Source organism: Bubalus kerabau, chromosome 1 (assembly GCF_029407905.1).
Source record: "Bubalus kerabau isolate K-KA32 ecotype Philippines breed swamp buffalo chromosome 1, PCC_UOA_SB_1v2, whole genome shotgun sequence".
In the NCBI taxonomy this organism is placed as follows: Eukaryota; Metazoa; Chordata; class Mammalia; order Artiodactyla; family Bovidae; genus Bubalus; species Bubalus kerabau.
The window spans coordinates 211,188,199-211,260,287 of NC_073624.1; the positions used below are offsets into that span (position 1 = coordinate 211,188,199).

General features: G+C 38.2%; 2 protein-coding genes and 1 non-coding gene across 3 annotated transcripts; all 3 read left to right on the top strand.

The window, feature by feature from the left end:
• The first annotated feature begins 28,601 nt into the window (after nt 1-28,601).
• LOC129642182 (olfactory receptor 2T29-like) lies at nt 28,602-29,564 on the top strand. The gene has a single exon (XM_055566741.1). The coding sequence runs from the start codon at nt 28,602-28,604 to the stop codon at nt 29,562-29,564; it is 963 nt and encodes a 320-aa protein (XP_055422716.1).
• A 12,637-nt stretch (nt 29,565-42,201) lies between these two features.
• Nucleotides 42,202-42,308, top strand: LOC129642477 (U6 spliceosomal RNA). Its single transcript, XR_008709747.1, has one exon. It is a non-coding gene; the product is annotated as a U6 spliceosomal RNA (small nuclear RNA).
• A 15,563-nt stretch (nt 42,309-57,871) lies between these two features.
• LOC129642183 (olfactory receptor 2T3-like) lies at nt 57,872-58,846 on the top strand. The gene has a single exon (XM_055566742.1). It carries the CDS (start codon nt 57,872-57,874, stop codon nt 58,844-58,846), a length of 975 nt encoding a protein of 324 aa, XP_055422717.1.
• Nucleotides 58,847-72,089: the final 13,243 nt, after the last annotated feature.

Consider the following 72,089-nt stretch of genomic DNA (forward strand, 5'->3'; position numbering starts at 1 on the left):
ATAGTTGTGGACATGGGAGGCAAGAACACACAGGAGTAGAACCAGATTAGAATCTGAGCTGCCCCCACAGCAGATCCAGAGAACAGCACAGTGTTTGAGGGCATGCTAGGGAGGTCAGTTGGACTGTGACTCCCAGCGAGGGAAAGAACTCTACAGCAGTGACTCAAGAAAAACATTTATTATTTTTCTGTTTTGACTTGTTCTGTAGATTCTATTGGATTTTTTTCTTTTTCTTTTCTTTCATTTTTTTATTCCCCCTCTGTTGTAGTTGTTGATTTTATTGGCACTATGAAATCTAATTAAGCTTTTGAGTTTTTTTTCAGTCACATTTTTTTAATTATTGTTGTAAACCTCTGCCTCTATGTTGAGCTTTAGAAGTTCTGTGGAGTTTTCCTTTCTTTTCTTTTTTCTTTTTATCTTTCTTCTTCCTTTTTTTTTTTTGGCTTTCTTTTAACTTTTCTCTTTTATTAATTTTATTTTTTTAAACCTATTATTATTTTTTCTACATTTATTTCTTTGTTTGCTATTCCTACTGTTCTTTTCCCCTTGCAGTTGATCTTTAATGTATATAAATCATCTTTATCTATCTCTATCAAGCTTTGCATATCTATTCTTTCTTTCTTTCCTTTCCTTTCAGCATATTTGTTAGTTTTGTTTTCATTGCTTTATTCCCCACTTGGCACATTGCTTTAGGTTTGTTTTCCAGTTTGTGCTTTAGTTATTTTTGTTCTTAACTGGTAGATATAATTTTTGGTTTCCTTTGTTCACCAGTCAATCTACTGTACTTTATTTTTGTTGGACTGTTTTGATTTTGCTTATTAGTGTATATGTACATGTACATGTGAATTCCATTATTTTGATTATTATTAGCCTGATTTTGTAACTACCATTTTCTGGGGTTCATCTTTGACCTCTCATTTTGGGGTATTTGTTTTAATCTCACTTGTAGAGTCTTCATTCCTGACCAGAGACCAAACCCTAAGCCTTTGGACCAGGAGCACTGACTCCAAGACCCTAGAATACCAGAGAACTAACCATCAGTTCAGTTCAGTTCAGTCGCTCAGTCATGTCCAACTCTTTGTGACCCCATGAACTGAACCGCAGCATGCAAGGCCTCCCTGTCCATCAACAACTCCTGGAGTCCACCCAAACCCATGTCTATCAAGTCGGGGATGCCATCCAACCATCTCATCCTCTGTCATCCCCTTCTCCTCCTGCCCTCAATCTTTCCCAGCATCAGGGTCTTTTCAAATGAGTAAGCTCTTCGCATCAGGTGGCCAAAGTTTTGGAGTTTCAGCTTCAATATCAGTCCTTCCAGTGAAAACCCAGGACTGATCCCCTTTAGGATGGACTGGTTGGATCTCCTTGCAGTCCAAGGGACTCTCAAGGGTCTTCTCCAACACCATAGTTCAAAAGCATCAACTCTTTGGTGCTGAGCTTTCTTTTTAGTCCAAATCTCATATCCATACATGACCACTGGAAAAACCATAGCCTTGACTAGATGGACCATTGTTGACAAAGTAATGTCTCTGCTTTTTAATATGCTGTCTAGGTTGGTCATAACTTTCTTTCCAAGGAGTAAGCGTCTTTTAATTTCATGGCTGCAATCACCATCTGTAGTCATTTTGGAGCCCAGAAAAAGAAAGTCAGCCACTGTTTCTACTGTTTCCCCATCTATTTGCCATGAAGTGATGGGACCGAATGCCATGACCTGCATTTTCTGAACGTTGAGCTTTAAGCCAACTTTTTCACTCTCCTCTTTCACTTTCATCAAGAGGCTCTTTAGTTCTTCTTCACTTTTTGCCATAAGAGTGGTGTCATCTGCATATCTGAGGTTATTGATATTTCTCCCAGCAATCTTGATTCCAGCTTGTGCTTCCTCCAGCCCAGCATTTCTCATGATGTACTCTGTATAGAAGTTAAATAAGCAGGGTGACAATATACAGCCTTGACGTACTCCTTTCCCTATTTGGAACCAGTCTGTTGTTCCAGGTCTAGTTCTAGCTGTTGCTTCCTGACCTGCATACAGGTTTCTCAAGAGGCAGGTCAGGTGGTATGGAATTCCCATCTCTTTCAGAATTTTCCACAGTTTATTGTGACCCACATAGTCAAAGGCTTTGGCATAGTCAATAAAGCAGAAATAGATGTTTTTCTGGAACTCTCTTGCTTTTTCCATGATCCAGCGGATGTTGGCAATTTGATCTCTGGTTCCTCTGCCTTTTCTAAATCCAGCTTGAACATCTGGAAGTTCATGGTTCATGTATTGCTGAAGCCTGGCTTGGAGAATTTTGAGCATTACTTTACTAGCATGTGAGATGAGTGCAATTGTGCAGTGGTTTGAGCACTCTTTGGCATTGCCTTTCTTTGGGATTGGAATGAAAACTGACCTTTTCCAGTCCTGTGGCCACTGCTGAGTTTTCCAAATTTGCTGGCATATTGAGTGCAGCACTTTCACAGCATCATCTTTCAGGATTTGGAATAGCTCAACTGGAATTCCATCACCTCCACTAGCTTTGTTCATAGTTATGCTTCCTAAGGCCCACTTGACTTCACATTCCAGGATGTCTGGCTCTAGGTGAGTGATCACACCATCATGATTATTTGGGTCATGAACATCTTTTTTGTACAGTCCTTCTGTGTATTTTTGCCACCTCTTCTTAATATCTTCTGCTTCTGTTAGGTCCATACCATTTCTGTCCTTTATTGAGTCCATCTTTGCATGAAATGTTCCCTTGGTATCTCTAACTTTCTTGAAGAGATCTCTAGTCTTTCCCATGCTATTGTTTTCCTCTATTTCTTTGCATTGATCACTGAGGAAGGCTTTCTTATCTCTCCTTGCTATTCTTTGGAACTCTGCATTCAGATGGGTATATCTTTCCTTTTCTCCTTTGCTTTTCACTTCCCTTCTTTTCACAGCTATATGTAAGGCCTCCTCAGACAGCCATTTTGCTTTTTTGCATTTCTTTTTCTTGAGGATGGTCTTGTTCCTTGTCTCCTGTAAAATGTTATGAACCTCAGTCCATAGTTCATCAGGCACTCTGTCTATCAGATGTAGTCCCTTAAATCTATTTCTCACTTCCACTGTATAATTATAAGAGATTTGATTTAGGTCATACCTGAATGGTCTATTGGTTTTCTCCACTTTCTTCAATTTCAGTCTGAATTTGGCAATAAGGAGTTCATGATCTGAGCCACAGTCAGCTCCCAGTCTTGTTTTTGCTGACTGTATACAGCTTCTCCATAGGAAGTATCAAGTATTGAGAACTCACACAAAAGAAATCACTTGAATACAAGACCCAGCATCATCCAACCACCAGTAGCACTCTGTGCAGGATGCCTCATCTAAACAACAAACAACAAAATTATCAGCAGACAAGATTACCACCTCACTCAACCTTGCCCACCAGAGGAAAAACAAACAACAAAAAACTCAGCACAAATCTCACCCTATATGAAGCTTACACAAACCACTGGACCAACCTTAGGAGTGCAGAAACCAAAAGGAAGAAAGAATTCAGCCTTGAAGCCTGGGGAAAGGAGACCTCAAACACAATAAGTTAAAAAAAAAAAAGGCAATGAAAAGGCAGAGAAATGCTACACAAATGAAGGAACAAACTAGAAACACAGAAGACTATATAAATTAAGAAGAATGCATCTGGTCAATTCCATACTCTAGCTATTGTAAATAGTGTTTCAATGAGCAATGGGATACAAGTGTATTTTTCAATTTTGGTTTTCTCAGGGTATATGCTAAGGAGTGGGATTGCTGGCTCATACGGTGGTTTTATTCCTAATTTTTTAAGGAATATCTATACTATCTTCCATAGTGGCTGTATCAATTTACATTCCCACCAACAATGCAAGAGCATTCCCTTTTGTCCACACCCTTTTCACCGTTTATTGCTTGTCAGCTTTTTGATGATGGCCATTCTGACTGGTGTGAGGTGATATCTCATTGTAGTTATGATTTGCATTTCTCTAATAATAAGCAATGTTGAGCAGCTTTTCATGTGTTTGTTAGCCTCCTGTATGTCATCTTTGGAGAAATGTCTGTTTAGGCCTTTTTCCCACTTTTTGATTGGGTTGTTTGTTTTTCTGGCATTGAGTTGTATGAGCTGCTTATATATTATGGAAATTAATCCTTTGTTAGTTGTTTCATTTGCCATTATTTTCTTCCATTCTGAGGGTTGTCTTTTCATCTTGCTTATAGTTTCCTTTGCTGTGCAAAAGCTTTTAAGTTTAATCAAGTCCCATGTGTTTACTTTTGTTTTTATTTCTGTTACTCTAGGAGGTGGTCATAGAGGATCTTGCTTTGATTTATGTCATTGAGTGTTCGGCCTATGTTTTCCTCTAAGAGTTTTATAGTTTCTGGTCTTACATTTTGGTATTTAATCCATTTGGAGTTTATCTTTGTGTATGGCGTTAGGATGGAGAAGGCACTGGCACCCCATTCCAGCACTCTTGCCTGGAAAATCCCATGGGCAGAGGAGCCTAGTGGGCTACAGTCCATGGGGTCGCTAAGAGTCAGACACAACTGAGCGACTTCACTTTCACTTTTCACTTTCATGCATTGGAGAATGAAATGGCAACCCACTCCAGTGTTCTTGCCTGGAGCATCCCAGGGACTGGGGGGCCTGGTGGGCTGCCGTCTATGGGGTCGCACAGAGTCGGACACGACTGAAGCGACTTAGCAGCAGTAGCAGCATGGCATTAGGAAGTGTCCTAATTTCATTCTTTCACGTGTAGCTGCCCAGTTATCCCAACACCATTTATTGAAGAGACTGTCTTTGCCCCATTGTATATGTGTGCCTCCTTTGTCAAAAATAAGGTACCCATACATGCATGGGTTTATTTCTGGGCTTTCTATCTTGTTCCATTGGTCTATGTTCCTGTTTTTGTGCCAGTATCACACTGACTTGATGACTGTAGCTTTATAGTATAATCTGAAGTTAGGAAGGTTGATTCTTCCAGCCCCATTCTTCTTTCTAAAGACTGCTTTGGCTTTGGGGGGTCTTTTATGTTTCCATGTGAATTGTGAAATTGTTTGTTCTAATTCTGTGAAACATGCCATTGGTAATTTGATAGGGATGGCATTGAATCTGTAGATTGCATTTGGTAGTAGAGTCACTTTCACAGTATTGATTCTTCCTACCCAGGAACATGGAATATCTCTCCATCTGTTTATGTCATCTTTGATTTCTTTCATTAGTTGTCATAATTTTCTGTGTACAATTCTTTTGTCTCCTTAGGTAAGTTTATTCCTAGATATTTAATTCTTTTTGCTGCAATGGTGAATGGGATTGATTCCTTAATTTCTATTTCTGACTTTTCATTGTCAGTATATAGAAATGCAAGTGATGTCTGTGTATTGATTTTGTATCCTGCAACATTGCTAATGCACTGATTAACTATAGTAATTTTCTTATACTGTCTTTAGGGTTTTTTATATACAGTATCATGTCATCTGCAAACAGAGCTTTACTTCTTCTTTTCTGATCTGGATTCCTTTTATTTCTTTTTCTTCTCTGATTGTTATAAGACTTCCAGAACTACGTTGAAAAATAGTGGTGAAAATGGACACCCTTGTGTCCACTGAAAGCAGTCCTAGTTTGAGAATAATGTTTGCTGTAACCTTATCTATATGACATTTACTATGCTGAGGTAGGTCCCTTCTGTGCCCATTTTTGGAAGAGTTTTCATAATAAATGGGTGCTTAATTTTGTCAAAGGCTTTTTCTGCATCTATTGAGATTATCATGAGTTTTATCTTCAGTTTGTTAATATGGTGTATCACATTGATTGATTTGTATATTTTGAAGAATCCTTGCATTCCTGGAATAAACCCAACTTGATCATGGTGTATGAGCTTTTTGATGTGTTGCTGAATTCCGCTTGCTAAAATTTTGTTGAGGATTTTTGCATCTATGTTCATCAGTGATATTAGCCTGTAGTTTCTTTTTGTGTGTTGTCTTTTTCCAGTTTTGGTGTCAGGGTGATGGTGGCCTCATAGAATGAGTTTGGAAGTGTTTCTTCCTCTGCAATTTTTTGAGAGTTTTAGAAAGATAGACATTAGCTCTTCTCAATGTTTGATAGAATTCTCCTGTGAATCCATCTGGTCCTGGGGTTTTGTTTTTTGGGAGATTTTTGATCACAGCTTCGATTTCAGTGCTTGTAACTGGGTTGTTCATAATTTCTCTTTCTTCCTGGTTCAGTCTTGGAAGATTGAACTTTTCTAAGAATCTGTCCATTTCTTCCAGGTTATTCATTTTATTGCCATATAGTTGTTCATAATGGGCTTCCGTTGTGGCTCAGCTGGTAAAGAATCCACCCGCAATGCGGGACACCTGGGTTCAATACCTCAGTTGGGAAGATGCCCTGAAGACGGGAAAGGCTACCCACTCCAGTATTCTGGGCCTGGAGAATTCGATGGACTATGTAGTCCATGGGGTCACAAAGAGTCAGACAAGATTTAGAGACTGAACAACAACAGAACATACCTTTGAGATTTACATAATGTTTTACATCATGAACTATACTTCAGATAAATAAATCATATGCATGTGTGCTCAGTTGTATCTAACTCTTTGAGACCCTATGGACTTTAGCCCCCCAGATTCCTCTGCCTATGGGATTTCCCAGGCAATGATACCGGTGCTAGTGCTAATGCTAAGTCACTTCAATCATGTCCAACCCTATGGACTGTAGCTTGCCAGGCTCCTCTGTCCATGGGATTCCCCAGGCAAGAATACTGGAGTGGGTTGCCATGCCCTTCTCCAGGGGATGTTCCCAACCCAGGGATCAAATCCACATCTCTTACGTCTGCCTACCTGTATTGGCAAGCAGGTTCTTTACCACTAGCGCCACCTGGGAGGCCCTAGAGTGAGTTGCCATTTCCTCCTCCAGGGGATATTCCCAGCCCAGGGACTGAAACTGTGACTCATGTTTCTACTGCATTAGCAGGAGGATCCTTTACCACTGAGCCACCTAGAAAGCCCGAAATAGAAAATATATATGCTGCTGCTGCTGCTAAGTCACTTCAGTCATGTCCGACTCTGCGCGACCCAATAGACGGTGGCCCACTAGGCTCCCCCATCCCTGGGATTCTCCAGGCAAGAACACTGGAGTGGGTTGCCATTTCCTTCTCCAATGCATGAAAGTGAAAAGTGAAAGTGAAGTCGCTCAGTCGTGTCCGACCTTTAGCGACCCCATGGACTGCAGCCTACCAGGCTCCTCCGTTCATGGGATTTTCCAGGCAAGAGTACTGGAGTGGGGTGCCATTGCCTTCTCTGGAATATATATATATATATATATATATATATATATATATACACATACACACCCTAAAGTTCATAGGAGCATTATTTGCAGTTGCCAAATTATGGAAGCAAAATGCCTACCAATAGATGAGTGAATAAGGAAGATATGGTTTATGTATATTCAAAATATTACTCAACCATACAAATAGCAGAAATATTGCTATTTGTGACTAATAGAATGGCCTAGAGTTTATTATGCTAAGTGAAGCAACCCAGATAGAGAAAAACAAATGCTATACGATTACATCTGTATGTGGAAGCTGAAAAACAAATGAGGAAACATAACAAAGCAGAAATACAGTCATAGAAACAGAGAACAAATACGTGGTTGTCAGAGGGGAGGGGAAGAGGAAGAGAAAAAAAATAGTTGAGGGAGATTAAGAGGTAAAAACTTTCAGTTGCAAAATAAATGAGTCATGAGTGTGAAATATACAGTGAGGGTAACATAGTCAATAACATATATAATAACTTTTATGGTGACATATTGCAACTAGCATACATGGTGAGAATTTTGAAATATACGGAAATACTGAATTGTTATGTTCTTTAATGGGAGCTAACATGATGTGCTTGATTAATTATACTTCACAACCAAAGAAACACACAAACACCTAACAAAAGAGGTCAGATTTTTGGTTAACAGAGGCTGAGGGGTGCCCAGATGGAGAACTGAATGAAGGCAGTCAAGTGGTATAAAGTTCCAGTTTCAAGATAAATAAGTACTAGGGATGTAAAATATAGCATGATAAGTAAAATGAACATTGTTGTTTGTTATACACAACAGTTGCTGGGAGAGTAAATCCTAATAGTTCTCATCAAAAAAAAAAAAATATTCTTCTTTAAATGAAAAGTTAAATGGAAAATTAAAGAAATAAAAGAATATATTTTTCTTATGATGAGAACTATTAGGATTTACTCTCCCAACAACTACTATGTATAACAAATGACAATGTTTATCTTCATGTTTCATTGCATATATTTTTCATCTGAGGTTCTACTGGTATCAAATTCCCTTAAGTTCACTTTCTCTGAATATATCCTTTATTATTGAAATGTGTCTTCATTTCTTAAGAATTTTAGGTTGCAATATCTTTATCAGATCAGATCAGATCACATCAGTCACTCAGTCGTGTCCGACTCTTTGTGACCCCATGAATCGCAGCACGCCAGGCCTCCCTGTCCATAACCAACTCCCAGAGTTCACTAAGACTCACGTCCATTGAGTCAGTGATGCCATCCAGCCATCTCATCCTCTGTCGTCCCCTTCTCCTCTTGCCCCCAATCCCTCCCAGCATCAGAGTCTTTTCCAATGAGTCAACTCTTCGCATGAGGTGGCCAAAGTACTGGAGTTTCAGCTTTAGCATCATTCCTTCCAAGGTTCAGTTGGAAGCAGAATAACATATTACATTTATTTACTGTGACTTTAGCTTTCTTTTAATTGAAATACTTATTCAGTATTTAATTACATTTAAATTTTGAATTAAATAAAAACTAGCAATATTTTTTTTACAATGACTTGAGAGGTCATCATTTTCCCATAGTAATTGTAAGTGTGTCAGTTTATAGACTTTCTATTATGTTACATTCTTTTATTATAAGACTTTAAGTATCGAAATAGTCTAGTCTCCAATATTGCTCTTATTTTTTCAACATTTTCCTGGGTTGAAAGTAAATTTTTCAACATTTACTTCCCATACAAACTTAATGAACAACTGTTCCTTAAAGAAGAAAAAAAAAAAAAATGTATTTCTGATGAGTGTTTGTTATACACTGAAGGTCTGTAGTTCCATCCCCCAATTCACATGTTTAAACCCTAATCTGTAATCTGAATGTGTCTGGAGCCGGCTACCCCAAAGGAAGCAAATAAGATTAAATGAGACCCAAAGTGTGCTGCTTTGATCCAACAAGATTAGTCTTCTTATAAGAACAAATACCAGAGCACACACTCTTTCCTTCTACACACTGTGGAAAGTCAGAAGATGGCTGTCTGCAAGCCAGGAAGAAATCCTTCCCAGAACTGAATTAAGCAAAATCTTAATATTGGAATTCTAATTTGCAGAATTATAGGGAAATAAAGTTTTTTTGTTTAAGATATCCAATCTGTACTATTTTGTCACGGAAGTTCAAGCTGATGACAAAGTTTTCATTCCACTTAATAACATTAAGCTGGTATTCACTTACATAGAACTGATATCTTCCTGATGTTAATTTGAAACAGTTCAACTGGAATTCTATCACCTCCACTAGCTGTGTTCAAAGTGATGCTTCCTAAAGCCCACTTGACTTCACATTCCAGGATGTCTGGCTCTAGGTGAGTGATCACACCATTGTGGTTATCTGGGCTATGAATATATTTTTTGAATAGTTCTTCTGAGTATTCTTGTCACTTCTTATTAATATCTACTGCTTCTGTTAGGTCCATAATATTTCTGTTCTTTATTGTGCCCATCTTTGCATGAAATGTTCCCTTGGTATCTCTAATTTTCTTGAAGAGAACTCTAGTCTTTTCCATTCTATTATTTTCCTGTATTTCTTTGCACTGATGACTGAGGAAGGCTTTCTTATCTCTCCTTGCTGTTCTTTGGAACTCTGCATTCAAATGGGTATATTTTCCTTTTCTCCTTTGCCTTTAGCTTCTCTTCTTTTCTCAGCTATTTGTAAGGCCTCCTCAGAAAACCACTTTGTCTTGTTGTGTTTCTCTTTCTTGGGGTTGGTCTTGATCACTGCCTCTTGTACAATGTCACAGACCTTCATCCATAGTTCTTCAGGCACTCTGTCTATCAGATCTAATTCCTTGAATCTATTTCTCACTTTCATTGTATAATCATAAGGGATTTGATTTAGGTCATACCTGAATGGTCTAGTGGTTTTCCCCACTTTCTTCAATTTAAGTCTGAATTTGGCAATAAGGAGTTCATGATCTGAGCCACAGTTAGCTCCCAGACTTGTTTTTGCTGACTTTATGGAGTTTTTCCATCTTTGACTGCAAATAATATAATCAATCTGATTTTGGTATTGACCATCTGGTGATGTCCATGTGTAGAGTCTTCTCTTGTGTTGTTGGAAGAACGTGTTTGCTATGACCAGTGCATTCTCTTGACAAAACTCTGCTAGCCTTTGACCTGCTTCATTTTGTACTCCAAGGCCAAATTTGCCTGTTACTTCAGGAATCTCTTGACTTCCTACTTTTGCATTCCAGTCCCCTATAATGAAAAGGACATCTTTTTGGGGTGTTAGTTTTAGAAGGCCTTGTAGATCTTCATAGAACTGTTCAACTTCAGCTTCTTCAGCATTACTGGTTGGGGCATAGACTTGGATTACTGTGGTATTGAATGGTTTGCCTTGGATATGAATAGAGATCATTCTGTCATTTTTGAGATTGCATCCAAGTACTGCATTTTGAATTCTTTTGTTAACTATGATGACTACTCCATTTCTTTTAAAGGATTTTTGCCCACAGTAGTACATACAATGGTCATCTGAGTTAAATCCACCCTTTCCAGCCCATTTCAGTTCACTGATTCCTAAACTGTCGATGTTCACTCTTGCCATCTCCTGTTTGACCAGGCGATGATGCTGTTAAAGGGCTGCACTCAATATGCCAGTAATTTGGAAAACTCAGCAGTGGCCACAGGACTGGAAAAGGTCAGTTTTCATTCCAATCCTAAAGAAAGACAATGCCAAAGAATGTTCAAACTACCACACAATTACACTCATCTCACATGCTAGTAAAGTAATGCCCAAAATCCTTCAAGCCACATTTCAACAGCATGTGAACAGTGAACTTCCAGATGTTCAATCTGGATTTAGAAAAGGCAGAGGAACCAGAGATCAAATTGCCAACATCCGATGGATCATCAAAAAAGCAAGAGGGTTCCAGAAAAACATCTACTTCTGCTTTATTGACTATGCCAAAGCCTTTGACTGTGTGGATCACAATAAACTGTGGAAAATTCTTCAAGAGATGGAAATACCAGACCACCTGACCTGCCTCTTGAGAAATCTGTATGCAGGTCAGGAAGCAACAATTGGAACTGGACATGGAACAACTGACTGGTTCCAAATAGGGAAAGGAGTACATCAAAGCTATATATTGTCACTCTGCTTATTTAACTTCTATACAGAGTACATCATGAGAAACACTGGGCCAGATGAAGCACAAGCTGGAATCAAGATTGCCAGGAGAACTAACAACAACCTCAGATATGCAGATGACACCACCCTTATGGCAGAAAGTGTAGAAAAACTCAAGAACGTCTTAATCAAAGTGAAAGATAAGAGTGAAAAAGTTGACTTAAAGCTCAACAATCAGAAAACTAAGATCATGGGATCCTGTCCCATTTCTTCACGGCAAATAGATGGGGAAACAATGGAAACAGGGAGAGACTTTATTTTGGGGGACTCCAAAATCACTACAGATGGTAACTGCAGCCATGAAATTAAAAGACGTTTGCTCCTTGGAAGAAAAGCAATGACCAATCTAGACAGTATATTAAAAAGCAGAGACATTACTTTACCAACAAAGGTCCATCTAGTCAAAGCTATGGTTTTTCCAGTAGTCATATATGGATGTCAGAGTTGGACTATAAAGAAAGCTGAGCACCGAAGGATTGATGCTTTTGAACTATGGTGTTGGAAAAGACTCTTGAGAGTCCCTTGGATAGCAAGGAGATCAAACCAGTCAATCCTAAAGAAAGCCAGCTCTGAATATTCATTGGGAGGACTGATGTTGAAGCTGAAGCTCCAATACTTTGGCCACCTGATGCGAGGAATTGACTAATTGGAAAAGACCCTGATGCTAGGGAAGATTGAAGGCAGGAGGATAGGGGGACAACAGAGGATGAGATTTTTGGATGGCATCACCGACTTGATGGGCATGAGTTTGAGTAGGCTCTGGGAGTTGGTAATGGACAGGGAAGGCTGGTGTGCTTCAGTCCATGGGGTTGCAATAAGTTGGACATGACTGAGCTACTTAACTGAACCTAACTGAACTGATATTAATTGGTTTTCCTCAAGGAGAAAAATATTATATTAGTTAGGCATAACAAAGGACCACAAACTGGGTAGTGTTGTTGTTGTTAAGTCTCTAATGGGATCTTACCTTAACTAATCATATCTGCTACCAATATGTTTCCAAATAAGATCACATTATGGTGCATTGGAAGTTAAGATTTTAATATATGAATTTTGAAAGAAGAAATCAGCCCATTAAACTCTAATCTCTGCTCCCCCAAATCCATGTCCTTCTTAACTACGCAATACAGTTACCTTATCCCAACATCCTCAAAAGTATTGATCCCCAATCTAGGATCAACTCCAGATCAAAAATTTTATACACTTATAAATTAGGTATAAATGACTCTCCAGGTAAGAATCATCCTGAGGCAAAATTTCTTTTCATCTGTGAACTTGTGAAACCAGACAACATGTTATCTCTTCTAAAAATATAGTGATAGGACAGCTGTGGAATAGATACTCCCATTCCAAAAAGAATAAATCCAAATAAAAGAGAAGTCATGAGATCCACTATCATAGAATAATCTAAAGAAGTCCTGTTGAAAAATATCAAGGAAAAAAATAAGCATTTATTTCTAACATTTGAGTAACCTGACATATCTACCATGAATATCAATACAAGTTCTTAGCATTTAAACAATATCAATCCTTCCCAGATATTTTAATTATATGTTAATACAAATTCTAATTACATCTCTTGAATGTTACCAAATGAATTGAAAGATCAATTTAAATTAAAAAGTAGGAAATATTTTGACATATTCACTGTAAATATAATAAAAACAAGGAAAATTGTTTCACCAGATGTTAAAAATTATTATAAAAAATATCAACAAAATAAGATATCTTAAAGGAATATAATGATAGATCATTGAAAAAGAACTTGCAATACTTTTATAACTTCAAAAAGTATAATACTTTTCATATAGAGATAAAATGTTGAAGAAAAGAAAATAGCAATTGTCTTATTAGAGGTTTATAGGAATACTAGGAACAGACCTACTTGAACAGCTCCAAAGACAAAGTATTCCTACACCAAGAATTGGTAACAACCAGCTACACCCCTCACACTTTTAGTATAAAAGAAGTTTTAATTCTAACTGAGGTAGGATTTTTTTTTAATATTAGTTTACTACCTTCTAGATCTGTTGGCTTACTGAATAAAGTCTCTATTTCTTGTCCCAGTGTCTCTCAATTTATTGGCCTGTGGTGTAGTGAGCTTTAAGAGCTTGATCTCCATAACAAATTTTGGTGAAACTGTCAGGAGTCATAATGCTCATGTCCAGGAGGCCCTGGTTGGGAAATTTGGAGATGAAGGTCCTAGCAGCTACTAGAGACAATTTCTGAGGCTCTCCTCTTCAAAATTCCCTGTAGTAGCACTGGCTGCCCCAGTGCTTGGCGGAGGAGTAAGAAATCAACACATGGAGGCGGAATGATTTCATACAGAACAGTAAGTCCCTCAGTACATATAGCCAGAAACTCTTTTTTCCCCTTCATTTGGGGCTTTTTTTTTTCCTCCAGAAGTCAATTTGTTTTGTATTTGAGTGGCATATCCTGCTGGAGAAAAGAAATACTTGCTGGACTTTCACCTGATTTCTGAACTGATTCATCTGTTTCATTTGTATATGTTATTTTTGTTTTGTTTTGTTTTGTATCTCTGTCTTTAAAAGAAGGGGAGGTTTTCATCTATTCCTAAATAAAGCCCTCTGGAGCGCATTTTTTAGAAGTGGCCTCATTATAATTTATTGCAACAATATTTGGCCAGAGTACCTGTTAGGATCTCCACAAGGGATTTATGCAGAATTATCTTGGGACCTTGTGTACATTACACTGTATTTAAAACAAAAATTACTGACTATCACTCTTGCTTTGTTAATTAACAAAGGCGCTGTCTGTGGTCACCCGTACCATGGGTGTGGACCCAACACTCTCTAAGGAGTCATATTACATGGGGTTGAGTTCACAGTTCTTGTGCTTGAGGGTTTATTTAAGATTTTTTATTTGTTGCTTGGGTATTCGGTTTCATTTTGTTTCAGTACTATTTCTCCATTTATAGTCAAATCAGTTTTGTGATGTTTAAAACTTTTTCAGATGTCAAATGAAGGAAAGGAATACACACACACACAAACCTGTCTGTTCTTATTGTAAAGTAGGATATTCTTAAGTGGAAGAAAAAAGTTCCATAATGGACAGAGAAGACCCATTGCTATTTATGATTTTACAGTAAAATTGTGAAGAGCATTGTCTTTTGAATGGCTTTATACAATCCTGCTATTAGAGCTATTTTGTAAAGAAGTGGGAAAGAATGATGAAATACCCTATGTGCAAGCATCTAAGCTGGTATATTAAGGAAAATAAGAAAAGGAAATTAGGATAACCCTCTTCCACTGCCTCTCATTTGTATACCACCTGCCTCAATTCCCAACACTGGGACTCAAGAAATGGTCAGAATGATGCCCTTCCTTATAGGCATCAGTTAGAAAATTCTGTGATTTTTCTAATTGGGAGACACAGAGACCTGGCCTGATATCATTATGTAAGATCCAATAGGGCATCCAATTTGAACTAGGATCCACTCCTGGGGCAAAACAATTTCCCTTACTCCATTATTCCATAGGGGGTCTACATGCAAATAGCCATCAGGCTGGGTTTTTATGGATGACCTACTACCTTAAAACTACGTGATCCTCTAACTGGGAGACACAGAGACCTCGGCTGGAATCATCATCTAAGACCCAATAGGACATTCAGTTTGGGCCAGATCCACTCCTGGGGCAAAGCAATTTCCCTTACTCCATTATTCCATAGAGGGCCTACATGCTATGGGCTTCCCTGATATCTCAGTTGTAAAGAATCCACCTGCAATGCAAGAGACCCCTGATCCATTCCTGGGTCAGCAAGATCCGCTCGAGAAGGGATAGGCTACCCATCCAGTATTCTTGGGCTTCCCTGGTGACTAAGCTGGTGAAGAATCCACCTGCAATGTGGGAGATCTGGGTTCCTGAAGATCCCCTGGAGAAGGGAAAGGCTGCCAACTCCAGTATTCTGCCCTGGAGAATCCCACGGACTGTATAGTCCATGGGGGTAGCAAAGAGTTGGACACAACTGAGCTACTTTCACTTTTCACTACCTTACAGATCAGATCAGTCGCTCAGTCGTGTCCGACTCTTTGTGACCCCGTGAATCGCAGCACGCCAGGCCTCCCTGTCCATCACCAACTCCCGGAGTTCACCCAGACTCACGTCCATCGAGTCAGTGATGCCATCCAGCCATCTCATCCTCTGTCGTCCCCTTCTCTTCTTGCCCCCAATCCCTCCCAGCATCAGAGTCTTTTCCAATGAGTCAACTCTTCGCATGAGGTGGCCAAAGTACTGGAGTTTCAACTTTAGCATCATTCCTTCCAAAGAAATCCCAGGGCTGATCTCCTTAAGAACGGACAGGTTGGATCTCCTTGCAGTCCAAGGGACTCTCAAGAGTCTTCTCCAACACCACAGTTCAAAAGCATCAATTCTTCAGCGCTCAGCTTTCTTCACAGTCCAACTCTCACATCCATCCATGACCACAGGAAAAACCATAGCCTTGACTAGACGAACCTTTGTTGGCAAAGTAATGTCTCTGCTTTTGAATATGCTATCTAGGTTGGTCATAACTTTCCTTCCAAGGAGTAAGCATCTTTTCATTTCATGGCTGCAGTCACCATCTGTAGTGATTTTGGAGCCCAGAAAAATAAAGTCTGACACTGTTTCCACTGTTTCCCCATCTATTTCCCATGAAGTGATGGGACTGGATGCCATGATCTTCGTTTTCTGAATGTTGAGCTTTAAGCCAACTTTTTCACTCTCCACTTTCACTTTCATCAAGAGGCTTTTGAGTTCCTCTTCACATTCTGCCATAAGGGTGGTGTCATCTGCATATCTGAGGTTATTGATATTTCTCCTGGCAATCTTGATTCCAGCTTGTGTTTCTTCCAGTCCAGCGTTTCTCATGATGTACTCTGCATATAAGTTAAATAAACAGGGTGACAATATACAGCCTTAACGTACTCCTTTTCCTATTTGGAACCAGTCTGTGGTTCCATGTCCAGTTCTAACTGTTGCTTCCTGACCTGCAAACAAATTTCTCAAGAGGCAGATAAGGTGGTCTGGTATTCCCATCTCTTTCAGAATTTTCCACAGTTTATTGTGATCCACACAGTCAAAGGCTTTGGCATAGTCACTACCTTTATGAGTAGCAAAATAATTTGAACCAAATTCAAGACATTCAACAAAAAATAAAGAAAGAAAGAATCCTCTGAATTTGAGAAAGGATTTATCAGGCCTACAGCAGATCCTGAGGCCTCTGAAAATGCTAGTATAGTAAATATAGCCTTTATTCAGCAAAACACCTCAGATATCAGGAGAAAATTGCAAAAATTAGATGGTGCATTTAGGATGATCTTTTTCAGTTGGTAGACATTCCATGCACCTATGGACACCTTATCTTTGACAAAGGAGGCAAGAATATACAATGAATTAAAGACAATCTCTTTAACAAGTGGTGCTGGGAAATCTGGTCAACCACTTATAAAAAAATGAAACTAGAACACTTTGTAACACCATACACAAAAATAAACTCAAAATGGATTAAAGATCTAAATGTAAGACCAGAAACTATAAAACTCCTAGAGGAGAACATAGGCAAGACACTCTCCAACATACATCACAGCAGGATACTCTATGACCCACCTCCCAGAATATTGGAAATAAAAGCAAACATAAACAAATGGGACCTAATTAAACTTAAAAGCTTCTGCACAACAAAGGAAACTATAAGCAAGGTGAAAAGACAGCCTTCAGAATGGGAGAAAATAATAGCAAATGAAGTAACTGACAAACAACTAATCTCAAAAATATACAAGCAACTCCTGCAGCTCAATTCAAGAAAAATAAACGACCCAATCAAAAAATGGGCCAAAGAGCTAAACAGACATTTCACCAAAAGAAGACATACAGATGGCTAACAAACACATGAAAAGATGCTCAACATCACTCATTATCAGAGAAATGCAAATCAAAACCACAATGAGGTACCATTTCACGCCAGTCAGAATGGCTGCAATCCAAAATTCTACAAGCAATAAATGCTGGAGAGGGTGTGGAGAAAAGGGAACCCTCTTACACTGTTGATGGGAATGCAAACTAGTGCAGCCACTATGGAGAACAGTGTGGAGATTCCTTTAAAAACTGGAAATAGAACTGCCTTATGACCCAGCAAACCCACTGCTGGGCATACACACCGAGGAAACCAGAATTGAAAGAGACACGTGTACCCCAATGTTCATCGCAGCACTGTTTATAATAGTCAGGACATGGAAGCAACCTAGATGTCCATCAGCAGATGAATAGATAAGAAAGCTGTGGTACATATACACAATGGAGTATTCAGTTCAGTTCAGTCACTCAGTTGTGTCCGACTCTTTGCGATCCCATGAATCACAGCACGCCAGGCCTCCCTGTCCATCATCAACTTCCGGAGTTCACCCAGACTCACGTCCATCGAGTCAGTAATGCCATCGAGCCATCTCATCCTCTGTCGTCCCTTTCTCCTCCTGCCCCCAATCCCTCCCTGCATCAGAGTCTTTTCCAATGAGTCAACTCTTCTCATGAGGTGACCAAAGTACTGGAGTTTCAGCCTTACCATCATTCCTTCCAAAGAAATCCCAGGGCTGATCTCCTTCAGAATGGACAGGTTGGATCTCCTTGCAGTCCAAGGGACTCTCAAGAGTCTTCTCCAACACCACAGTTCAAAAGCATCAATTCTTCAGCACTCAGCCTTCTTCACAGTCCAACTCTCACATCCATACATGACCACAGGAAAAACCATAGCCTTGACTAGACGAACCTTTATTGGCAAAGTAGTGTCTCTGCTTTTGAATATGCTATCTAGGTTGGTCATAACTTTCCTTCCAAGGAGTAAGCATCTTTTAATTTCATGGCTGCAGTCACCATCTGCAGTGATTTTGGAGCCCAGAAAAATAAAGTCTGACACTGTTTCCACTGTTTCCCCATCTATTTCCCATAAAGTGATGGGACTGGATGCCATGATCTTTGTTTTCTGAATGTTGAGCTTTAAGCCAACTTTTTCACTCTCCACTTTCACTTTCATCAAGAGGCTTTTGAGTTCCTCTTCACATTCTGCCATAAGGGTGGTGTCATCTGCATATCTGAGGTTATTGATATTTCTCCTGGCAATCTTGATTCCAGCTTGTGCTTCTTCCAGTCCAGCGTTTCTCATCATGTACTCTGCATATAAGTTAAATAAGCAGGGTGACAATATACAGCTTTGACGTACTCCTTTTCCTATTTGGAACCAGTCTGTTGTTCCATGTCCAGTTCTAACTGTTGCTTACTGACCTGCATACATTACTCAGCCATTAAAAAGAATACATTTGAATCAGTTCTAATGAGGTGGATCAAACTGGAGCCTATTATCCAGAGTGAAGTAAACCAGAAAGAAAAACACCAGTACAGTATATTAATGCACATATATGGAATTTAGAAAGATGGTAATGATAATCCTGTATGCGAGACAGCAAAAGAGACACTGATGTATAGAACAGTCTTTTGGACTCTGTGGGAGAGGGAGAGGGTGGAATGATTTGGGAGAATGGCATTGAAACATGCATGTATAATATCATATATGAGACGAGTCGCCAGTCCAGGTTCGATGCATGATACTGGATGCTTGGGGCTGGTGCACTGAGACGACCCAGAGGGATGGTACGGGGAGGGAGGTGGGAGGGGGGTTCGGGATGGGGAACACGTGTATACCTGTGGTGGATTCATGTCGATGTATGGCAAAACCAATACAATATTGTAAAGTAATTAACCTCCAATTAAAATAAATAAATTTATATTTTAAAAAATAAAAAAATAAAATAGTCATCAGCAGAGAACAGAAACAGAAAAAGGGAAACGTAAGGTGAAATGCCCCATTTCCAGCTGCTGCATTGAATTCTCCAAAGATAGGAGGCCCTAAGAAAGCTAAGCTATCAATAGGTAAAGAACAATGTGCCTATTATAAAGAGGTAGAACACTGAAAAGGAGAATGCCTCAAATTAAAGGAAAGCTGAAGAAAAAAGTAGTGGGACCTCTCAGATGGTAAAATGGAAAGAATATTCAGATGATGAATGAAGAGACCCAGGGGTTTACCTAGATTTAAGACACTGAATTCAAATGTCCCTACAGGAGCCCTGGGTAAAATTGACAGTGAAGAACAAGTAGACTGACTTTCTGGTAGACACAGGGGAAATGTATTCCACGTAAAATACCAAGTTAGCACGTAGAATATTCCAGTCTACCCCAGCCACTGGGGTATCAGTAGAAGGACAAGGCTGATTATTTTTACAACCATTGCAGGCTCAAATATGAAATATCACATAAAATGTAGTTTATTGTACATGCCTAATTTTCCTATCCCTTGTCAGGGCCAAGATTTCCTCTGTAGATTAAATGACAACTTGATATCACAGTCCCCATGGAACATGCTTTAAACCTACATATAACTGTCATAGAAAACTCAGAAAAAGAGATAGAATGTCCTCACCCTGAGGTATCTGAAAAGGTAAGACCAGAAATATGGACTGACAATAGCTCTGCTGCTGCTGCTGCTGCTAAGTCGAGTCAGTCGTGCCCGACTCTGTGCGACCCCATAGAGGGCAGCCCACCAGGCTCCCCCGTCCCTGGGATTCTCCAGGCAAGAACACTGGAGTGGGTTGCCATTTCCTTCTCCAATGCATAAAAGTGAAAAGTGAAAATGAAGTCGCTCAGTCGTGTCCAACTCTTAGCGACCCGACTCTTAGCGACCCCATGGACTGTAGCCTACCAGGCTCCTCCGTCCATGGGATTTTCCAGGCAAGAGTACTGGAGTGGGGTGCCATTGCCTTCTCCGGACAATAGCTCAGGAAGGGCCAAAAATGCCAATGCTGTTTGTGTTTGTGGACAGTTTTTCAGGATGAGTGGCAGCATATCCCACCTGGACAGGAAAAAAAAAAAAAATCTGAAGTAGATAGAATAATCCTTAAGGAATATATTCTTTAATTTATATGATCAAATATCCTTCAAAATAACAATGCTATATTGATTGGAAATTACATTCATTCTAGAGAACCCAATCAATAGGAAAAACATAAATAATGAAACAGCATTGATAAATATATCAGGAGACTAATTTAATTTGGAACAAGTCCTTCCCAGCTATAGATTAAAATGATTCCCAAAAGCAAGTTCAAATTAAGCCTTTTTGAAATATTGTATGTGAGACCATTCCAGGTATCTGTACAGGCAAGAGAATGTCTTAAAGGACCTAGAAGTTGCCAACTATGTTAAGATTTTAGGCAATAATAACTTCTGTTTATGAGTCTGAGTCAATAATTTTGTATCCCAACTCAGGTGGTCCTGCACTCTTTCCAGCCAGGAGATTGGGTCCTTCTCAAATCCTGGAGAGAACAAGCACCCAAACATCAACTTGCAGCTAAGTGGACAGGACCATACAAGGTGCTAAACACTCATTCTTTTGTTAAATTAGTCAAAATAAGACCATAAATTTAAAAAACCTACTTCCGCAAAATCTGGATGGGACAAAAAAAGCAAAAGATATTAAGTAGCTCTTTCAAGCCAAGCTCCCTCAGATGAATAATGCTGACTTTATTTTCTATTTTGCTTCACTTTTCTGGTAACAATCACTTGTTGTAAAGTACCAAAGAGGGAAATTACCCCTTTTCTTTAAAATGGTTGTAGAAAGATAGCATAAGGCAGAGAATCTTGGATCAGTCAGTTCAGTCACTCAGTCATGTCTGACTCTTTGCAACCCCATGGACCACAAATGCCAGGACTCCCTGTCCATCACCAATTCCTGAAGCCTAATTAAATTCATGTCCGTCAAGTCAGCGATGCCATCTAACCACCTCATCCTGTGTCCCCTTCTCCTCCCACTTTCAATCTTACCTAGCATCAGGGTCTTTTCAAATGAGTCAGTTCTTCACATCAGATGGCCAAAGTATTGGAGTTTCAGCTCCAGCATCAGTCCTTCCAATGAATAATCAGGACTGACTTCTTTTAGGATGGACTGCTTGGATCTTCTTGCAGTCCAAGGGACTCACGAGTCTTCTCCAACACCACAGTTCAAAAGCATCAGTTCACTGGCTCTCTGCTTTCTTTATGATGCAACTCTCACATCCATACATGACCACTGGAAAAACCATAGCTTTGATTAGACCTAACTTTGTTGGCAAGCAATGTCTCTGCTTTTTAATATGCTGTCTAGGTTGGTCATAGCCTTTCTTCCAAGGAGCAACAGTCTTTTAATTTCATGGTTGCAGTCACCATCTGCAGTGATTTTGGAGCCCAAAAAAATAAAGTCTGACACTGTTTCCACTGTTTCCCCATCTATTTCCCATAAAGTGATGGGACCAGATGCCATGATCTTAGTTTTCTGAATGTTGAGCTTTAAGCCAACTTTTTCACTCTCCTCTTTCACATTCATCAAGAGGCTCTTTAGTGCTTCTTCACTTTCTGCCATAAGGGTGGTGTCATCTGCATATCTGAGGTTATTGATATTTCTCCCAGGAATCTTGATTCCAGCTTGTGCTTCATCCAGCCCAGCATTTCTCATGATGTACTCTGCATATAAGGTTAAAGAGTGACAATACAACCTTGACATACTCATTTCCCTATTTGGAACCTATCTGTTGTTCCATGTCCAGTTCTTACTGTTGCTTCCTGACTTGCATACAGGTTTCTCAAGAGGCAAGTCAGATGGCCTGGTATTCCCATCTCTTGAAGAATTTTCCACCGTTTGTTGTGATCCACACAGTCAAAGTATTTGGCATAGTCAATCAAGCAGAAGTAGATGTTTTTCTGGAACTCTCTTGCTTTTCCAATGATCCAATGGATGTTGACAATTTGATCTCTGGTTCCTCTGCCTTTTCTAAAACCAGCTTGAACATCTGGAAGTTCATGGTTCACATATTGCTGAAGCCTGGCTTAGGTAATTTTGAGCATTATTTTACAAGTGTGTGAGATGAGTGCAATTGTGCAGTAGTTTGAGCACTCTTTGGCATTGCCTTTCTTTGGGATTGGAATGAAAACTGACCTTTTCCAGTCCTGTGGCCACTGCTGAGTTTTTCAAATTTGCTGGCATATTGAGTGCAGGACTTTCACAGCATCATCTTTCAGGATTTGAAATAGCTCAACTGGAATTCCATCACCTCCACTGGCTTTGTTCATAGTGATGCTTCCTAAGGCCCACTTGACTTCGCATTCCCAATGTCTGGCTCTAGGTGAGTGATCACACCATCATGATTATCTGGGTCGTGAACATCTTTTTTGTAAAGTTCTTCTGTGTATTCTTGCCATCTCTTCTTAATATCTTCTGCTTCTGTTAGGTCCATACCATTTCTATCTTTTATTGAACCCATCTTTGCATGAAATGTTTCCTTGGTATCTCTAATTTTCTTGAAGAGATCTCTAGTTTTTCCCATTCTACTGTTTTCCTCTATTTCTTTGAACTTATCACTGAGAAAGTCTTTCTTATCTCTCCTTGCTATTCTTTGGAATGGACAATTAAAGTTGGAAATTGTTACAAAGAAGAGCAAACCTGACTCCACATTAGATGTATTTCTTTATCTCTGTGTTCTATTGCTTGTGCTTAATCATGGTGGCTCTGTGCCTTTGTAAGGGAATATCTCAATGCTCTGCCTCCTGGTATTAACCTTTAATGTAAAACACTTTTCCATTCATATAGAGATGAAAAGTTGCAAGAACAAAAAATAACAATGGACTTGTTGGAGATCTATAGAACCAGACCTACTTGAGCAGCTGCAAGAACAAAGAAATTTGGGATGAAGTATTTTGCAACAACTAGTCATATTGCCTTCTTTTTAAATTTGAAAGCATTCTGAATTTTAACTCTAGTAAGATGACTCTTTGGGACATTAGTCTACCAGGCTCTTGGTCTGCTGGCTTTCTGAATAAAGTTGTTCTCCTTGTTCTGAAAGGAGCTTGGTCCTTTCAGACTAAGGGCTTGCCCCTTGTCTCTCTAATTATGACCTGTCATATGGCTAGCAGTATGAGTTTGCATGCATTTAAAACAGCACAATTTGAGTATGTTTTTGGAAAGAAATTTAGTGTTGTGCATGAAGAAACTTAAAACATTTTAAATGCTGTTGTAGGTTAACTTAGAAAAAATTACATTCAGGTAGTGTTTTCTATGAAAGCACTTTTATTTCACACCATGTATAATTTATAAATGTGAATTCAACATAATTGTTCAAATTGGGGATTGTAATTGAAGTATAATTAATTTGATAAGACATTAAACCCATTGTTATGTCCAGTAACAAACAAATATTTAACAAATTTCAAACCAAAGGGATCTGATACAGGGAAATTGACAGAATGTTGACAAAGGGCTGTCATGAAGGCTGGGGAAGCAGAAAAGAGTCTTCACGCTCAGGAGTCCTCAACAGACTTGGATCCCAAGTGCCCCCAAGCTGATCTGATAAAGATGTTGCAATCTGTTGTTACCAGTAGTATGCTCTTCTGGTGAAACCCAGACATTTGCATCCTGCCAACACCACTGAAACTACCCTTGGGGCTCTGTATCCCATAGCTCCCCAATGGTCATTACTTGAAAGTAGCTGCTGAAGCTGCCAGACATCATCTCCAAAAGCAAGAAAAAGATGCAACTTCTTCCTTCTTCCCACTGCTCAGTACCTCCCAGGGCTTGCACTCTCAGAGTCTGAAGAAAATCCAGGTGATAAAAGGGTTAGGACAAACCATCTGCAAGCTCAAACTTTGGAGGGCACAGGAGGCCCCAGCCCCCAAGGTATGGGCCTTACAACAGAAGTCACTGTCTGGATAAAGTATACCATGCAGAAAAGATACCACAGGAAAATAATAATTATAATTTGAGAACACATACAGAAAAAATGTTCAGAAGAATTTGGTTGCAAGTTTAGTGAGGATAGAGTCACTCTTATCTTATTTCTTGGTTTATCCTAACTGCCTGGTACACAGTAGGTGTGTGTGCACTCAGTCACTTCAGTCATGTCCGACTCTTTGCTACCCTATGGACTGTAGACCACCAGGCTCCTCTGTCTATGGGATTCTTCAAGCAAGAATACTGGAGTAGGTTGCCATGCCCTCCTCCAGGGGATCTTCCAGACCCAGGGATCGAACCCACATCTCTTACATTTCCTTCATCAGCAGGCTGGTTCTTTACCACTAGAGCCACCTGGGAAGCCTAGTACGTGGTATACATTTCTTAAATATCTGTAGTCTGAAAGGAAGATACAACTATTAAGGAATAACTTTTATCTGGAAGTGTACACTATGATTGATTTTTAAATTTTTATTTTAACAAGTTGTGTTTTTTAATATTTTTATGATTAACTTGTATACATTAAATTAAGACCAAATATCTAAAATGCAATTCAACATTAAAGCAATAGAGATTACAACTGAGTAAACAAAAAAAAGAATAAAATTAGTTACCTATTGAAGAATGAGCCAGATGAAAATGTAAAGGAGATCATCGCAATTTTAGTCTTAACCACAGTGCTGATTAGTGGTTCAGTCTTTGATCCATAAATTGGTCTAAGAATTTCAGAATCTGTATCTTTGAAAGATAAGAGAAGCATCAAAACCTCACAAAATATTCTTGAACAAATAATAAAGATATATAAATATACATAAGGAAAAAAATTGTAGAAAGACTAAGGCCATATATAAAATATCATTTTTGTCATAAATAAGATTTTATCAATTATGGTAAAATTTGAGATTATTGTTAATATTTTTGAGATTTCTAGTTTAAAAACAAATGAAAAAAATTTTTAAAACACATGAGAAGGAAACCAGAAAAGTACAACAGAGATATCTAGTAAATTTTTTTAGCTGTCTTAATTGTATTCTACTTGAAGATCCCAGAGGAAATTTATCAATAGAAAGCATCATCCATTCTCCCAGTGAGCATAATATAACAGGGATGATATCACACTCCTGTTTCTTTTTATACTGTTAACTGAGGACACTTTCCATTAGTCCATCTTGATAAAACTTCAGGCACCATCTGGTGTTGAGGTCAGTCAGATAGCAAAACAGGACTACGGAATCAAAAGGGTAATCACTGGTTTTGATTTATTCTGCTTCTTGCACATTCTGTTAATTCTAGACTATGTTTCCTTATTTTTCCCTTATTATTTGTCTTTATGGAATGATAGTGTTTCTTTTTCCACAATCTTTTATGTAACATTATTTACTGCAACATATTAAAAATGGGTTTTGATTTCCAACTATTTAGGGACAAAAGAATATATATTCCTCCTTTATTATTTTATAATGAGTTTGTTTCCTTGAGACAGAAATTTTACAAAAGAAAAAGGAGTAGTTTTACATTGAATGAAGATTAATACTGGAAGTTATAACATTAAAATGAATGTTTCAACCTTATTTATGTTTCCTGGGTGAAATGACAATGCATGGCTAGTAACCGAATTGTAGACTGTAAAGACAAGACTATGCCCTCGAGAACGTAGGCAGCATTACAAGCTGTGTCCTGATACAAGAGCTGAGACACAAGTTCCTTCAGGGGGATGGTATGATGATAGGTCAATGCTGTAGGAACCTGAATCATTTAAGCTATAAAAGGAGAAATTAAGGTGAATTAATAAGTACCTCACGGGCTCTTGAGGAGAAAAGTATTGTAAAACAATAAAACAATGGCTAAGATGCTGTCAGTTTCATATAAGATTTGATATTATTCTACTCCTACTCTTAATAATTTTCCAAGTCAAATATACACTTTTCCAATTTACATTAAACTCAAGCAATTGGATAGAAAACAGTAAGGGCAATCAGTGAGGCCAGTTGCTTGGTGTTGTACAGACTGTATTGCTTTGTTTGTCTGGAGTCCTACGTGGGCTCTTCAGTGTGGCTTGATCACAGTGGCTCCCGTTTATCAAAGTGCAACAGAGATTTGACCAGTGCCTCCTACTCACCCTTCTGCTCACCCATCATTTATTCAGCAAACAGATTTGAGCTCTTCACATGTGCCAGTCACTACATTGGTCCTTACTTCACTTTGACCACAAGTAACGACTCAGTCACAGGTGTTTCTTTAGCTTATTGGACTGTTTTTACACTTTACATAGATCTCAGCTTTCATCTGCCAGTGTAAGTAGAATTTGACAGAAATATTATATTTTAATGGAATTTTTCCCAAATTTATTATTCATATTAAGGGATCAAATTCATTTTCAGTGCTGTCTACTTCTTTAGCATCCCAGAATTTGGGACTGTTTCTAAGTCAAATGTTGTCATTAGTCTCTGGGATTATTACAAGAGTATAATCTGTTATTAAAACAACCTAGAGTTGAGATGGGGGGATGGGAAGGAGGCTCCAGAGTTACAGGGGGTATACTTGTGAGTGACTCACATTGTTGTGTGGCAGAAGAAAGAACAGCATTATGGAGCAATTACCCTTCAATTAAAAATTTTAAATGATAAATTGAAAACAGAAGAATATAAAATATATATGAAACTTGACAATTCTTCCTGAAATGTAAAGTCTTCCCAGAAAGAGTAACCAAAGTTTCCTTCTGATTTGTAATAACATATATTTTAACATTTAACATGTAAGAAATTGAAAAGTTTCAAAGTTTTAATCTCCATAAGAGCAGATGTAGATATATGTCTGGGCTTTGTGATTCTCTTCAGCAAGGCCAGACATAATATTCTTTTATCACTCTTTCTTATTTACTTTGTATATCTTTTAAAATTCTACTTAAAATCACATTTTATATGATATGTTTCCCTGAATAGACTGTGACCTCCTTAAGTGTAAGCAAGTTTAATTTTTCTTTGATTTGTCTTCATCCTCAGAGATAGTTGTAGGCTGTGAACATAAAGATAGAGGAGGGAACCCTGAATTGGAGTCAAAGACTCCTGTTTTTCACATTTTCTTTCTGCATCTCTGTCTCCATGAAAAATTGATCGCCATTGACAATAAAGCAGATAGATGATATTCATGAAACAACTTTGTCTTGTAAATGACAGTTATCATCTAAATGCTAGTTCTCACTAAGACTTAGAACAAATGGCATGAACTTTAAGGACATTGTGTTGGGGAAGCATGTACTAGACAGAACTGAGATGGGATTTTTCCATAAAGCTTTGCATAGAAAAATTAAAATAAGAAATATATACTGTATATTTATTTACATTTACATATTTATATAAATATATATTTTACAGTGTTTGTATGTATTTACAAAAAGTCTGAGATTATACATACAGGTACATTCATGTGTATGTATGTACATCACACAAATCTATGCATTATATTATTTCAGAACTACAGAAATAATCAAATTCTTATATGTGTAAATAGATGCTAAAACTAACAAACTGAAATAATGCATCTCAAATAATAGAAAAATACTAGTAAATAATAGCCATCTTTTACACAGAATTTGCTGTCATAACTCTATATATTAATACTTTAACACTGTATGTGCTTATTCATCTGTGGTAATATTCTAAGCAATTTAATTAGTTTACTTCATTTACCTCATTTAATCCTAACCATATCAGAGACCAAATTGTATTATTTTTATGTACTGTGGACAGAGGAATGGTGGGTAGAGGATAATGTGAACCAGCAGCCACAGTCCTGACTCAGAATCTGGGCTCCTCACTCAGTGCCCTCACTATAACTAAATATTTGGCCATTTCTGAGGACCCCAGTCTTCTCCTGTGGATGCATGGCTCCCTCTACATAATCACAGAGCCTCACAGCAAGGCCAGAACCTACAGGCAAAAGGAGTTCAAACATTTGGTATAGATTTTCCCCAAATTATGTTTCAGCTATTTTCTAATTCTTTCTCATGTGGAATATGTTCAAAGACTCTATAAGATTTGTTGGTTCCTTAAAACAGACTGATTCAATTCTGACTTCTGTAACAAAACACTGTAGTTTTACTATGAGTAACCAACTCCTTAAGCAAAAGTTGTGGAATCTCAGATTTCAACTAAATTGCAAGCAATTATTAATCCCGAAATCTACAGCCCTGTGACATTTCTTCATAATTAGAATAACTGAGTTTCTGAGCATGCACACACACAAACTCACACACACCCCACAATCTCACTAAATATTCATTTCAGGTGGTCATATCCCATGAATAATCTGTTAATCACAAAGCTCTCCTTGGTGCTTTAGGTGAAATCTCATGGACAACTCCATCTGGGTGGCCAACTACACTGGACAGTTGGATTTCATCCTCATGGGACTCTTCAGTCAATCCAAGTACCCAATTCTTCTTTGTGCAGTCATTTTTGTGATTTTCCTGATGGCCCTGTCTGGGAATATCATGCTGATCCTTCTGATATATTCTGATGCCCACCTCCACACTCCCATGTACTTTTTCATCAGCCAATTGTCTCTCATGGACATGATATACATTTCTGTAATTGTTCCCAAGATGCTCATGGACCAGGTCATGGGTGTAAATAAGATCTCAGCCCCTGAATGTGGAATGCAGATGTTTCTCTATCTAACAGTAGGAGGTTCAGAATATTTCCTTCTGGCTGCCATGGCCTATGACCGCTATGCGGCCATCTGTCATCCACTCCACTATTCTACCCTCATGAGCCATAAGGTGTGGCTCCTCCTGGTGTCTGGCTGCTGGTTTCTGGGATCAGTGGATGGCTTTATGCTCACACCCATCACCATGACCTTCCCCTTCTGCAGATCCCGGGAGATCCATCATTTCTTCTGTGAGGTCCCTGCTGTAATGAAGCTTTCCTGCTCAGACACTTCCCTGTATGAGACACTCATGTACCTTTGCTGTGTCCTCATGCTCCTCATCCCTGTGACCGTCATTTCAAGTTCTTATTCATTCATCCTCCTCACCATCCACAGGATGAATTCAGCAGAGGGCAGGAAAAAAGCTTTTATGACTTGTTCCTCCCACATGACTGTGGTCATACTCTTCTATGGAACTTCAACCTACAGCTATATGTTCCCCAGCTCCTACCACACCTCTGAGAAGGACATGGCTGTATCTATCTTTTACACCATACTCACTCCTGTTCTAAACCCTTTAATCTACAGTCTTAGGAATAAGGATGTCACAGGGGCTCTAAAGAACTTGTTGAATGCAGAATCTGCCTTTCAGAGAACTATGAAATGAGATATTTTTATGCTAATAGTTTATTCTTCAGTTTACTTATCAGAGATATATAGTCTTCTGCTTAAGTTATTCTTTGGATTGTCCTACCATGATGTGTCATCCTATATTCATCCCTTTGAAGGAACTGTTTCCCTGTACTGGAAAACTCATTTTTATACTTCTTGTAAAATTTATCTTTAATTTTATACTTCTTGTAAAAATTATTTTTACAATTATACTAAATCCATGTTTCACTTTTATGAAGTTGATAAGTGTACAGTGATGCTGAGGGATAGTATTCATATACTTAGGAAATACATAACTAAGTTATTTAGAGTAAAATATCATAATTTATGCAACTAATGGGAAAGGGATGGACAGAAAAAGGTGATGAGGCCAAAGAATGTTAACAGATAAATGTAGGTAAGCCTTCTATGTGTTCATTGTACTATGATTATCCTTGGTACCAGTATATATTTGAAATTACTTAAAAATAAAGGCAAAGTTATCAGACATTTCTTCCTTTTTTAGTCCATAGTTTCTGCTTGGTGGCTGTGTGACAAATCTTAGAAATCACGTTCATTCTATCATAGCTAATCATGACTACTACATATCTTCTGCCTGTTTTTATTGTGGACTAGTTTGTTCCTTATGATCCAATTCTGAAGCTATCTAGTGAGTGTTTCCTGTCTGAAATCCTTAGCTTCTTGTGGTACATTGAAAATTCAATACCCCACAAGGTACTGTGGGGAAAATATTAAGTCTAAATGGACAGAATTATATTAACCCCAATGTTCTCTCAAGCAGGGAACATTTTTCACATGAGATGGTATCACAGCAAAGATTTGAAGTATGTAACATTATATAAGCAAGGAGAAGAAACATTTAGTCCTTCATTGACTCAAACAATATTTTTTATCTTATAATTAAAAATAAGAGCTAAGTTAGTTTAGAATCCTAATTGAACATGCCTACTATCCCTACAAATTTGAACTTTAAGTGTAGTTTGTACAAACACTTATAATAAAGTATATATATGTATTATTTTGATGCTTTTGATGTTCCACATCTGACAAGCAAATTCAGCCAAACAAAGTGGTGCTGAGAGAAAACCTGGGAGCTCTAGATGCTACCCTCAGATTAGTAAAGGATTCTGGGGTAGGGGAACTTGCTCAGGGACCTGATGTCATGGGAAAAGAACATCATGACTAAAGGTAATGTCATTGGCAAATCAAGTGAAGTAATTATTCCAGTAATTTCTCTATTCCTTATTCACTTTATCTTCTATTTTCTTGCCCTTTTGTATCTAGGTCTTCAAAAGCAATAAAAATGATCTGACTTGCATTTTAGAAATGCTAAATTGTTGGTAATCATTTGAAGAAGTACAAGACTAGAAGTAGGGAGTCTGGGTGAAGATGGTGAGCCTAATGGTGTCAATCTAAGTGGAATGGACCATACTCTACAACTAGGAGGGACTGGGAAAAATACATAAATAAGGTCTTGCTGAATCTGTACCTTAACACCACAAATCTGTTCAGTGAAAACATAACAGAACACAACTATTTAAAAAGACCAGAACCTTTCAAAAAAATCTTTTACAACAAAAAACATGAAAAGGTATACCAATGAGATGGATAGAAGAGGAGGGCTTACAATATAATCAAGTCTCATAACCCTAGGAGGGTGATACCTAAACTAGACAATAATATACTGCAAACATTGTCCCATAGGAGACTTATGAACCCATGGTAGACTTCAAAGCTTGGGAGTCCTGCACTGGGAAGATAAGCTCCCAGAGCATTTGGTGTAAAGGCCAGTAGGACTTGCTTTCTAGAGACTCGAAGGACTGGGCAAAATAAAGTGTGTGTGTTAGTCGCTCAGTCATGTCTGCCTCTTTGTGACCTCATGGACTATAGCCCGCCAGCCTCATCTGTCCATGGGATTTTCCAGGCAAGAATACTGGAGTGGGTTGCCATTTCCTTCTCCAGGAGATCTTCCCAACCAAGGAAACAAACCCAGGTCTCCTGCACTGCAGGCAGATTCTTTACTCTCTGAGCCACTGGGGAAGCCTGGGCAAAATAGAGACTTCATTATTAAAAGAACCACACAAAATCTCATATGAACTCGAATCTAGGGCAAAACTGTCACTGTTGGCAAGTGACAGAATATTAGACATAGAAAACCCTAAATACACCAGTGAAAAACTACTAAAAATGCTCCATGAATTCAGTAAATTTGCAGAAAATGAATATGCAGAAATCTGTTGCTCTTCTACATGCTAATAATGAACTATAAGAAATAGAACTTAAGGAAACTGTCCCATGTAGAGTCACATCAAAAGTAAAAAAATAAAATTAAATTAAAAAATACTTAGGAATCCATTAACCCAGGAGGTAAAAGAAAACCCTGTATTTGGAAAACTATAAGACAATGATGAAAGAAATTGAAGACAAAGAAAACAGATGGAAAGATATAGCCTTCTTTTGAATTGGAATATTTAATATTTTTAAACTGATTATTCTGACCAAGGTGATCTACATTTTCAATGCAATCCCAATAAATATAACAATGAAAAAATTTCCCATAACTAGAACGAACAATTTTGAAATTTTTTTTGTATTTTATTTTTTAATATAAATTTATTTATTTGAATGTATAGAAAAAAGACCCCAAACAGCCAAAACGATCTTGAGAAAGAGGAACAAGAGCTTGAGATATCATAACCCATGACTTCAGACTGTACTATAAACCTATAATACTCAAAATAGTATGGTGATGGAACAAAAACAGACACATAGACCAATGGAACAGAATAGAGAGCCAAGAAGTGGACACACATTTATATGACCAATTAATCTATGACAAAGGAGGCAAGAATATACAATTAGAAAACTAGAACATTTGTAGCTAGGAATAAACTCAATAAAGTTGCAGGATATAAAATCAACACACAGAAGGCATTTGAATTTCTATGGAATAGTATTTAAACATGTAAAAAATATAATTCCAATTAAAGTAACATCAAAAATAATAATATATGTAAGAATAAACCATACCAAGGAAAATAATGATCTAAATAACAAAACTTCAAGAGATTGCTGAAAGATATCAAAAAATGATATAAAACAAATGGAAAGCCATCCCATTTCATGAATAACAAGAGTGAATATTTTAAAATTTCCATTATAGTCAAGCCATCTATAGATTCAACACAATGACTATCAAAACTTCAATGATATTAAATATGAAAAATCATCTTAACATTTGCACAGAACCACAAAAGAGCCCAAACAGACCAAGAAATCCCAAGAAAACCACACAAACCTGGATCCATCACACTTTCTGTTTTCAAAATATACTATTAATACAAAGTAAAATGATTAAAACTGAATGATACATTCTTAAAATAAATATTCACCCATTGGAACAGAATGGATAGCCCAGAACTAAATCCCTGCATATATGTTCAGCTATTGTTCTACAAAGGAGCCAAAAACACCCACTAGGAAAACGGTAATCTCTGTGAGAAATGGTGCTGGAAAAAAATGGATGAACTCATACAAAAATATGAAATGGGCAACTTGTCTTCCACAATACACAAAATTTTGTCAAAATGGATCAAAGACTAAAACATTAAGACCTGATATTGTAACATTCTAGGAAGAAAACATAGATGAAAATTCCTCAGCATTGGTCTTAGCAATTATTTTCTTATTATGACAACAGAGCAGATGAACAAAAGTAAAAATCAAAAACTGGGACTATATCAAACTTAAAAACTTCTTGGTTCAGTTCAATTCAGTCACTCAGCCATGTCTGACTGTTTGCGACCGCATGTACAACAGCATGCCAGGCCTCCCTGTCTGTCACCAACTCCTGGAGTCCACCCAAACTCATGTCCATTGAGTCACTGATGCCATCCAACCATCTCATCCTCTGTTGTCCCCTTCTCCTCCTGCCTTCAATCTTCCCCAGCATCAGGGTCTTTTCCAATGAGTTAGTACTTTGCATCAGGTGGCCAAAGTTTTGGAGTTTCAGCTTCAGCATCAGTCCTTCCAATAAACACCCAGGACTGACTTCCTTTAGAATAGACTGGTTGGATCTCCTTGCAGTCCAAGGGACTCTCAAAAGTCTTCACCAACACCACAGTTCAAAAGTATCAATTCTTTGGTGCTCAGTTCTCTTTATAATCCAACTCCCACATCCATACATGACTACTAGAAAAACCATAGCTTTGACTAGACAGATCTTTGTTGGCAAGTAATGTTTCTGCTTTTTAATACATTGTCTAGGTTGATTATAGTTTTTCTTCTAAGGAGCAAGTGTCTTTTAATTTCATGGCTGCAGTCACCATCTGCAGTGATTTTGGAGCCCAAGAAAATAAAGTCAGACACTGTTTCCACTGTTTCCCCATCTATTTGCCATGAAGAGATGAGACCAGATGCCATAATCTTAGTTTCCTTAATGTTGACTTTTAAGCCAACTTTTTCACTCTCCTCTTTCACTTTCATCAAGGGCTCTTTAGTTCTTCTTCACTTTCTGCCATAAGGATGGTGTCATCTGCATATCTGAGGTTATTGATATTTCTCCTGGCAATCTTCATTCCAACTTGTGCTTCATCCAACCCAGCATTTCTCATGATGTATTATGTATATAAGTTAAATAAGTTAAAAAAAAAATTTCTACACAACCAAATAAATAATCAACAAAATGAAAAGGCAAGACAATGGAATAAAAAATTTGCAAACAATACAATGAATAAGGAGTAAATATCCAAAATATATATAAATTCATATAAATCAATAGTAATACACAATTTTGCTTACATAATAGGCAGAGGTGCTAAATACACATTTTTCCAAAGAAGATGTACAAAAATCCAACAAGCTCATATAAAGATGCTTAACATCACTAATCATCAGAAAATGCCTATCAAAACAACAATTAGATATCATTTCACACCTGTTAGAATGGCTATTATCCAGAAGTCAAGAAATAGCATGTATTAACAAGGATATGGAGAAAAGGGAAGTATTGTGCATTTTTATAGTAATTAATTGGTGAGGCTACTACGTAAAATGGAGAAGGCAATGGCACCCCACTCCAGTACTCTTGCCTGGAAAATCCCATGGACGGAGGAGCCTGGAAGGCTGCAGTCCATGGGGTCGCTGAGGGTCGGACACGACTGAGCGACCTCACTTTCAATTTTCACTTTCATGCATTGGAGAAGGAAAGGGCAACCCACTCCAGTGTTCTTGCCTGGAGAATCCCAGGGACGGGGGAGCCTGGTGAGCTGCCGTCTATGGGGTCGCACAGAGTCGGACACGACTGAAGTGACTTAGCAGCAGCAACTATGTAAAAAAGTATGGAGTTTCCCTAGAACAATTAGAAGTTGAATTACCATATGACCCAGCAATTCCTGTTCTAGAAACATAAACCAAAGAATTGACAACAGAATATCAAAAGGATGTCTACACTCCCAAATGTATTATAGCATTATTCACAATATACTGATAATGGGAATAATCAATTTCCCATCACTGGAAGGATAGATTAAAAATATGGGGTTCATGGACTATTTGTGAACTACTTCAACAAAATATTAGTTAACCATGAGAGAGAAGGACATCCTGCCATTTTTAACAACATGTATAGACTTTGAGAACATTATATTAAGTGAAATAAACCAAGGAAAGGCAAATGCTGTGTGGTAACACTTGAATGTGCAATCTAAAAAAAAAAAAAATGTTTGTGAAAACTGAGAGTAAAAAAGTGGTTCTCAGCAGCTGAAGAATGAGGAAAGAGAGGTATTGTTAAGGGAACAAACAAATAAACTGTAGATAAATAAATCCTGAATATTTAATAGACATAATAGTAAATATGTAAAAAAATTTGTATTGTAATAAGAAAACTTGTTAAGAGAAGAGATTTGATTATCACAGCTGACACAATACAAAATTATGTGACATGGTAGAGAGTACCCCGGAGAAGGCAATGGCACCCCACTCCAGTACTGTTGCTGGAAAATCCCATGGACGGAGGAGCCTGGTAGGCCGCAGTCCATGGGGTCTTGAAGAGTCAGACACAACTGAGCGACTTCACTTTCACTTTTCACTTTCATGCATTGAAAAAGGAAATGGCAACCCATTCCAGTGTTCTTGCCTGGAGAATCCCAGGGACAGAGAACCTGGTGGGCTGCTGTCTATTGGGTCGCCCAGAGTCAGACACAACTGAAGCAACTAAGCAGCAGCAGCAACAAAGAGTACCCACTCCAGAATTCTCGCAGGGAGAATTCCATGAACTGTATAGCCCACAGGCTCGCAAGCAGTCAGGCATGACTGAGTGACTTTCACAGAGAATTGCTTAAAAAAAAAATGCTACAATGTTACAATATTACTCATATTATAATACATTAACAAATCAAATCAATATGTATTCCTTGAATTTACACAATTGTTCAGTTCAGTTCAGTTCAGTTGTTCAGTCGTGTTAGACTCTTTGTGACCCCATGGACTGCAGCATGCCAGGCTTCCCTGTCCATCACCAACAACCAGAGCTTGCTCAAACTCATGTCCATCAAGTCAGTGATGCCATCCAACCATCTCATCCTCTGTCACCCCTTTCTCCTCCTACCTTCAGTCTTTCCAAGCATCAGGGTCTTTTCCAATGAGTCAGTTCTTCTTAGCAGGTGGCCAAAGCATTATGGAGTTTCAGCTTCTGCATCATTCATTTCTTTCAGGGCTGATTTCCTTTAGAAATAACTAGTTTGATCTCCTTGTGGTCCAAGGAGCTCTCAAGAGTCTTCTCCAACACCACAGTTCAAAAGCATCAGTTCTTCAGTGGTCAGCTTTCTTTACAATCAAACTCTCACATCCATACATGACTACTAGAAAAACCATAGCCCTGACCAGATGGACCTTTGTTGGCAAAGTAATGTCTCTGCTTCTTAATATGCTGTCTAGGTGGGTGATAGCTTTTGTATCAAGGAGCAAGCGTCTTTTAATTTCATGGTTGCAGTCAACATCTGCAATACTTTTGGAGTCCAAACATATAAAGTTTGCCTCTGTTTCCACTGTTTCCCCATCTATTTGCCATGAAGTGATGGGACCAGATGCCATGACCTTAGTTTTCTGAATGTTGAGTTTTAAGCCAGCTTTTTCACTCTCTTCTTCTTTCACTTTCATCAAGAGACTTTAGTTCTTCTTGCTTTCTGCCATCAGGGCGGTGTCATCTACATATCTGAGGTTATTGATAGTTCTCCCAGCAATCTTGATTCCAGCTTGTGCTTCTTCCAGCCCAGAGTTTCTCATGATGTACTCTGCATAGAAGTTAAATAAGCAGGGTGACAATATACAGCCTTGACAGTACTCCTTTCCCCATTTGGAACCAGTCTGTTTTTCCATGTCCAGTTCCAACTGTTGTTTCCTGACATGCACAGAGATTTCTCAAGAGGCAGGTCAGGTGGTCTGGTATTCCCATCTCTTGAAGAATTTTCACAGTTTGTTATGATCTGCAAAGTCACAGGCTTTGGCATAGTCAATAAAGCAGAAACAGATTTTTTCTGGAACTCTTGCTTTTTTGATGATCTGATGGATGTTGGCAATTTGATCTCTGGTTCCTCTGCCTTTTCTAAATCCAGCTTGAACATCTGGAAGTTCATGGTTCACATATTGTTGAAGCCTGGCTGGGAGAATTTTGAGCATTACTTTACTAACATGTGAGATGAGTGCAACTGTGTGGTAGTTTGAGCATTCTCTGGCATTGCCTTTCTTTGGGATTAGAATGAAAACTGACATTTTCCAGTCCTGTGGCCACTTCTGAGGTTTCCAAATTTGCTGATATATTGAGTGCAGCACTTTCACAGCATCATCATTTAGGATTTTAAATAGCTCAGCTGAAATTCCATCACCTCCACTAGCATTGTTCATAGTGATGCTTCCTAAGGCCCACTTGACTTCACATTCCAGGATGTCTGGCTCTAGGTGAGTGATCACACCATTGTGATTATCTGGGTCATGAACATCTTTTTTGTACAGTTCTTCTGTGTATTCTTTCCACCTCTTCTTAATATCTTCTGCTTCTGTTAGGTCCATACCATTTCTGTCCTTTACTGAGCCCATTTTTGCATGAACTCTTCCCTTGGTATCTCTAATTTTCTTGAAGATATCTCTAGTCTTTCCTATTCTATTATTCTATTGTTTTCCTCTATTTCTTTGCACTCATCACTGAGGAAGGCTTTCTTCTCTCTCTTTGAAACTCTGCATTCAAATGGGTATATCTTTCCTTTTCTCCTTTGCTTTTCACTTCTCTTCTTTCACAGCTATTTGCAAGGCCTCTTCTGACAGCCATTTTGCTTTTTTGCATTTCTTTTTCTTGGGGATGATCTTGATCCTTGTCTCCTGTACAATGTCACAAACCTCCATCCATATTCATCAGGCACTCTGTCTATCAGATCTAGTCAAGATATAAACAGAAATTAAATCTCAATATACCTCTTGAATGCAGATTAAAATTTCCTAACAACTATTAGCAAACTGAAATACAAAGCTGTAAAAATGATTACAAGCCATGACCAAGTGTAAAATTTAAGCCAAGAGTTTAAAATTGCTCAGCAGTAGAAAAGTGCCAATGTAGTCCTGTGAGTTTGTACACGAGTCTTTAAAATCATTTCCTTAATCATATTTTGATGATAATTGGGCTTTTGCAAGTCTCTCACAGTTCTGAAGAACCTGCCATTTGGTCAATGTCTACCCTAATCTTGTATGTTTCTCCAAAATTTTTATTTCAGAAAAGTTGCTGCTAACTAGTGACAAACATGGCAAGTGAGTTTCTTTCTCAGGGCCTTTCACTTCTTCTTCCCTCTATTTAAAATATCATTGCCCAGATATTTAATATCTTGCTCACTTGTTTCATTTTTGGGAGTGTTGAAATTTCACATTCTTAATGTGGTCTTAATAAGGCAGTATAAAATAGATTTCATTGTGATTCTTATTCTCTCACTCTGCTTTAGTTTTAGTCACTGTAGTTATTAACATCTGATACAATACTACATATTTTGTAGTTTATTGCCTTTATTTTTCACTAGGATATGAATTTTATAAGGGAAAGATCTTGTTTTCACCATCATGAAACTGCACTAGTGGCAGGCAAATAACTAGCAGTGAATAATATTTTTGGAATGAGTGAATTAAAGACTCATTTAGCATTTGAAGTTAGTCTCCACTTGAAAACAATCAAGTTTGAAATCTATTCCATACCAAACCTGCATAAGTTATCACTGTATTAGGATTTAGGCATACAAAAATGCTCTTAAACTCACTCTTAAAACCCTGGAGAAAGAAATGGCAACCACACCAGTATTTTTGCCTGGAGAATCCCAAGGACAGAGGAGCCTGGTGGGCTACAGGCTATGGGATTGCAGGAGTTGGACACAACTTAGCGACTAAACCATTAATCTTATAAGGATGTAAAAGTTAATATTTTTAGTCTATCAAAATGTGTAAGGACTTTATAAACACATAAGTTCAAAAAGAAATAAAGTTTATATGTTAAACTAAATTACTTTTAAAAATTCTGAGTCAAAGTATAAATTCAAAATTGAAATAAAAATACAATCCATACTATTCACAAATGGCTGTTTTCAATATATTAACACATATTAACAATATATTAACACTTTTTTTAAATCTTTCAATATAAAATATAAAATCTTTCAATATAAAAAAGCTTATGAAGAAGATACATGTTTCAAATAAGCATTGTTTACATGGATAAACATGAAAAGTCATATAAACACACTAATAATCAAGAAAGATGAGTTAAACAGTGATATGTTTATCAAATTGGCTAAAATGAAAAAAACATATATACTTTAATGCTAGTTCAGGTGAAATTTGATGTCAGCACACTTTGAAGCTTTTCAAAAATAAATTCAAAATATGAGAAATTTTATGTATGAGAAATTTCAAATAATTTACACCCTCCTTAAATTGTCTTAGAAAATCTTCATTCAGAGAGTACTTTCTATGGATCATTTTTATTTCAGCACAAATTATAATTTAGAAATTTGAATGTAATGGAAATACTCAGTTTAAAAGTATTGTAATTGAGGCATAATTAATTTGATTTACAAACTCTTGACACATTTCAAGCTGAAGGTATAATATAGGACATGGTTTAAGAGACAGCAAAGGGGAGAATGGAGACTGGAGAAGCAGCAAAGGGGGTGCCATCCAAGGACGAGGAGTCCTTGTCAAACACAGGGGCTCCACTTGCCTGCACTGAACTGAACTGACAGAGACATTATATTCTGGGGCTGCTAGTGGGACCTACCTCACTGCAACCCAGAGGCCTTTATCTTGCCAGTGCTATAGAAACTGCCTTTGGTGTGCTGGATCCCACAGTTCCCATGTGGCTGTCAGTAGCCTACAGCTCCTTAAGCTAGAGACCCTCACCAGAAGCAAGAAAAAGTCACAGTTTCCTTCTTCCTCCCACTGTCCAGTGCCTTCCAGGGTTTGCACTCTCAGATCCTTAACAGAAACCAGGTGACAAAAGGGTTAAGACCAGCCATATACAGGCTAAAACCTTGTAGGACACAGGAGTCTCCACCCCCAAGTGTGGATCTTACATACGAAAGTCTCCATGTGGACAAAGGACACTACACAGAAAGGATGTCATGGGAAAATAACATAATTTGAGAACATATGTATAGAAAAAGATTCAGAAGAATTTGACTGTAACTTCCATCCGGGTAGAGCTGCTTCTTTCTTGGGTCTTAGTTCTTAACCAACCGCCTGGTACATGGTATAAACTCTCTACATGTCTTTATTCAGAAGCCAAGTTATAACTATTAAGGTATAACTTATCTGGGAGACTATATTATGGCTGACTTTAGAATTTTCTTTATAATAGTTTGTGTCCTTTAAAATATTTTTCTATAATTAACACATTGACATTTAACTTAAAACTGATTACCTAAAATGCAATGAACATTAAAACAACACAGATTCCAAATGACTTACAGAAAAAAGAAAGAGTACAATCAGTAACCTATCGAAGAGTGACCCAAATGCAGATGGAAAGAAGACCACAGAAATTTTAGTCTCAACTACAAAACTAGTTACTTGTGTTGTCTTTAACATATCAATTACACTATGAATTATAGGGTTTTTATCATTGAAAGACAAGAGACTCATCTATACCTCACAAAATATTCTTGAAGAAACAGTAAGGACACACATATACAATAAATTTTTTTTGTAATATGAAAAGGCTAAGGCCATACATAAAATAATATCTATGTCATAGATAAGATTTTATTCACGATGGTAACATTTTAGATTACTGTTAAAATTGTTCAAGATTTCTAGTTTAATAGTAAAAGGAGATTTTTTTTTAAAATACATAAGACGAAAACCAGAAGTGTACAAGAAAGACTTTGGTTGCCTTTTTTTTTAGCACCCTTACTTACATTTTACTGCAAGGTCCCTGAAGTTATATATTAATAGAAAACCTTCATCCACTCCCCTAACGAGCATAATCAAAACAGAAGTGATGTCACTCTCCTGTTTCTCTTTATACAGTTAATTGTGGCCAGTTACTTTTCTTTTCTTTTCTTTTTTTCTTCATTTGCTATTTGTTTTTTGTTTGTTTTTTTTGTTTGTTAATTTTATTTTATTTTTAAACTTTACAAAATTGTATTAGTTTTGACAAATATCAAAATGAATCTGCCACAGGTATACATGTGTTCCCCATCCTGAACCCTCCTCCCTCCTCCCTCCCCATACCATCCTTCTGGGTCGTCCCAGTGCACTAGCCCCAAGCATCCAGTATCGTGCATCGAACCTGGACTGGCAACTCGTTTCATACATGATATTCTACATGTTTCAATGCCATTCTCCCAAGTCTTCCCACCCTCTCCCTCTCCCACAGAGTCCGTAAGACTGTTCTATAGTGGCCACTTTCATTAGCCCAATCAAATGAAGCTTTCAGCATCATCTGATGATGGGATAAAACAAACAGAAAACAAAATTATAGGATCGAAAGGGTCATTATTGGTTTTGACTTTTTCTAGTTCTTGCACATTTTATTAATTCTTTTTTTTTTCAGCTTGAGGTCCATTTTTTTAACTATAAATTTATTTTAATTGGAGGTTAATTACTTTACAATATTATATCCTTGACTATATTTTGTCATGACCCCTATTTTCTATGTTTATTAGGAAAAGCAAAAGTGTTTTTCTTGAATCTTTTATATAACACTTATAAAGAGGACATACAGATGGACAATAGGCACAAGAAAAGATGTCCAACATCACTAGTTATTTTTGTTGTTGTTCAGTGCTCAGTCATGTCCAGCTCTTTGAAACTTCATGGACTGCAACACGCCAGGCTCCCCTGTCCTTCACCATCTCCCAAGTTTGAGCTTGCCCAAACTCATATCCATTGAGTCAGTGATCTCATCCTTTGTCATCCCATTCTCCTTCTGCTTTCAATCTTTCCCAGCATCAGGACGTTTTCCAATGAGTTGGCTCTTCTCATCAGTTGGCCAAAGTTTTGGAGCTTCAGCTTCAGCATCAGTCCTTCCAATGAATATTCAGAGTTGATTTCCTTTAGGAAATCAAAGTTATTAGAGAAATGCAAATCAAAACTACAGGGAGGTGCTCGCTTCGGCAGCACATATACTAAAATTGGAATGATACAGAGAAGATTAGCACGGCCCCTGCACAGGAATGACATGCAAGTTCATGAAGCATTCCATATTTTTTCAAGCGAACTCCACAAACTGCCAGAATACAGAAAGGACACCCCAAACTCAGCAATATAAACAAGATGAAGAGACAGAGGAATACCCAGCAGGTAAAGGAAAAGGATAAATGCCCACAAAACCAAACAAAAGAGGAAGAGATAGGGAATCTACCTGATAAAGAATACCAAATAATGATAGTGAAAATGATCCAAAATCTTGAAATAAAAATGGAATCACAGATAAATAGTCTGGAGACAAGGATTGAGAAGATGCAAGAAAGGTTTAACAAGGACCTAGAAGAAATAAAAAAGAGTCAATATATAATGAATAATGCAATAAATGAGATAAAAAAACACTCTGGAGGCAACAAAAGTAGAATAATGGAGGCAGAAGATAGGATTAGTGAAGTAGAAGATAGAATGGTAGAAATAAATGAATCAGAGAGGAAAAAAGAAAAACGAATTAAAAGAAATGAGGACAATCTCAGAGACCTCCAGGACAATTTTAAACACTCCAACACTCGAATCATAAGAGTCCCAGAGGAAGAAGACAAAAAGAAAGATCATGAGAAAATACTTGAGGAGATAATAGTTGAAAACTTCCCTAAAATGGGGAAGGAAATAATCACCCAAGTCCAAGAAACCCAGAGAGTCCCAAACAGGATAAACCCAAGGCGAAACACCCCAAGACACATATTAATCAAATTAACAAAGATCAAACACAAAGAACAAATATTAAAAGCAGCAAGGGAAAAACAACAAATAACACACAAGGGGATTCCCATAAGGATAACAGCTGATCTTTCAATAGAAACTCTTCAGGCCAGGAGGGAATGGCAAGACATACTTAAAGTGATGAAAGAAAATAACCTACAGCCCAGATTACTGTACCCATCAAGGATATCATTCAAATATGAAGGAGAAATCAAAAGCTTTTCAGACAAGCAAAAGCTGAGCGAATTCAGCACCACCAAACCAGCTCTCCAACAAATACTAAAGGATCTTCTCTAGATAGGAAACACAAAAAGGGTGTATAAACTCGAACCTAAAACAATAAAGTAAATGGCAACAGGATCATACTTATCAATAATTACCTTAAACATAAATGGGTTGAATGCCCCAACCAAAACACAAAGACTGGCTGAATGGATACAAAAACAAGACCCCTATATATGTTGTCTACAAGAGACCCACCTCAGAACAAGGGACACATACGGACTGAAAGTGAAGGGCTGGGAAAAGATATTCCATGCAAATAGAGACCAAAAGAAAGCAGGAGTAGCAATACTCATATCAGATAAAATAGACTTTAGAACAAAGGCTGTGAAAAGACACAAAGAAGGACACTACATAATGATCAAAGGATCAATCCAAGAAGAAGATATAACAATTATAAATATATATATGCACCCATAGGAGCACCACAATATGTAAGACAAATATTAACAGGTATGAATAGGGAAATAAACAATAACACAATAATAGTGGGAGACTTCAATACCCCACTCACACTCACAGCTAAAAAGAAAATTAACAAAGGAACACAAACTTTAAATGCTACAATAGACCAGTTAGACCTAATTGATATCTATAGGACAATTCACCCCAAAACAATGAATTTCACCTTTTTCTCAAGCGCACACGGAACCTTCTCCAGGGTAGATCACATCCTTGGCCATAAATCTAGCCTTGGTAAATTCAAAAAAATTGAAATCATTCCAAGCATCTTTTCTGACCATAATGCAGTAAGATTAGATCTCAATTACAGGAGAAAAACGATTAAAAATTCCAACATATGGAGGCTGAACAACACGCTGCTGAATAACCAACAAATCACAGAAGAAATCAAAAAAGAAATCAAAATATGCATAGAAACAAATGAAAATGAAAACACAACAACCCAAAACCTGTCAGTTCAGTTCAGTTGCTCAGTCGTGTCCAGTTCTTTGCAACCCCATGAATCGCAGCACGCCAGGCCTCCCTGTCCATCACCAACTCCCAGAATTCACTCAGACTCACATCCATCGAGTCAGTGATGCCATCCAGCCATCTCATCCTCTTTCGTCCCTTTCTCCTCCTGCCCCCAATCCCTCCCAGCATCAGAGTCTTTTCCAATGAGTCAACTCTTCTCATGAGGTGGCCAAAGTACTGGAGTTTCAGCTTTAACATCATTTCTTCCAAAGAAATCCCAGGGCTGATCTTCTTCAGAATGGACTGGTTGGATCTCCTTGCAGTCCAAGGGACTCTCAAGAGTCTTCTCCAACAACACAGTTCAAAAGCATCAATTCTTCAGCGCTCAGCTTTCGTCACAGTCCAACTCTTACAGCCCTACATGACCACTGGAAAAACCATAGCCTTGACTAGACAAACCTTTGTTGACAAAGTAATGTCTCTGCTTTTGAATATACTATCTAAGTTGGTCATAGCTTCCCTTCCAAGGAGTAAGCGTCTTTTAATTTCATGGCTGCAGTCACCATCTGCAGTGATTTTGGAGCCCAAAAAAATAAAGTCTGACACTGTTTCCACTGTTTCCCTGTCTATTTCCCATGAAGTGATGGGACCAGATGCCATGATCTTCGTTTTCTGAATGTTGAGCTTTAAGCCAGCTTTTTCACTCTCCTCATTCACCTTCATCAAGAGGCTTTTTAGTTCCTCTTCACTTTCTGCCATAAGGGTGGTGTCATCTGCATATCTGAGGTTATTGATATTTTTCCCAGCAATCTTGATTCTAGCTTGTGCTTCTTCCAGCCCAGCATTTCTCATGATGTACTCTGCATATAAGTTAAATAAGCAGGATGACAATATACAGCCTTGATGTACTCCTTTTCTTATTTGGAACCAGTCTGTTGTTCCATGTCCAAAACCTGTGGGACGCTGTAAAATCAGTGCTAAGGGGAAAGTTCATAACAATACAGGCACACCTCAAGAAACAAGAAAAAAGTCAAATAAATAACCTAACTCTACACCTAAAGCAACTAGAAAAGGAAGAAATGAAGAACCCCAGGGTTAGTAGAAGGAAAGAAATCTTAAAAATTAGGGCAGAAATAAATGCTAAAGAAACAAAAGAGACCATAGCAAAAATCAACAAAGCCAAAAGCTGGTTCTTTGAAAAGATAAATAAAATTGACAAGCCATTAGCCAGACTCATCAAGAACAAAGGGAGAAAACTCAAATCAATAAAATTAGAAATGAAAATGGAGAGATCACAACAGACAACACAGAAATACAAAGGATCATAAGAGACTACTATCAGCAATTATATGCCAATAAAATGGACAACGTGGAAGAAATGGACAAATTCTTAGAAAAGTACAACTTTCCAAAACTCAACCAGGAAGAAATAGAAAATCTTAACAGACCCATCACAAGCACAGAAATTGAAAATGTAATCAGAAATCTTTCAGCAAACAAAAGCCCAGGTCCAGATGGCTTCTTAGCTGAATTCTACCAAAAATTTAGAGAAGAGCTAACACCTATCCTGCTCAAACTCTTCCAGAAAATTGCAGAGGAAGATAAACTTCCAAACTCATTCTATGAGGCCACCATCACCCTAATACCAAAACCTGACAAAGATGCCACAAAAAAGAAAACTACAGGCCAATATCACTGATGAACATAGATGCAAAAATCCTTAACAAAATTCAGGCAATCAAAATCCAACAACACATTAAAAAGATCATACATCATGACCAAGTGGGCTTTATCCCAGGGATGCAAGGATTCTTCAATATCTGCAAATCAATCAATGTAATACACCACATTAACAAATTGAAAAATAAAAGCCATATGATTATCTCCATAGATGCACAGAAAACCTTTGACAAAATTCAACATCCATTTATGATAAAAAAAAAAAAACTCTCCAGAAAGCAGGAATAGAAGGAACATACCTCAACATAATAAAAGCTATATATGACAAACCCACAGCAAACATTATCCTCAATGGTGAAAAATTGAAAGCATTTCCTCTAAAGTCAGGAACAAGACAAGAGTGCCCACTTTCACAACTACTATTCAACATAGTTTTGGAAGTTTGGGCCACAGCAATCAGAGCAGAAAAAGAAATAAAAGGAATCCAAATTGGAAAAGAAGAAGTAAACCTCTCACTGTTTGCAGATGACATGATCCTCTACATAGAAAACCCTAAAGACTCCACCAGAAAATTACTAGAGCTAATCAATGAATATAGTAAAGTTGCAGGGTATAAAATCAACACACAGAAATCCCTTGCATTCCTATACACTAATAATGAGGAAATAGAAAGAGAAATTAAGGAAACCATTCCATTCACCATTGCAACAAAAAGAATAAAATACATAGGAATATATCTACCTAAAGAAACTAAAGACCTATATATATAGAAAACTATAAAACACTGGTGAAAGAAATCAAAGAGGACACTAATAGATGGAGAAATATACCATGTTCATGGATCGGAAGAATCAGTATAGTGAAAATGAGTACACTACCCAAAGCAATCTATAGATTCAATGCAATCCCTATCAAGCTACCAATGGTATTTTTCACAGAGCTAGAACAAATAATTTCACAATTTGTATGGAAATACAAAAAACCTCGAATAGCCAAAACAATCTTGAGAAAGAAGAATGGAACTGGAGGAATCAACCTACCTGACTTCAGACTCTACTACAAAGCCACAGTCATCAAGACAGTATGGTACTGGCACAAAGACAGAAATATAGATCAATGGAACAAAATAGAAAACCCAGAGATAAATCGATGCACCTATGGACACCTTATCTTTGACAAAGTAAGCAAGAATATACAATGGAGAGAAGACAATCTCTTTAACAAGTGGTGCTGGGAAAACTGGTCAACCACTTGTAAAAGAATGAAACTAGAACACTTTCTAACACCATACACAAAAATAAACTCAAAATGGATTAAAGATCTAAATGTAAGACCAGAAACTATAAAACTAGAGGAGAACATAGGCAAAACACTCTCCGACATACATCACAGCAGGATTCTCTATGACCCATCACCCAGAATATTGGAAATAAAAGCAAAAATAAACAAATGGGACCTAATTAAAATTAAAAGCTTCTGCACAACAAAAGAAACTGTAAGCAAGGTGAAGAGACAGCCTTCAGAATGGGAGAAAATAATAGCAAATGAAGCAACTGACAAAGAACTAATCTCAAAAATATACAAGCAGCTCCTGCAGCTCAATTCCAGAAAAATAAATGACTCAATCAAAAAATGGGCCAAAGAACTAAATAGACATTTCTCCAAAGAAGATATACAGATGGCTAACAAACACATGAAAAGATGCTCAACATCACTCATTATCAGAGAAATGCAAATCAAAACCACAATGAGGTACCATTTCACACCAGTCAGAATGGCTGCAATCCAAGTCTACAAGCAATAAATGCTGGAGAGGGTGTGGAGAAAAGAGAACCCTCTTACACTGTTGGTGGGAATGCAAACTAGTACAGCCACTATGGAGAACAGTGTGGAGATTCCTTAAAAAACTGGAAATAGAACTGCCTTATGACCCAGCAATCCCACTGCTGGGCATACACACTGAGGAAACCAGAATTGAAAGAGACATGGGTACCCCAAAGTTCATTGCAGCACTGTTTATAATAGCCAGGACATGGAACAACCTAGATGTCCATCAGCAGATGAATAGATATGAAAGCTGTGGTACATATACACAATGGAGTATTACTCAGCCATTAAAAAGAATACATATGAATCAGTTCTAATGAGGTGGATGAAACTGGAGTCTATTATACAGAGTGAAGTAAGCCAGAAAGAAAAACACCAATACTGTATATTAACGCATATATATGGAATTTAGAAAGATGGTAATGATAACCCTGTATGTGAGACAGCAAAAGAGACACAAATGTATAGAACAGTCTTTTAGACTCTGTGGGAGAGGGAGAGGGTGGGATGATTTGGGAGAATGGTATTGTAACATGTATAATATCATATAAGAAACAAATCACCAGTCCAGGTTCGATGCAGGATGCAGGATGCTTGGGGCTGGTGCACTGGGATGACCCAGAGGAATGGTATGGGGATGGAGGTGGGAGGGGGGTTTAGGTTTGGGAACACATGTACACCCGTGGTGGATTCATGCTGGTGTATGGCAAAACCAATACAATATTGTAAAGTAATTAGCCTCCAATTAAAATAAATAAATTTAAATTAAAAAAAAAAACTACAGTGAGATATCACCTCACACCAGTCAGAATAGCTATCATCAAAAAAATTCACAAACAACAAATGCTGGAGAGGGTGTAGAGAAAAGGGAACCCTCATTCAATGTTTGTGGGAATGTAAATTGGTACACCTACTGTGGAGAACAATATGGAGGGAGGTTCCTTAAAAAACTAAAAATAGAACTACCATGTATCCCTGCAATTCCACTCCTGGGTATATATACAGAGGAAAACATGTGCCTGAAAAAATACATGTTCCCCAATGTTCATTGCAGCACTGTTTACAATAGCCAAAACATGGAAACAACCTAAATGTTCATCAACAGAGGAATGGGTAAACAATATCTGGCACAAATATATAATGGAATATTATACTGTCATTCAAAGAAGGCAATCGCAACCCACTCCAGTACTCTTGCCTGGAAAATCCCATGGACAGAGGAGCCTGGTAGGCTGCAGTCCATGGGGTCGCACAGAGTCGGACACGACTGAAGCGATTTAGCAGCAGCAGCAGCAGCATACAGTCATTAAAAAGAATGAAATAAGGCCGTTTGCAGCAACATGGATGGACCTAGATAGTGTCATACTGAATGAAGTAAGTCACACAGAGAAGGAAAAATATCACATGACATCCCTTATATCTGAAATCTAAGAATAAGTGATACATGAACTTACAAAACAGAAAGAGACTCACAGACTTAGAAAATAAACACACGGTTGCTGGGGGGAACGGATAGTTAAGGACTTTGGGAAGGCCATGTACACGTTGCTGTATTTAAAATGGATAATCAGCTAAAACCTATTGTATAGCACATGGAACTCTGCTCAGTATTATGTACAAGCCTGTATGGGAGGGAGCTTTGGGGGAGAATAGATACACATATATGTATGACTAAGTCACTTCACTCTTCACCTGAAACTAAACAACATTGTTAATAGGCTATATCCCAAAACATAATCTTTTGGGAGTTTAGAAAGAAATACCTAAGGAATAAACCTGACCAGGGAGATAAAAGACTTATCAGTTAAGTTCAGTGTCTCAGTCATGTCCAACATTTGCGACCCCATGAAACGCAGCACGCCAGGCCTCCCTGTCCATCACCAACTCCCGGAGTTCACTCAGACTCACAACCATCGAGTCAGTGATGCCATCCAGCCATCTCATCCTCTGTTGTCCCCTTCTCCTCCTGCCCCCAATCCCTCCCAGCATCAGAATCTTTTCCAGTGAGTCAACTCTTCACATGAGGTGGCCAAAGTACTGGAGTTTCAGCTTTAACATCATTCCTTCCAAAGAAATCCCAGGGCTGATCTCCTTCAGAATGGACTGGTTGGATCTCCTTGCAGTCCAAGGGACTCTCAAGAGTCTTCTCCAACAACACAGTTCAAAAGCATCAGTTCTTCAGCGCTCAGCCTTCTTCACAGTCCAACTCTCACATCCATACATGATCACAGGAAAAACCATAGCCTTGATTAGCCGGGCCTTTGTTGGCAAAGTAAGGTCTCTGCTTTTGAATATGCTATCTAGTTGGTCATAACTTTCCTTCCAAGGAGTAAGCGTCTTTTAATTTCATGACTGCAGTCACCATCTGCAGTGATTTTCGAGCCCAAAAAAATAAAGCCTGACACTGTTTCCACTGTTTCCCCATCTATTTCCCATGAAGTGATGGGACCGGATGCCATGATCTTCGTTTTCTGAATGTTGAGCTTTAAGCCAACTTTTTCACTCTCCACTTTCACTTTCATCAAGAGGCTTTTGAGTTCCTCCTCACTTTCTGCCATAAGGGTGGTGTCATCTGCATATCTGAGGTTATTGATATTTCTCCTGGCAATCTTGATTCCAGCTTGTGTTTCTTCCAGTCCAGCATTTCTCATGATGTACTCTGCATACAAGTTAAATAAACAGGGTGACAATACACAGCCTTGACATACTCCTTTTCCTATTTGGAACCAGTCTGTTGTTCCATGTCCAGTTCTAACTGTTGCTTTCTGACTGCATACAAATTTCTCAAGAGGCAGAACAGGTGGCCTGGTATTCCCATCTCTTTCAGAATTTTCCACAGTTTATTGTGATCCACACAGTCAAAGGCTTTGGCATAGTCAATAAAGCAGAAATAGATGTTTTTCTGGAACTCTCTTGCTTTTTCCATGATCCAGAGGATGTTGGCAATTTGATCTCTGGTTCCTCTGCCTTTTCTAAAACCAGCTTGAACATCAGGAAGTTCACGGTTCACATATTGCTGAAGCCTGGCTTGGAGAATTTTGAGTATTACTTTACTAGCGTGTGAGATGAGTGCAATTGTGCGGTAGTTTGAGCATTCTTTGGCATTGCCTTTCTTTGGGATTGGAATGAAAACTGACCTTTTCCAGTCCTGTGGCCACTGCTGAGTTTTCCCAATTTGCTGGCATATTGAGTGCAGCACTTTCACAGCATCATCTTTCAAGATTTGAAAGAGCTCAACTGGAATGCCATCACCTCCACTAGCTTTGTTCATAGTGATGCTTTCTAAGGCCCACTTGACTTCACATTCCAGGATGTCTGGCTCTAGGTCAGTGATCACACCATCGTGATTATCTGGCTCGTGAAGATCTTTTTTGTACAGTTCTTCTGTGTATTCTTGCCATCTCTTCTTAATATCTTCTGCTTCTGTTAGGTCCATACCATTTCTGTCCTTTATCAAGCCCATCTTTGCACAAAATGTTTCCTTGGTATCTCTAATTTTCTTGAAGAGATCTCTAGTCTTTCCCATTCTGTTGTTTTCTTCTATTTCTTTGCATTGATCGCTGAAGAAGGCTTTCTTATCTCTTCTTGCTATTTTTTGGAACTCTGCATTCAGATGCTTATATCTTTCCTTTTCTCCTTTGCTTTTCGCTTCTCTTTTTCTTACAGCTATTTGTATGCTGAAACTATAAAACACTGAATAAGGAAATTGAAGATGATTCATAGAAATGGGACAATATCACATGTTCTTGGATGAAAGAGTTAATATTGTTAAAATCGCCTTATTTCCCAAACCAAGGTACAGATTTAATGCAATCCATAACACATTACCTATGATGTTTTTTACAGAACTAAAACAAGCAAACAAGAAATACTAAAATTTATACTCAATCACAAATGACACAGAATTGCCAAGGCAATCCTGAAGAAAATTTACAAAGCTGGAAGAATAACCCACCCAGATTTCAACCCACATCTCCAGCTTAGGAGACAGACTCTTTACCATTGAGCCACCTAGGAAGCTTCTAGGGAAAATTGGATAGCTACATGCAAATCAATGATATTAGAACACATTCTCACACCATACAGAAAAGTAAACTAAAAATGGCTTAAAAGGCTTAAATATAAGACAACACCATAAAACTCCTAGAATGCAACATAGGCAAAACATTCTCTGTCATAAATCATGGCAGTGTTTTCTTTGGTCAGTCTTCCCAGACAAAAGAGGTAAGAGCAAAAATAAATAAAAGGGAACTAATCAAACTTACAAGTTTTACACAACAAGGAAACCAAAAACAAAACCAGAAACAACCAATGGGCTAGGAGAAAATATTCACAAATGTTATGACCAACAAGGGCTTAATTTCCAAAACATACCAACAGTTCAGACAACTCAGTATTTTTAAAAATAAACAATTAAAAAATGGTGCAGAAGACCTAAATAGACATTTCTCCAAAGAAGACATAAAGGTGGTAAACAGGCACATGAAAATATGCTAAGCATCACTACTTATTAGAGAAACACCTATCAAAACTCCAGTGAGGTATAACCTCAAATCCATGGGGATTCTCCAGACAAGAATACTGGAATGGGTTACCATGCTCTCCTCCAGGGTATCTTCCCAACCCAGGGATCAAACACAGGTCTCCCTCATTGCAGGCGAGTTCTTTACCACTGAAGGGAAGCCTTATTTATATCTATATACAATAGAATATTACTCAGCCATAAAAAGAATGAAATACTACCATTTGCAGTAACATGGATGAACCTAGAGATTATATTACAATACTAAGTGAAGTACATCAGAAAAAGAAAGGCAAATATATGATATTATTTATATGTGCTTATGTGGATCAAAACAAGCTGCACACTGTTTACAAAAGCCAGGATGTGGAAGCAACCTAGATGTCCATCAGCAGACGAATGGATAAGAAAGCTGTGGTACACATACACAATGGAATATTACTCAGCCATTAAAGGGAATGCATTTGAATCAGTCCTAATGAGGTGGATGAAACTGGAGCCTATTATACAGAGTGAAGTAAGTCAGAAAGAAAAACACCAATACAGTATACTAACACATATATATATGAATATTAGAAAGATGGTAACAATGACCCTATATGCAAGACAGCAAAAGAGACACAGATGTAAAGAACAGTCTTTTGGACTCTGTGGGAGAAGGGGAGGGTCAGATGATTTGAGAGAATGGCATTGAAACATGTGTATTATCATATGTGAAACAAATCACCAGTCAAGGTCTGATGCATGAGACAGGGTGCTCAGGGCTGGTGCACTGGGATGACCCTGAGGGATGGGATGGGGAGGGAGGTGGGAGGGAAGGTTCAGGATGGGGAACACATGTACACCTGTGGCAGATCCATGTCAATGTATGGCAAAAACCACTACAATTTTGTAAAGTAATTAGCCTCCAATTAAAATAAATAAATTAAAAAAAAAAAAGAACATGGAAGCAACCTAGATGTCCATCAACAGATGAGTGGATAAAGAAATGGTGGTACATATACACAGTGGAATATTACTCGGCCATAAAAGGAACACATTTGAGTCAGTTCTGATGAGTTGGATGAAACTGAACCTATTATAGAGAGTGAAGTAAGTCAGAAGGAGAAAGATAAATATTGTATTGTAACACATATATACAGAATCTAGAAAAATGGTACTGAAGAATTTGTTTACAGGGCAGCAGTGGAGAAACAGGCATAGATAATAGACTTATGGACATGGGGAGAGGGTGAGATCTATGGAACGAGTAACATGGAAACTTTCATCACCATATATAAAATAGATAGCCAACAGAAATTTGCTGTATGGCTCAGGAAACTCAAACAGGAGCTCTGTATCAGTCTAGAGGGGTGGGATGGAACGGGAGATGGGAGGGAGGTTCAAAAGGGAGGGGATGTAAGTATACCTATGGCTGATTTATGTTGAGGTTTGACAGGAAACAACAAAATTCTGTAAAGCAATTACCCTTCAATAAAAAAAATAATAAATTTTTAAAAAATAAGCTGCAGAAAATTTTTAAAGAGATGGGAGCATCAGACAACTTTACCTGCTTCCTGAGAAACCTCTATTCAGGTCAAGAAATAACAGTTAGAAGTGGACATGGAAAAGTGAACTGGTTCAAATTTGGGGATGGAGTACGCCAAGGCTGTATATCGTCACCCTGCTTATTTAACTTAGTTGCAGAGTACATCATACAAAATCCTGGGTTTCATGAATCAGAAGCTGAAATCAAGACTGCTGGGTGAAATATCAATAATCTCAGATATGCAGATGGCAGAAATCGAAGAGGAACTAAAAAGCCTCTTAATGAGGGTGAAAAAGGAGAGTGAAAAAGCTGGTTTGAAACTCAACATTCAAAAAACTGGTTATGGCAGTTTTTGGCATCTGGTCCCATCACTTCATGGCAAATAGATGGGGGGGTGGAGTGAAAACAGTGGCAGAATTTATTTTCTTTGGCTCCAAAATCACTGCAGACCATGGCAGCAGTTATGAGAGTAAAAGACAATTGCTCCTTGGAAGAAAAGTATGACAAACCTAGATGGCATACTAAAAGGCAGAGATATCACTTTATTGACAAAGGTCTGTCTAGTCAAAGCTATGGTTTTTCCAGTAGTCATGCATGGATGTGAATTGGACCATTAAGAAGGCTTAGCAGTGAAGAACTGATGCTTTCAAACTATGGTGTTGGAGAAGACTCTTGAGTCACTTGGACAGCAAGAAAATCAAACCAGTCAACCCTAAGGGAAATCAACCCTGAACATTCATTGGAAGGACTGATGCTGAAGCTGAAGCTCCAGTTCTTTGACTACCTGATGCAAAGAGCCAACTCATTGGAAAAGGTCCTGATGCTGTTAAAGATTGAAGGCAAATGGAGAAAGGGGTGGCAGAGGAAGAAATAGTTAGATAGCATCATCGACTCAATGGACATGAATTTGAGCAGACTCTGGGAAACAGGGGAAGACAGGGAAGCCTGGCATGCTACAGCCCATTGGGTCACAAAACTTAGCAACTGAACAATAGCAATAAGTCTCCATTGTATACTCAAGGTAAGACTAGATCGTAAGACCTTGGAAATGTCTGTGAAACTATCACATCAGGAAAAGCTCCAAGAAATAATGCTCCCAATTTCACTCTTATTTTTCTAATTTGAATGAGATTCCTGTTCTTGTGAAGCTTTAACCTAGATCCACAAATTGAAGGTGTTTCTGGGATACCTAGTATGCAACCTTAGATAGGAGTGGGTAATCACAAGGGGACAATAAAAGATCTTGAATACTGCCCTTGATATTGACCAGGTCACAGCCTGTGTTTCAACACATTATACCAAATCTATTATTCTTAATCTATGAAAACAGATAACCTCACTTTGATAGTAACAACTTACTTTCTTTTAGGGATTTGTAATCTCAAACATTTTAAATCAATTCTGGGTCAAGTTCTGTCTCAGATGTGTATGTTCTGCCTGATACTGCCCTTCTGAAAATCAGAACTATTTTTACAAAGAGAGAGAGAACATTCTAAACAAATATCAAGTAGGAAAATGTGATTTGAAACTGGGAAACATACTGCTGAGCTTAAGAAAAAAAAAAACTGCAATATTTTATGAAAAAGATTTGCTTTTTGATAGCTGTAGCACCTAAATGGCAAACATGTTCAATCCCCATTGAAAATTCCTTTTGGCTTGCCAGTCTTGTTAGTTTTTATGCTTATTCAACAATGCAAAGGACTAAACAACAAAAAGTTATCTCAATTCCCTCATGTGAAGAAACTGATGATGTAACTTTTGCACTCTGTCTTCTGAATTTAAGCCTGACTGCCTGGCCTTGGAATGGTAAAAGCTGCTTCATTCAGCTTTTGTGTATCAGTTACTCTCTGGTAGAGCAGATGAGGTAAAACAAAACGTATGTGTTTTAAATGCTGTGTTTGTCTTTTTGATGGAATGTGTTTTTTTAATGTCTCTTCAGAACACTTTAAAGGTACAAACAAAAAAGGAGCAAATATGTCTGGTTACAGTTATTAATCTCTTATGTAATTCTGACTTTCAATTTCATGAAATCCCAGATTTTTTTAACCAAGTACATTACAATATACTTTGCTTCACATTTCCGTGTGTCTTAATTACTATGTGATTTTTTTTCTCTGCACATTTCTATAACCTGGTATGTAGCAACTCTGATATTGATCAGACCCTAGTCAGTTATGGAGCTCCTAACCTTTCCGTAAACTATAACTGAACTCTATTCTTAATTTAATGATTTTAGGACAATTGTGTCAAGCATGACTTAAGCAATTCAACCAGGATATTAAAAATGGAAATATTCAGGGAGAGCAGTTATTGAGCAAACCTTCTGGTCTGTAAAGAGCATTTCCCAGGTGGTGCTAGTGGTAAAGAAACCGTCTGTCAATATAGGAGCTGTAAGAGATGCAGGTTTGATTCCTGGGTCAGGAAGATCCCCTGGAGGAGGGCATTGCAATCCACTCCAGTATTCTTGCCTGGAGAACCCCATGGACAGAGGAGCCTGGTGAGCTGCAGTCCATAGAGTCACAAAGAATCAGACATGACTGAAGCAACTTAGCATGCATGCATGAAATTTACTAGTTTCCTGATTAAACTAAGATACAAGATCAGTATATTGGGTTTTAAGGCTGTAGCTTTGTGTGTGGTACCCAACTGCTTCATATTGCTATATATGTTCCAAACCATTTAACTCCATTCATTCATTTGTTAACTATACATATACATAGAATACAAAATAATTTTGACACTGTTTTCAGGGAATAAATGGCATCAACAAAAGGAAAAATAATTATTTAATGCATGTTTCAATTAGACAGTTGCTATTTAGGAAATCTATAGCTTTTGGTTTTGTGATTTCTTATAAAAATCATTTCTCTGTATGAAACAATAAATGCTTTAAGCCTGCTTTGGTGTTATGAGAGGGACCAGGTAGCATGTTGCTGACCTCCTGTCTCACACCATGTACCCTGTGTCTTCCTCCCCTGTACACGATCTGCACCCCGAGTGACCTTCTCCTATCACCATATCTGCACCCCAACTGCCATATGCATTGTACTGGGGTTGGTAACTTGAATGCCATCTTGCCCTGCACATGCTCTGCACCCCAAATGTTCTCTTACACTGTGCAAGATCAACATCTCTCGTGCTCTGCACCAGGTTTGCATCCCAAATGTCCTGTCCTGCACTGTCTGCACCTTGAGTGCCCTTCAGCCCAGTACAATGTCTGAACATCATATTCTTGCCCCCCGTTCCACACAAGATCACCAACTTTACTGCCCTCCTCAGTCTGTAAAAGGCCTTATACTGAGTATCCTCTTGTCCTGCATCAGACCTGCAACTCTTTTGGCCTCCTGAACTATACAAAGTTGGCACACAAGTACCCTCTTATCTGTACAAGGTCTGTGCGCCTTCTGCCCTCGTTCCCTGCCCTAGATCTGCACCCTGAGCTGCAATCCACAGGCAAGCTAAACACTGTCTTTTTTGATGCCCCTGGTGGTCCTGCTTCTGGAGCTTCATGGAGAAAAGAATGGTTGAATAAACTGAAATTTTTTAGCAATGAAAGGGGAGTAAATAGAGATGTATCAGGGGAGAAAATATTTAAGATTACAAGTTCTCAGTGAACTTCAGTTATATTAGAATCATTAACAATATTAATGTTGACATTAGCATCATCTTTCATCACTGATTTCTGCATGGCCTACTGTGTCCAAAAGTGGAGTGGGAGTGTCGTTAGATGACTTCATTTAACATTCACATTGTGTTACAGACTTAACCTGTGTTTCATACTTTAGCATTCTAACTATCCCATGAGATAAGCCCTTTTATATTCTCAGCTTTGGGAAAAAATAAATAAGATTTACTGACGGTAAACAATTTGTCTATTTGTAGAGCTGTCACCTCCCTAGGTTTGTTTGATAATCTATTCTAGGCTTATGGCCAATATGCAACCTGGCCTCTTAGAGAACTTAGCCTTTAATTCTATATCAGTACAACTTCATATTTGAAAAAATAGTTCAAAGTACTTTTCTTATTGAAAAAAATGATTAAGAAATCATATGCATGTGAAATATCTGAAAACAATGACTCATTTCTTCCTCAGATGAAAACTATAACCAAGACCATGTATTCAGAGAATCAAACTTCACAGAATCAAACGTTGAATACTGATTTCATCCTTGTGGGGCTCTTTGGTGAAACCAAACACACCCTCCTCCTCTACAGTGCAACCTTCATCTTCTTCCTGATGGCCCTAGTTGGGAACACCCTCCTCATCATCCTCGTCCACCTGGAGCCCCGCCTGCACACCCCCATGTACTTCTTCATCAGCCAGCTCTCCCTCATGGACCTCATGTACATATCTGTGACTGTGCCCAAGATGCTCCTGGGCCAGGTGACAGGAGATCATACAATCTCTCCCTCAGGTTGTGGGATCCAGATGTTCTTCTATCTGACGCTCGCGGGAGCTGAATTTTTTCTCCTGTCTGCCATGGCCTACGACCGATATGCTGCCATTTGCAGACCTCTCCATTATCCCCTGCTGATGAACCAGAGGGTCTGTGAATGCCTGGTGTCTGGATGCTGGTTCCTAGGAATGGTGGATGGTTTGTTGCTCACACCCATCACTATGAGCTTCCCCTTTTGTCATTCCAGAAAAATCCTGAGTTTCTTCTGTGAGGCTCCTGCCTTGATGAAGCTCTCCTGCTCTGATATCTCCCTCTACAAGATGGTAATGTACCTGTGCTGTGTTCTCATGCTCCTCATCCCCACTGTGGTCATCTCAAGCTCATATGCCCTCATCCTGCACCTCATCCACAGAATGAGTTCATCAGAGAGCCGCAGGAAAGCCTTTGCCACCTGCTCCTCTCACATGATTATAGTGCTGCTCTTCTTTGGTGCTGCGATTTACACCTACATGCTTCCTAGTTTCTACCACACAGCTGAGCAGGACATGATGGTATCAGCCTTTTATACCATCATCACCCCTGTGCTGAACCCCCTCATTTACAGCCTCCGGAATAAGGATGTCACAGAGGCTCTGAGGAGCAGGATGCAGTCAGGGCTGAGCCTAAGAAAAGTTGTAAAGAAGAAAGCCTGAGGATGACCATATATTTTTCCCTTATTATATTATTCCTCCCCTCCCTATTTCTCCTCTCCTTTGTCACCTGTTTCCAGGACCGCAAACACTGAGCCCAGTAATCACTTTCTTCTTTCTTATGCATGTGATATTTCTTCTCCATATGATTTACCTATCATAATTTATCTCATTATATTCAATGTCTTTGTACTCCATTTGTCTGTGATATGATAGCTGTCATAAAGAAAACTGCACATAGTGGCTTTTTATCTGCTCTCATATCCCAAGTTTATTGATCATTTTAGTATGAGTTGTGTGACATTTTTAGCTTTCCCAAATCTTTTCAATTGCTTACATATATCAGTTTTTAGACAGGGAAAGAAAAACTTCTTAATCAAGTTACTTGTAAGACTAAGTGGCATAATCCTTAACACCTGCTCCAAACTGTGAGTTCTCCTTCTATCTCTATAAATCCTAGTCTCTTGTTTGCCTTCAGCGGGTGGAGGTGTGAGAGACGGTGTAGAACCATAAGGACCCCCAGCTAAATCTTAGATTTGCTCCTTAGCAGCTCTGAGGAGCTGATTATGCCACCACTGCATTGTTTTCTCTCCACTAAAATAGAACTAGCGATATAGGCATCATCATGGAGTTTTGAATGTTAAGTGAATTTAATTCATTGGCCCAGTGCAGGGCCTGGCCCCTTGAAAGGTCTAGATAAATAGTTGCCCTTTCTAAGGTGTGACAGAATCAAGATGACTTTGCCCATGACTCCGCCTCTGTGTGTCTGTTCCACATCTTCATGGATAAGAGGGAGCCAATGCAGACTCTCTGTCACCTGAGAGGAGCTCGTTAGCTGTCTGCTGAATTAAACTACAGCATTTCTGGTTTTTTTTTCATCTCCCAATTGGGCAGTTTCTTGAAAGTATTTGATTAAATTTTAAAACCATAATATATTTGTCTCAAGTCACAAATGTATATTTTTCAAATATCATTTTATATAAATGAGGTAAATGCCATTCTGTCAAACTCTCTGAAAAGCAGCTGTTTCTAGATTCTTCAATCATTTAATCGCTTATTATATCTTGATGGATTACCTTCTATGTTACACATAGTCTGCAATTTCTAGGAGACACAACATTGGCCAGAACACAAGCCCCTACTTCAAGGAGTTTATTTGTTAGTGGAGGAGACAGCTGTGTAGACATGAGTGCCCAGTCACAAGAACTATGAGATGACTGCACCCAGAAAGCCCTGCAGCATCTAGGTGGGAAGCCCAGATTTGAGCAGTTATCCTAAACTAAAGATCATATACATGTAAAGAGACAAAAGAACATTTCAAAGAGAGGACCAGCAAAAGAACAGACATGAGTATAAAAGGCACTGGAGATATCAGGAAACTATAAAGACCAAATTAAGCATAGCTTTACACTGAAATGAACAGGGAGCATGTAAAGAATATATATTTTATATATTAAATTAAATTTAACACATTAAATTAAATATACTAAATACATTAAAACAAGTTAAATTCACTCTGTATCAAATACAAAATATATTTTAACTTATCTTGTCATCATCCAATTACCAGTTACTCTAAATTTAGAGTAAACAACATATATATCGCATTATCAGTTCAGTTCAGTCGCTCAGTCATTTCCGACTCTTGGCAGCCCCATGGACTGCAACACATCAGGCCTCCATGTCCATCATCAACTCCCAGAGTTTACTCAAACTCATGTCCCTTGAGTCGGTGATGCCATCCAATCATCTCAACCTTTGTCATCCCCTTCTTCTCCAGCCTTCAATCTTTCCCAGCATCAGGGTCTTTTCAAATGAGTCAGTTCTTTGCATCAGGTGGCCAAAGTATTGGAGTTTCAGCTTCAGCATCAGTCCTTCCAATGAATATTCAGGACTGATTTCATTTAGGATGGACTGGTTTGATTTCCTTGCAGTCCAAAGGACTCTCAAGAGTCTTTTCCAACACCATAGTTCAAAAGTATCAATTCTTTGGTGCTCAGCTTTCTTTATAGTCCAAGTCTCTCATCCATACATGACTACTGGAAAAACCATAACTTGACTAGACGGACATTTGTTGGCAAAGTAATGTCTCTGCTTTTTAATATGCTGTCTAGGTTGATCATAACTTTTCTTCCAAGGAACAAGCGTCTTTTAATTTCATAACTGCAGTCAACATCTGCATTGATTTTGGAGCCAAAAAAAATAAAATCTCTCACTGTTTCCACATCTATTTGTAATGAAGTGATGGGACCAGATGCCATGATCTAAGTTTTCTGGATGTTGAGTTTTAAGCCAGCTTTTTCACTCTCCTCTTTCACTTTCATCAAGAGGCTCTTAAGTTCTTCTTTGCTTTCTGCCATAAGGGTGCTGTCATCTGCATATCTGAGGTTATTGATATTTCTCGCAGCAATCTTGATTCCAGTTTGTGCTTCATCCAGCCCAGTGTTTGTCATGATCTACACTGCATTTAAGTTAAATAAGCAGAGTGACACTATACAGCCTTGGCATACTCCTGTCCCGATTCAGAACCAGTCTGTTGTTCCATGTCCAGTTCCAACTGTTGCTTCCTGACCTGCATACAGATTTCTCAAGAGGCAGGTTAGATAGTCTGGTATTCCCATCTCTTGAAGAATTTTCCACAGTTTGTTGTGGTCCACACCGTCAAAGGCTTTGGCATAGTCAATAAAGCAGAAATAGATGTTTTTCTGGAACTCTCTTGCTTTTTCGATGATTCAGCAGATGTTGGCAATTTGATCTCTGGTTCCTCTGCCTTTTCTAAATCCAGCTTGAACATCTGGAAGTTCACAGTTCATGTACTGTTGAAGCCTGGCTTGGAGAATTTTGAGCATCACTTTACTAGCATGTGAGATGAGTGCAATTGTGTGGCAGTTTGAACATTCTCTGGCATTGCCTTTCTTTGGGATTGGAATGAAAACTGATATTTTCCAGTCCTGTGGCCACTGCTGAGTATTCCAAATTTGCTGGCATATTGAGTGCAGCACTTTCACAGCATCATCTTTCAGGATTTGAAATAGCTCAACTGGAATTCCATCACCTCCACCAACTTTGTTCATAGTGATGCTTCCTAAGGCCCACTTGACTTCACATTCCAGGATTTCTGGTTCTAGGTGAGTGATCACATCACCATGATTATCTGGATAGTGAGGATCTTTTTTGTATAGTCCTTCTGTGTATTCTTGCCACCCCTTCTGAATACCTTCTGCTTCTATTAGGTTCATACGGTTTCTGTCCTTTATTGTGCCCATCTTCGCATGAACTGTTCTCTTGGTATCTCTAATTTTCTTGAAGAGATCTCTAGACTTTCCCATTCTATTGTTTTCCTCCTTTTCTTTGCACTGATCACTGGGGAAGGCTTTCTTATCTCTCCTTGCTATTTTTTGGAACTCTACATTCAAATGGGTATATCTTTCCTATTCTCATTTGCCTTTTACTTCTCTTCTGTTCACAGCTATTTTGTAAGGCCTTCTCAGACAATCATTTTGCCTTTTTGCATTTCTTTTCCTTGGGGATGGTCTTGAACCCTGCCTCCTGTACAATGTCACAAACTTCCATCCATAGTTCATCAGGCATTTTATCAGATCTAATCCATTGAATCTATTTGTCACTTTCACTGTACGATCATAAGGGATTTGACTTGAATCATACCTGAGTGGTTAAGTGGTTTTCCCTACTTTCTTCAATTTAAGTCTGAATTTGGCAATAAGGACTTCATGGTCTGTGCCACAGTCAGCTCCCAGTCTTGTTTTTGCTGACTGTATGGAACTTCTCCATCTTTGGCTGCAAAGAATATAATCAATCTGATTTCAGTATTGAACATCTGGCAATGTCCACATGTAGAGTCTTCTCTTGTGTTGTTGGACGAGGGTGTTTGCTATGACCAGTGCGTTCTTGGCAAAACTCTATTAGCCTTTACCCTGCTTCATTCTGTACTCCAAGGCCAAATTTGCCTATTACTCCAGATATTTCTTGACTCCCTACTTTTGCATTCCAGTACAATGAATTATATATAATTCATTAATATAAAATTAAATATATGTGCTAGTATATCAATTTTGCAACATTTGTTCTAGTATTAGAGTTTTGGAAATTGTAAAACTCAAGGACAGAAGCAAACATACCTAATAGAAAGTGGTTTGCCATTCTCAAGGAAGAGAAATGGAAATTAATTCTGAATTTAATAAAGAACAATTTGAAAATTTTCTGAATTATTTTCTTAAAATGTTTTCTCCTTCAATATTTCCAGCTGCCACTTAATTGATATGTAGTACATTACATTCAAAAACTATAGCAAAATATTCTCCTGTTTAGTCTTCTATATTCTTCTAATCAATTCATTCTTCCAAAATAAAATTGTATTGTGAAAATTAACATTGGAAAAAGGTGTTTTGGTTTAAAGGTTATACTTTATGAAATGTATGTATAGCTACCACAAAGTGCCCATCCTCCACATGTATAAGGAAAACTTCCTTCATACCTGAAGTCTCTATATCTGTTTATCCAATACCATTATTGCCTGAAAGGCAGCCACTGTCCTCAATTTTATTTAAAAAATAGATTTATGGTCTATTAATGTATACCTAACAACATTAATTGATTTCATTTATATATGGATGGATTATTTTCTTTATCAGTTCAGTTCAGTCACTCAGTCTTGTCCAACTTTTTGTGACCCCATGGACTGCAGCACACCAAGTTTCCCTGTCCATCACAAACTCCTGGGGCTTGATCAAACTCGTGTCCATTGAGTCAGTGATGCCATCCAACCATCTCATCCTCTGTCATCCCTTTCTCCTCCTGTCTTCAATCTTTCCCAGCATCACGGTCTTTTCCATTGAGTCAGCTCTTTGCATCAGGTGGCCAAAGTATTGGAGCTTCAGCTTCAGCATTAGTCCTTCCAATGAGTATTCAGTATTAATTTCCTTTAGATTTGACTGTTTTGATCTCCTTGCAACCCGAGGGACTCTCAAGAGTCTTCTCCATCACCACAGTTCAAAAGCATCAATTCTTCAACACTCAGCTTTTTTTTTTGGTCCAACTCTCACATCCATACACAACTACTGGAAAAACAATAGCTTTGGCTGGATGGACCTTTGTTGGCAAAGTAATGTCTCTGCTTTTTAATATGCTATCTAGGTTGGTCATAGCTCTTGTTCCAAGGAGCAAGCATCTTTTCATTTCATGGCTGCAGTCACCATCTGCAGTGACTTTGGAGCCCAAGAATATAAACTCTGTCATTGTTTTTATTGTTTCTCCAACTATTTACCATGAAGTGATGAGACTGGATGCCATGATCTTCATTTTTTGAGTACTGAGTTTTAAGCCAGCTTTTTCACTCTCCTCTTGCACTTTAATCAAACGGTTCTTTAGTTCCTCTTCACTTTCTGCCATAAGCGTGGTGTCATCTGCATTTGTGAGGTTATTGATATTTCTCCCAGCAATCTTGATTCCAGCTTGTGCCTCATCCAGCCTGGCATTTTGCATAATGTGCTCTGCATATAAGTTAAATAGGCTGGATGAAGTACAAGCTGGAATCAAGATTGCGAGGAGAAATATCAATAACCTCAGATATGCCGATGACACCACCCTTAGGGCAGAAAGCAAAGAACTAAAGAGCCCTTGATGAAAGTGAAGGAGAAGAGTGGAAAAGTTAGCTTAAAACTCAACATTCAAAAAACTAAGATCGTGGAATCTGGTCCCATCACTTAATGGCAAATAGATGGGGAAAAAATGGAAATGGTGACATATTTTATTTTGTTGTGCTCCAAAATCACTGCAGATGGTGAATGAAACCATGAAATTAAAAGACACTTGCTCCTTGGAAGAAAAGCTATGACAATCCTAGACACTGTGTTAAAAAGAAGAGACATCACTTTGCCAACAAAGCTCTGTATATTCAAAGCTTTGTTTTTTCCAGTAGCCATGTACAGATGTGAGAGTTGGACCATTAAGAAGGCTGAATATTTTTAGCTATTTTTTATCTCTCCATTTTAATGGAGAGAATATCAGAATAGATATTTTTCCAAAGCAGACACTCAGATGGCCATTAGGCATGGGACAAGATGTTTAACATTACTAGTCATCAGGAATATACAAATCAAAACCAGAATAAAATATCACCACAAATCTGTTAGAATGGCTATTATCAAAAAGATAACATGTATGGATGTGAGAATTGGACCATAAAGAAAGCTGAGTGCCAAAGAATTGATGCTTTTGAACTGTGGCATTGGAGAAGACTCTTGAGAGTCCCTTGGACTGTAAGGAGATCCAACCAGTCCATCCTAAAGGTAATCAGTCCCGAATATTCATTGGAAGGACTGACAGTGAAGCTGAAACCAATACTTTGGCCACCTGATATGAAGAACTGAGTCATTTGAAAAGACCCTGATGCTGGGAAAGATTGAAGGCAGGAGAAGGGGATTTCAGAGGATAAGATGGTTGGATGCCATCACCAACTCAATGGGCCTGAGTTTGAACAAGCTCTGGGAGTTGGTGATGAACAGGAAAGCCTGGTGTGCTGCAGTCCATGGGGTCCCAAAGAGTCAGACATGACTGAGGGACCAAACTGAACTGAATAAGTGATGATGAGATGGAGAAAGGGAACACTTGATCACTATTGATTGCAATGTAAATTGGTGCAAATTTACAGAAAAAAGTAAAGAGGTTCCTCAAACAATTTAAAATGGAAGTAGCATATGATCCATCAATTTCACTCCAGAATATTTATCCAAAGAAAGCAAAAATAGTGGTTTAAAAAAAAATAGCCAGGACATGGAACCAACCTAGATGTCCATCAGCAGATGAATGGATAAGAAAGCTATGGTACATATACACAATGGAGTATTACTCAGCCATTAAAAAGAATACATTTGAATCAGTTCTAATGAGGTGGATGAAACTGGAGCCTATTATACAGAGTGAAGTAAGCCAGAAAGAAAAACACCAATACAGTATACTAACGCATATATATGGAATTTAGAAAGATGGTAACAATAACCCTGTGTACGAGACAGCAAAAGAGACACTGATGTATAGAACAGTCTTATGGACTCTGTGAGAGAGGGAGAGGGTGGGAAGATTTGGGAGAATGGCATTGAAACATGTAAAATATCATGTATGAAACGAGTTGCCAGTCCAGGTTCGATGCACGATACTGGATGCTTGGGGCTGGTGCACTGGGACGACCCAGAGGGATGGAATGGGGAGGGAGGAGGGAGGAGGATTCAGGATGGGGAACACATGTATACCTGTGGCGGATTCATTTTGATATTTGGCAAAACTAATACAATTATGTAAAGTTTAAAAATAAAATTAAATTAAAAAAAAATAAAAAATAAAAAATAAATATCTGCAAGATCACCAAGATGGCAGAGTAGAAAGAGTCTCTCTTCCTCTCATGAGCAATACCACGACTATATATGAACTCAACATAGTGAAATGAAGTCACTCAGTTGTGCCTGACTGTTTGCAACCCCATGGACTGTAGCCTGCCAGGCTCCTCTGTCCATGGGATTTTCCAGGCAAGAGTACTGGAGTGGGTTGCCATTTCCTTCTCCAGGGGATCTTCCCAACCCAGGGATTGAACCCAGGTCTCTTGCATTGCAGGCATATGCTTTACCATCTGAGCCACCAGGGAAGCTATAAACTCAACACAAGAGTGTCTAAATATATAAAGCAAATATTTAGGAATACCACAACTATATATGAACTCAACATAACAGTGTCTAAACATAAAGGCAAATATTTAGGAATGTCAAGGAATAAGCACAATAAAAGTAGGGGAAATTTACATGCTACTTATACCAATGGACACATCATCCAAACAGAAATTCAGTAAGGAAACACTGGCATTAAATGACACATTGTATCAGATGAATTTAATAGATGCAGCATTCTATCTAAAGGGGCTTCCTAGGTGGTGCTAGTAGTATAAAGAATCTGCCTGCCAATGCAGAAGACATAATAGACACGGGTTCGATCAATGGGTCAGGAAAATTCCTTGAAGAAGGCATGGCAACCCTCTCCAGTATTCTTGAATGAGAGAATCCCATGGACAGAAGAGCCTAATGAGCTACAGTCCATAGGGTTGCAAACAGTTAGACACAACTGAGGCGACCTAGTATGCACACACACACACTCCATCTGAAAGCAACAAAACACACATTCTTTTCAAAAATATACAGAATATTGTCCAAGATGGATCATATATGAGTCCAAAAAGCAAGCATTTGTAAATTTAGGAAAATTAATATTAAGCATACTTTCCAACCACAATGCTATGAACCTTGAAATCAACTACAAGGAAAAACAACAACAACAACTGCAAAAAAAAAAACCCACAAACACAAGGAGACCAGAAAATATGCTACTAAACAACCAATGAATCACTGAAGAAATCAAATAGGAAATCAAAAAATACCCAGAGACATATAAAAACAAAAATGCAGTGATCCAAAACCTACGGAACAAACCAAAACCAGTTCTAAGAGTGAAGAATATAGTGATACATGCTTACCTAAAGAAACAGGAGAAATCTCAAAAATCAACATATATTGATTTTTACAGTATACAGAAAGAAACTAGAGAAAGAAGAACAAACAAAACCCAAAATTAGTACCAGAAAAATCATCAGTATCGGAGGAGAAATAAAATAGAAACTAAAACACAATAGAAAGATCAATGAAGCTAAATGTATCAAGGTATAACATATTTTCTTACCAACTTTTATCTATGGTATATGTTTCAGCATATCCTCTTTCATTTTTTTTTTTATTTATACATGCCCTCTTTGTTTTTTTCATGAATATTGCTAGAGGTTTGTCACTTTGCTTACCTTTAAAAAATATTTATGTTTCATTGATGTTTATTTATTTATTTAGGCTGGGGCAAGGAATAGCTACTTTATTCAGAAAAGTCGATAAACCAAGAAGGTGGTAGACTAGTGTCTCAAAAACCAATCTTGCCTGAGTTACAATTCAGGTTTCTTTTCTCTTTTCTTATTTTTTAATTGGAGAAAAATTGATTTATAATATACTCTGGCTTCTCTTCAGATAGTATACTCTGATCTTTTCTGTTGCCTTTTGAGTCTGTATTTTATTTATTTATCATTTGCCCTTTGTTATTTAATTTCTTCTACTTAATTTGGGCTACTGTTGTTTTTCTTTTGCCACTTTCTTGTGGTGTAAAATTACAGTGTTTACTTGAGACTTTTCTACATGCAAACATCTAGTTAGTGTGTAAAATATGCCCGTCTACCCCAGTCATGAGGGTATTAATAATGGAAGTACAAGGCTGATTATTTTTACAACCACTGAAGGGTCAGTTAGGAGACCTGACAAACTGAATGACAACTTGATAGCAAACCCCCACCAACATGCTTTAAACCTACAGATGACTCTTATAGAAAATGCAGAAAAAGAGAGAACTTCTTCATCCTGAGGTTTATGAAAAGGTAAGACAAGAAGTCCTGGCTGAATTGACCCCAGTTCAGTTGAGTTCAGTTCAGTCGCTCAGTCGTGTCTGACTCTTTGCAACCCCATGAACCGCAGCACGCCAGGCCTCCCTGTCCATCACCAACCCCCGGAGTTCACCCAAACCCATGTCCATTGAATTGGTGATGCCATCCAACCATCTCATCCTCTGTCGTCCCCTTCTCCTCCTGCCTTCAATCTTTCCCAGCATCAGGGTCTTCTCAAATGAGTCAGTTCTTCACATCAGGTGGCCAAAGTATTGCATAGGTTAATCCCCTTCAAAATGATTGTGGCCTGCTGTCTTCTCTCCAGTATAATTCAATAGGTGTCATATTGATTGGAAACTGCATTCATCCTAGAGACCATAATCAATAGGAAAAACTGAAAAAAAAATAAATAAGCATGGCTAAAATATGTTAGAAAACTAATTCAACTTGGAATAAGGCCTTTCCAATTGCCCTGCTACAGATTAGAGTGGCTCTCAAAAGCAAGCTTAAATTAAGCCTTTTAAATTATTGTATAGTAGGCCATTCCAGATGTCAGCCTGGGCAGGAGAGTCTGCAGCTGTCTTAAAGAATCTGTCACCAGCTAAAGTAAGACTTCAGGCATTGATAATTTTTGCTCATGAGTTTACTTCAAAGAGGTCCACATACCTGAATGACATCATCCTGCTCCCTTTCTACACCAGAGTTTGAGTCACACTTGAACCTTGGAGAGAGCAGAAGACCTAAATAGACATTTCTCCACATAGGACATACAGATAGACAACAGGCACCTGAAAAGGTGCTCAAAATCCCTAATTTTTAAGGAAAGGCAATCAAAACCACAATGAGGTATCACCTCACATCACTGAGAATGCCATCATTAAAAGTCTACAAATGATAAATATTGGAGAGTGTGTGGAGAAAAGGGAACTCTCCTATACTGTTAGTGGGAATGTAAATTTTTGCAGCCACTGTGAAAAACATCATGGTGATTCCTTAAAAAACTAGAAATCATGCTACCATATGATCCAGCAACCCCACTCCTGGGCACATATCCAATGAAGATGAAAATTCCAATTTGAAGATATATATGCACCCCAGTTGGAAAAGGGAATGACAACCCACTCCAGTATTCTTGCTGGGGAAATCCCATGGACAGAGGAGCCTCATGGGCTACAGTCCAAGGGGTCACAAAGAGTTGGACATGGCTGAAGTGACTGAACATGCATGTACCCCAGTGTTCATAGTATCACTATTTATAACACCCATGACATGGAAGCAACCTGTCTCCCTCAACAGACAAATGGATGAAGAAGATGTAGTATATACAAACAATGGAATATTACTCAGTCATAAAAAATTAAATAATGCAGCAACATTAATGGACCTAGAGAATATCATATGAAGTGAAATAAGTGAAATATGCAGAAAGACAAATATTGTATCACTTACATGTGTATTCTAAAAAAAATACAAATTAATTAATAAATGTATTTATAAAACAGAAGCAGATTCAGAGGCAAAAGAAAACAAACAAAGTTACTGCTACCCAAAGGGAAAAAGAGGGGTGATAGGAATTTATAATTCCTTATAAATTAGAAATATGAGATTAACATATACAAACTGCTATTCATAGAATAGGTAGGAAATAAGGATTTACTGTATAACACAGGGGAAAATGTTCAATATCTTCTAGTGATGTATTATAGAAAATAATCTGAAAAAGTTATATATACAATCACCTTACTGTACACCTGAAACTAACACAACAGTGTAAATCAATCATATTTCAATAAAAACAAAACTAGAGAAAACAAGGACCCAAGCATCGACTTGCCCCTAAGTGGTCAGGACCATAGTGGGCACTGCTGAACACTCACTGTGCTATTAAATTAGCTAAGATAAAACTGTGGATTAAAATTTTTTCTACAGAAACTGATGGGATGAAGAGAAAGCAGGTGTGGGTGTGGTCTTATGAGCCACTAGAAGGTCTTAATTTGCTATTTTAAGTCAAGATAAGTAATGATGCCTTTTGTTCTCTTTTGTTTCACCACACTGGTGATAGACACTTGTTGGAAAAGACCGAAGTGGGAAATAATCCCCCTTTCTGTAAAATGTTAGCAAGATATAAAAATAGCATAAGGAAGAGCATCTTGGATATCACCATCCTAAATGCAAGAGAAGTGAAAGTGAAAGTCATTCAATTGTGTCTGACTCTTTGCAACCCATGGACTATGCAGTCCATGGAATTCTCCAGGCCTGAATACTGGAGTGGGTAGCCTTTCCCTTGTCCAGGGGATCTTCCCAACCCAAGGGAACCCAGGTTCCCACATTGTAGAGTTTATGTATATATTCAGGTGTTTGTTGAAGTGTTATAATACAGACATAAAAAGGAAAACAACATGCGCCCAGCTTGGAACTCAGGAATACTGTCAATCCCAAGTTAATCAATTCCATCCCATAATCACTCCCTTATTTCCCTAATTCAGCAGGAAGTAGCCAAAATGATCATTACGCCTTGCCACACAATAGTGTGGAATGCACATTGACAGTGGGGAACTGGAACAGAGAACAAATCTGACTCCATATTGGACCTATTTTTCTATCTCTAATCTTTGTATTCTGTTGGCTCTACTTGGTTGTGCTGGCTCTGTGCCTTTGTAAAAGAATGTTGCCTATTGCCTGAAATATCTCAACACTCTGCCTCCCACACTTTTTCCATTCATATGGAGATTAAAAGCTGCAGAACAGAAAAGATCAATTGTCTTGTTGGAGGTTTATAGAAACATCATGACCAGGCCTACATGGACAGGAACAAGAATGAAGGATTCTGGCACAAATAATTTTCAAAAAAATAGACACACCCTTAACATAAGAGAAGCCTGAATCTACCTTTGGTAAGATGATTCTTTGGGACACTATTCCACTATCTTCTTGGTTTGCTTGCTTTACACAAATAAATTCACTGTTCCTTGCACCAATACCTTGTCTCTTGATTTATTGATCTTTTGTGCAGCAATCTGTAAAAGCCTGGATTCAGTATAACAGCAAAACTTTAGAAAATTTTTGGAAAAGAAATTTACTGCTAAAGGCGATGGCACCCCACTCCAGTACTCTTGCCTGGAAAATCCCATGGATAGAGAAGCCTGGTAGGCTGCAGTCCATGGGGTCGCTGCCAGTCGGACACGACTGAGAGACTTCACTTTCACTTTTCACTTTCATGCATTGGAGAAGGAAATGGCAACCCACTCCAGTGTTCTTGCCTGGAGAATCCCAGGGATGGGGGAGCCTGGAGGGCTGCCATCTCTGGGGTCTCACAGAGTCGGACACGACTGAAGTGATTTAGCAGCAGCATCATGAAGATACCTGAAACATTTTATACCCTTTGGTAAATTAATTTAGAAGAAACTGCATTCAGAGATTGCTTTTTATAAAAGTGAATTTATTTGAGCATAACTTAGGATTTTGAATGCAACATAATTATTCAATATTAGGGATTATAATAAATGTACAATTAATTTGATAGGATGTTAACCTCATGTCCAATTATATACAAACACTTTATACACTTCAAACTGATGGAATATAATAGGGGATTGGCTACAGATTAGCTGGTAAAGTGTTGGAAAGAAGGCTGGGGAAGCAAGAAAGAGAGTATTGTCATCCAAGGACCAAGAGCCCTCATGAACCAGTGGAGCCCCACATACCCACACTGCTGAGCTGATTGAGCTACTGCATTCTGGGGCTACTGGTGGGACCCTCCTCTGCTGC

Coding starts and splice junctions, on each gene's coding strand:
- LOC129642182 (XM_055566741.1), top strand. CDS start 28,602: ATGGACAACTCCATCTGGGTGGCCAACTACACTGGACAGTTGGATTTC.
- LOC129642183 (XM_055566742.1), top strand. CDS start 57,872: ATGTATTCAGAGAATCAAACTTCACAGAATCAAACGTTGAATACTGAT.